The sequence below is a fragment of the Amborella trichopoda genome, chromosome 2 (assembly GCF_054954075.1).
Source record: "Amborella trichopoda isolate Santa Cruz 75 chromosome 2, AtrichopodaSantaCruz75HAP2 v2.0, whole genome shotgun sequence".
Lineage (NCBI taxonomy): Eukaryota > Viridiplantae > Streptophyta > Magnoliopsida > Amborellales > Amborellaceae > Amborella > Amborella trichopoda.
In genome coordinates this window covers 43084893-43156981 of record NC_142337.1, presented here as the reverse complement: position 1 = coordinate 43156981, position 72089 = coordinate 43084893, and the positions used below count along the sequence as shown (strand labels likewise).

General features: G+C 42.8%; 1 protein-coding gene, 1 long non-coding RNA gene and 1 pseudogene across 3 annotated transcripts; all 3 read left to right on the top strand.

The window, feature by feature from the left end:
• The first annotated feature begins 21101 nt into the window (after positions 1–21101).
• LOC148783223 (uncharacterized) lies at positions 21102–26025 on the top strand. Its single transcript, XR_016050612.1, has 2 exons — positions 21102–21173; positions 24493–26025. It is a non-coding gene; the product is annotated as an uncharacterized LOC148783223 (long non-coding RNA).
• A 6395-nt stretch (positions 26026–32420) lies between these two features.
• LOC148783222 (disease resistance protein RPM1-like) lies at positions 32421–35018 on the top strand (annotated as a pseudogene). The gene has a single exon (XR_016050611.1). The product of XR_016050611.1 is annotated as a disease resistance protein RPM1-like (transcript).
• LOC110007835 (putative disease resistance protein At1g59620) lies at positions 33815–34375 on the top strand. The gene has a single exon (XM_020671535.2). It carries the CDS (start codon positions 33815–33817, stop codon positions 34373–34375), a length of 561 nt encoding a protein of 186 aa, XP_020527194.1.
• Positions 35019–72089: the final 37071 nt, after the last annotated feature.

Below are 72089 nucleotides of genomic sequence, written 5' to 3'. Positions count from 1 at the left end.
GAAGTGCAAAACTTGTGGTTGACTACTGATCTGAACTGGCCCTACAGTGGGGCGAGGAGCTTCCTCTATGCTTATAGCAACTGGTTTTTGAAAAATCTTTCGCAGTGGGTGGCGCACCACTTCTGCTTTCAAGAGTGCAATAGGGACATGCAAGAATTTTTGATGGTTCGTCGTGTAGGTGACCTTTTGAGCTGGGAATTCTATCCTTGTGACTCTCTCAATCTCAGGATTGACCTCTGGTTCATCTTCTGGCAAAGGTGGCTCTGGACTAGAAGCAGAGGGGAAAGCTTCATCCTCAAGCGAAGATGGAGCTTCGTTAGGGGTGGTGAATAACATGTTAGGATGAAGGGGAGTCAGAGGGAAAATTTGGCATGTCTTTCCTCTTCTTTGAACATGTCAACCAGTGTTTGCCCGATGTCCTCAACGTCTTCATGGGGTGAAGATTTTATCCTTATCACAGACTTGTAATCGTCATCATTTGGCTTTTGAGAAGACACCAAATCTGTGAAGTAATTCTTGTCATCAAAATAGTGAGCTTCAGCTACGGGAAACGATCTTTTGTCGGCATAGACTGTATATTATCTCTCTTCTCGGCTATACTTGAAGCATTGATGCAATGTAGATGGAACCACCCCCTGATCATGGAGACATGGGCGGCGAAGGAGGATGTTGTAGGAGGTGTTGGTGTCGATTACATGAAGCTGAACGTAGTTATTCAATTCACAAATCTTGAGACTAAGGCGGACAAAGTCAGGCGGCTTCTCTCGTGATTGGTTCAATCCTTGGACTGTGATATACTGTGATATGCGTCGGAGTAAGATCTTCATAACCTAATCCCAACCAAGTGAGGATTATCCTTGGGATAAGGTTGACTGATGACCCTCCATCCAACATAATTCGGTTGATGGGGCATGCATCCAATTCACTAGTCACTAACAGACAACGATTGTGAAATTTTTCTCCTAATTGCAGATCATTCTCAGAGAAGGTGATCGTCATACATCCACTGAAGGTCGATGGGTCCACTTCAATGGGTTCCACGTTGGCCTCATATACCACTGGATCAGAAAGAGCCTAGATCAGAGCCATATGATAGTCCCTTGAGAGCATGAGAGCATCATAGCTACTAAGAAGGGTCAGAAGCTTCCTTAAGTGCCCCATCACATCATATTTCACTTTTCCTCTTTAGCCTTCTGTGTTTCTGGCCCCACCATTGGTTTAGGTTGTAAGAGGAGATTTAGGTGGAGGAGGTTTGCTTTGGTCTGCTGGTTGACTTGATTGCACAACCGGCTTGGTTTGGCTGATGGAAGTTTGAGGTCTAAGAGGTGGTTATGGGACAAACAACATCTTAGGGAGTTGGAGGATGGGTAAATTGTCCCGAATATTTGGACGAGGAAGGAGCCTAGGGAGCCGAAGGTTGAGTGTATTGTTTGAAGCATATAGGTGAGGGAGAATTGGCAAATTAGGAAACTTCGAAATGCCTAGCTTTTGAGGTGGAGGTTGCAGTGTTTACCCCGATCTCAGGCTCATATGCCCCGCTCTAGGTGACGCTTCTGATATCTGCACCATGTGAGAAAATTCCTGGGAATAGAAGATCTTCCCTCTTGATTCTCTCAATCTTTGCTCAAAGTCTGGCTCAGAGGGACACTAGGGTTTCTTTGGTTTTGCCATCATGTGCTTCTTTGAAGAAGGTGGCTCTGCCTTGGCTTTAGCTGTTAGGGCATCAACAACTGTTAAGAATCCAGCTGCCTGGGCTAGTGTCTCTTTCAAGAGCCTCTGATGCATCTTGCTTATATTCGTTCCTCCAAGTTCTATGTCAAGAGCCTCAAAGTATGGACATTTCAAGGTTGTACCTGTAGGAGCCTCAAAGTATGGACTTTTAAGGTCGTTCCCCTCATCGGACCGATCTGGAAAGCTTTTTGCCTCATACCAGAGTTGGACATGTGCAGGGTGTCTTTTAAGTCTTTCTCCTTGATCAAACCATTGGGGAGTGCTTTTAATGTTGTCACCCTCATCGGACGTGCTTTGAGGAGAGGATGACATGGGGACATCTTCTTGATGGGATGAAGAAGGCAGGATGATCGCATCCGGGATAAAGTCTAGTAAAGTTGGTAGTGGGGGAAGAGGCTTGAGAAATTCCTGCTCAACTAGTGGTTAAGCCGTCTTATTTCTCTGGCGAGTAGCCCTTGGGGCCTGCCTTTTACTGGTTTTTATCGGAAGTACTTGATTTGTGTCGCTAGGCTTATGAACAGTCTTGGCTTGGCGAACTGCTTATTGCTTTAAGGACTTGAGTTTGCTTCGCCTGTAATGAACTATCCATGGCTGGGAGGTCGAGGGTTCAGCAGGATCTGAATCATCATTACTCAAGACTTGTGTCGGGAGGTCCTCTCGTACTGGAGGAGCAGTGGTTTGGGGATCTCTTTCAGCGTACCCGGTTGTACGATGACTGTTGTTTGCCTGTATGAGGTGTTGTCTTTGTTGTGCTTACCCCTTTGGAGAGGTCCAAAGTCTGAGAGGCAACTTTCTTTGGATCACTGACTGTAACGGCTGCATTGATCACCCCTTTTTGTTGGTTGCCCTAGGCATTAATCTGAGAACTACCATTGCCCCCACTGTTTCCCGAGCTTGAGGAGTGTTGTCGTGACCCACCATGATGGCGTGACAAACTCTCTATGCGAACTGACTTAGAGATCAGTTCTGACATGGAGGTCGGGTTGGAGTCCTCGACATGCAGAGCAATCTTAGGACTCAAGTTTCGCACATAGGTCTGAACTGCTTCCTTCTCAAGAATGGGATTGGGATGGCGAGTGGCCAAATCTCTCCATCTTGCTCAAATTGATCTACGGATTCATCTGGATCTTGGGTCAAAGTGAGAGCTCAATGGTTTTAACTTCTCTCTCAACCTCATAGAAGCGCTGGTAGAACAATTTCTCCATTTCCTCCCAAGTATGTACTGAGTTTGGGGGAAGTCGAGCCCACTGAAAAGCCAAGCCATCAAGGGTGTCAACAAACTGTCTCTCGACATGCCGCTTCAAAATGGGGATGTAGTACCATTGTACAAGGGAAACTTCCCTTTCTTGTAGTCTGAGGGAAACGACACCTGGTCAATGTAAGAGGGGTATAGCTTTTGATAAAGCATTGCACTCTGTATTCTCGGGATTTGTCTGTTCTTCAAGCCGTGAGTCACCATAGCATCGATGTCTGTTTATGAGACAGGGTGAAGGACATAATTGTTATGTGAGGTCAGAGGAGGAGGCTGCCTTAGAGGTACATCATCTGAGTGATGAGGGTTGACCTCATGGTTAGTCGAGTGTCGCGCGGCATCTATATGATCAATCTTCTCCATCATTGCGTGCACCATGTCTTCTAACTTATTCATGCGCTCTTCCTGTAAATCAGGTTCGTTTACAACCATTACACTGACTCTTTCTCCAGGGAGGTCAGCCATTGGCGCATTTGTGGGCTTTCGAACTTGATGGATCGCATGTGGCATATCAGATAACAAGGGGTCAACATGCCCCGATTGGACTCGACTCCTGTACGCTGAGCGTGTGAGGATCGGTTCTTGACGGTCTTGGGACCGTGGTTGATGGGTGGTCGGGTCGTTTTCTATAACGCTGATCATAGTGTAAGATTCTCGCACCTCTTATTCAGTCTCTATGATTCGAAGAGGGTAGAAGGAATTTTAAGGGAGGAGACCCTTGAAGCTAGGTGCCCCAACTTTTCTGATCGACTCCTTAGTCAAAATCTGCAGTCCTCTGTCTTGCTTGAGCTTTAGACTACGATAGACCTCTTTCCATAACTGAGACTGGGGTCGAGGTTGACTCACATTCTTAGAGCATGAAAGGACGGTGTCCATGAGATGGGACAGTGGATGTGGACAAAGCTTGGGCTGCTGCCTTGGAAGTTGAAGAACTTCATCAATCATCAAGCCTTTACCCCGAGCTCCTTTATGGGCTCCAGAGGCATAACGGACCTGATGAGGCTGGTAATCTTAGGGAAAACCTTCGAGTACCATGTCTTGAGATGTTCCTCTGGAGGAGAAAGGGTAGAAGAAGAGGGGATTGACTCTCAATGTTTTCTTGGTCGGAAGCAAGAAATGGCTTGGGAAGGTGATGCGTGAGCGGCCCTTGAAGCAGCATTCTGGATGACTTGGGGGTTAGCCCCGAGAACTGCGAGCACGTGTATGTAGGGGAATAGGTAGAAGCCTGCCCCTTACAGGGTGCACAAGTGTGTGCTGAGTGCGAGGACGAAGCGGTCGTCTTCCGTGTGCTTGGGTTGGCGCAGCAATGGCGTTGCCCCGAGTAGTGGGATACATATGCATGCGCATAGGTTTCGACCCAAAGAGGCTTGATCCTGAATGCTTACTCGAGGTAGCACAAGGGCTGCGTGTGACTCGAATGGATGAACCACGAGCCTTAGTGTATGTGCGTGAGATGGAGGCCCCAGGGTCTCGTCCTCGATGTGTCGAGTCTCTAAACACAAAGACTTGTGGTGGTGGAGGAATATGGGGGGTGGCCTTATAGCGACCCACAGGAGCAATGACAATTTGCTTGCATTTACAGAAAGGGACTGAGCAACCTTCCGGTGTACCTCGGCAATAAGACTGAAAGTGACTTGCCGGCGACAAGGTTCATGTTGTGAGTGGCTGCATACATACTACCAATGCAGGGAGCCTTGGTGGAAGTTCCACCAGAGTAAAGAAACGGGGAGTTAGGGACCTTTAAGTCCCTCCTCACACCTATCCAGGTTAAGACCTGAGAGCTAGACACTGGGTCTTTGCTCAAAAGGAAGGTTGGGAACGAAGTTCGAGGAACTTGTTCTCGGAGGAAGTTCACGGATAAATGGGTTGAAGAACCTAGAAGCCATGTGTTGTATGAAAATAGAAAAACAAAGGAGAAACTAGCCAAACAAGGACGATCCGATGAAGGGGTTGTAAGTCCCCAGTGGAATCGCAAAGATGGTTAGGTGCCTCGATCTCGCCCTCCGAATCTGGATGTTCTAGAGGCACACGTCTCGGTTTTGGGGGAACAGGGACTTTTGAGATCGCTTTCTCAAGAACCTCACACAAGAGAGCGGGAAGGTATACCAACCGATGAGAGAGGAATTTAAGGTGGGTTCGGGACTTACTCTGGCTAGCTCACGTGAATGTCCACTTAGATCACAAAGAAAGCCCTGCAGTTCTACAACTCGCTAGGAATCGCCTCCCTTGGCATGTATTCTCCTGCTTGTGCAATCACACACACATGGTTAATTTTACAAGACAAGTGGGTCGAGTGATCCCACCTTGTCTTTGGGTGAATGTACACAAGGCATACACATTCAAAGGAGAAAAGAGAAGAGATGATGAGATGAGGGTTGGGAGAAGGAAGAAGAAAAAAAAAGAGACACTTGACCGAGGAACTAGCCTAGCACAGTGGCTAGATTGACATGATGATTGACCTGACGTGGTAACAAGATGGGCATGGTAATGAGACTAGCACGACGTCAGTACTACTTGACGACAAAACATCAACACCGATCAGCCTGGCACAATGGCTAGTTGGACGTGGCAGCAAGTCGGGCACGATAACTTAGACCGGTATGACGACAATATTGCTCGACGACGAGACTACCGTGACAGTGCTAGACTTGTCCCTTAGTCAAATGAGAGAGGAAAGAGAAGAAAAAGAGGGAGATAAGAGATGAGAACAGTAGAGAGAAAAAGAGAGAGAGGAGAGAAGAGAGAGAAAAAAAGAGAGAGAAAGGAAGAGAGAGAAAAGGAGAGAGAGGAGAGGGAAGATATAGAAGAGAAAAAGGAGAGAGAAAATAAGATAGGAAGAGAGGAGAGAAGAGAAAAGAAGAGATAAAAAGAACATGGACGGCAATCGACTTCCACCATCCATGATGGAGGAAAGAGGATTTTAGGAAACAAGAAGAGGAAAGGAAAGTAGAAAGAGAAGAAAGGAAAGAAGATTTGACAAAGGAAAGTGATAAGCGAAATTAGGAAAGATTCGGAGGAGAAAGAAGGAAAGAGAGAGCAAGAGATTAAGAAAGAGAGAAGAAGGATAAGGAAAGAGGCGACGAGAGAGATACGCACAGCGATACCACCGCCGTGGATGTCAGTGAGGAAAGAATAAGAAAAGAGGTACACACGGCGCTGCCACCGCCGTGGGTGTTAGAGAGAGAAGAAAACAGAAAGAGAGATCTGTGCACGGTGTTTCCATCTTTGTGCATGTTTAGATAGATAAAGGCAGATTTGAAAAAGAAAGAACAATAAGAAGAAGAAGGTGAAGAAGAAGGAAGAGAGAGACTGGGACACACAAGCATTACCATCGCTGTGTGGGTTAAAGAAAGAGAAGGAAGAAGATGACATGCACGGCTTTGCCACCGCCATGCGTGTTCACAGAGGAGAAGAGAGAAAATCCGAGCAAGGAAGAGGAAAGAAAAGGGATAGAGACGAGAGGAGGAGAGAGAAAAAGAGAGAGGCGAGAGGAAAAAGAAAATTACCTTATCGAAGGGTACCGACCCTTTTATCCTCTCTCCTCTCTCTCTCCAAGATGCACCCACGAACACAAAACAAAAGTACGAACTTTGTTGATCAATTGAAGGGGAATCAAGGAAGAACTTGTCAACCCTTTACAATTAGGTTTAGCTTGTATTTATAGAATTGGGCCCAAACATGGGTGGATGCCCAAAAACTATCTCAATTGATGATAAGTACAATTTAATTGAATTAAAATATCTAAAAATGGGTGCAAATAGATTGTTTTGCCCCTGCGTAACATCTCGTAGAATTCCAAAGCAGTTCCTACTGCTGCCTTAGAACTTGCGTGATCTTTCATGAGTGATTCGGTGTTGCTCTTGTGAAAGATGATTGTTTTCTTATAGGGCTCGGCATGGCAATCGATTTGATACAAACTTCGAGCCATGGATCATGTTTTTAAGCCATGATCATGCGACTTTGAAATTTAGATGAATCTTGAAAACTTCTGATCGATAGTGTACTCGTTCCTTGATAATTGTTGGTGATTTTTTTATTGTATTGTACTGAGCATGCTGTCACTATCGTGTGGCAACAAACGTAGCTCGATTTCTTGTATGGACAAAGAATTTGCAACTTTAGAGTTTTGGTCGTAATCTAGAGTTCCGGCATCAGAATTTTTAGTCATTTCGATGCACTCGTGTGCGAAATCCAACCGTTCATCATGTATAGGGTTCGGATCAGAGATAGCCCTGGACCTTATGCACACGATGGAACTAGTCTCGTGTCAATTTGATGCGCGAGCGTCGTGATTGGTCACTCGTGCGAGGCGTGTCGCTGCTGATTTATTTGCAACTTTCTTCACAGATCAGCAACTTCTCTTTACCTTTTCTTCCGGCTCGGGCATCGTCACGGGGCGTATCACATATCGAAACGCTCGTCTCAACGATACGAACACACTCACAAAATTTGAGCACGATCCGACTTCGGATGAATGAGATACGAACCTTAAAAGTCACTACCCGAGGCTGCAAAAAAACCCACCTTTAATAGTGCTTTGGTGGAGGGAGGCCAGACGAGAATAATGTGCAGCCTACCCAATTTTAGTATTTTACCAATAACTTTGGCCTACAGTGGCTGATTAAGCCGAAACTTGACCCATAAAGGTTTTCGATCGTGTCAAATCTAATGGCAGTGGTCCAACAGCTGTTTGATGCACCAAAAACATAGTTCTAGTTGCGGAGTCCGTTTCAGGGTGCTAGAGGTTGATTTTTTAAAATTGTTTCTTTGTCTACACTGCCTTAAACATGTCTGATTATGATGAAACTTGGTAGGTGGCCTTTTGAAGTACTTAGAAAGATTTTTACCTGTTCTAGGATAATTCTGAGACTGTAAAGAATTCCACTATATGTCAAGGCTTTATTGATCGGCTTTCTCTTTATTCCTCATCAGGGACCAAGGTGCTGAAAAATGTGTTCAAACAGCAGGGAGTCTTTTAGTTCTTTCCCTAGCTTAGACCATTAGGCGGTGCTTTTAATGTTGTCACCCTCATTGGATGTGCCCCGAGTAAAAGATGGCCCAAGGATGTCCTCTTGACGAGACGAGGGAATAAGGTCGACGATGACCGATATGAAGTCTTGTGAGGTCAGCAAGGGAGGAAGAGGCTTGAGAAATTTTGGCTCGACCGGTGGCTGAGGAACCTTGTTCTTTCGGTGAGTAACCCTTGGTGCTCGTCTTCTTCTAGTCACTTTGGAGGTGCTTAGTCCATCTTGTTAGGTTGGTGAACAGCCCTAGCTTGACGAATCTTTTCTCACTTTAAAGACTTGAGCCTGCTCCGCCTGTGATGGACTTTCCATTGCTGGGAAGTCGAAGGTTTAACGGGATCTGAGGCATCCTTCCGGGAGTCTTGTGTTGAAACTCTCCCCTTGATGGGCATTGTGCCTTGAGGGTGTTCAGCGTAAGCAATGTGACCTGCCTGGACTTTTTTCGCAACCACAGCTTCAAATCCATAGCATTCACTCAGCTCGTGGCCCAATATCTAATGGTATGGGCACCAGTGATTCTCAGTTCCTTGAGCAAGGCGCTTGGGTTGCCTCACCAGCTTTAGTGTGATGAGTCCTTGTTGAAGCATCATATCGAACAGAGCATGGAGAAGATCTGTTGAGAGCTCATCAGAAGGGTACAGGCTATTGTCTTTCTCCTGTACTGTTACCACGTGGGAAGCCTCAGTTGCCTTGAATACTTTCTTGAGTTCTTCGAGCATAATCTGACCCTTTTGGATCAGAGCCTCGATGAGGTCCTTGAGTGTGTAGCATTCTTTTGTGGAGTGGTTTACCATTCGATGATAAGCACAGTATCTTACATGCGTATCGAGACCAGCTTTATCAGGGAACTTGGTCATGGGAAGCTCAATCATGTTTTGTTCCGGCAATAGTCAGAGTAGTGTAGGAACCCATTCCTTTTCAAAAGGATAAGGTTCACAGGTGGGGTTACCCGGTTGTATGACTGCTGCTAGCCTCCCTGAGGTGTTGTCTGGGTTTTTGTTGTCCTTACCCGTTTAGAGAGGTCCAAAGTTTGAGATGCAAACTTCTTTGGATCTCTTATGGTGACGGCCGCACTGATCACTCCTTTTTGTTGGTTGCCCGGGGTGTTGGTCAGAGAATTATCATTGCCCCAGTTGTTTCCCATGCTAGACGGCTGTTGTCGTGTCCCGCCATGGTGGTGTGACAAACTCTCTATGCAAACTGACTTAGAGATCAGCTCTAACATGGAGGTCGGATTAGAGGCCTCAACATGTAGAGTAATCTCAGGACACATGTTTCGCACACAGGTCTGGACTGCTTCCTTATTAGGCATGGGATTGGGATGCCGAGTGATCAAATCTCTCCACCTTACTATGGATTGATCCACATGTTCATCTGGTTCCTAGGTCAAGGTGAGAAGCTCTATGATTTGGACCTCTCTCTCGACCTCATAGAAGCACTAGTGGAATAGTTTCTCCATTTCCTCCTAAGTATGTACTGAATTTGGGGGAAGCCAAGCGTACCATTGAAAGGTGGGGCCATCAAGATTTTCAGCAAACTGATGAAGGAGGAGTCTTCCATCAGCCACTGCCTCTCGACATGCCGCTTGAAAATGAGTGATATGCTGGTGTCGGGATGTTGTTTCATTGAACATGGGAAACTTAAGGCAATGGAACCTGATCGATGTAAGAGAGGTATAGTTTTTGATAGAGTGTTGCATCTTGAATACCCGGAATTTGTCGACTTTTTAAGCTATGGGTTACCAAAGCGTCAATGTCCATCTGTGAGATAAGGTGAGGGATAGAATTATTCTGTGAGGCAAGGGGAGAAGGCTACCTTGGAGCTACATCATCTGAGTGATGGGAGTTGGCCTCATGGTTAGCTAAGTATCGAATGGTTTCCATGCGGTCAATCTACTCCATCATTGCTTGCACCATCTGCTCAATCCTGTTCATGCACTCTTCCTGGCTATCGCTAGGTTCGTTTACAACCATAACGCTGACCATTTCTCTAGGAGGTCAGCCTTAGGTGCAGTTGAGGGCTTCCGAGCTTGGCGGGTCGCACGTGGCAGATCAGTCAACAAGGGGTCAACATGCCCCTACTAGACTCAAGTCTTATATGCCGACCGTGTGAGGATCGATTCTTGACAGTCTTCAGACTGTGGCTGTTGGGTGGTTGGGTCATCTTATATGATGTTGACCACAATGCAGGATTCACGCAATTCTTCTTCAAGTCTTGTCATCTGAAGAGGGTAGAAGGGATTTTCAAGAAGGAGACCCTTGGAGCTAGGTGCTATGATTTGCAATCCTTTGTTTTGCTTATCTTTAAGGCTGTAGTAGACTTCTCTTCAGAACTGAGACTGGGATGAAGGTTGACCCACCTTCTTAGAGCATGCGAGGGTCGTGCCCATAAGATGGGGCAGCGAATGTGGACCATGGACAGGGGCCAGCTTGGGCTGCTGCCTTGAAAGTTTTAGAACTTCATCATTCATCAAGCCTTTTCCCTGAACTCCCTTGTGGGCTCCTGAGGCATAGTCGACTTGACGAGGCTTGGTGAGGATGGTACTCTTAGGGAAAACCTTCGAGTACCAGGTCTTGAGATATCCGCCTAGAGGGGAAAGGGCGGAAGAAGAGGGGACCGACTCTCGACGATGTCTGGGTCGGGAGCAAGCAGTGGACAGGGAAGGTGGCACGTGTACGTCCCTTGAAGTAGCATTCCGGGTGACTGGGGGGTCAACCCGGGCTCGAATAAGTGGTTTGGTCTTAGGAGGCCGAGAACTGCGAGCAGGTGTCTGCAAGGGAACAGGTGAGGGCCTGCCCCTTACAGGGGGCGCTAGTCTGTGCTTAGAAGAAGGACGAAGAGATCGTCTTCCGTGTTCTTGGGTTAGCGTAACAATGGCGTTGCCCCGAGCAGTGAGATGCACATGCATGCGTATAGGTTTTGGCTCAAGGAGGCCTGATCCTGGACGCGTACTCAAGGTAGTAGAAGGGCTGCCCCGAGGTGTGACTCGAGTGGATGACCCACAGTCTTAGGGTGCGTGCGTGAGGTGGAGGCCTCAGGGTCTCCTCCCCTATGTGTTGAGTCTCTAAACATAGAGACCCGAGGTGGTGCAGGAATGTGGGGGGTGGCCTTGTGGCGACCCACAGGAGCAATGGCAATTTGTTTAACCTTTGTAGCTAAGGATTGAGCAGCCTTTCAGCGTACCTCGACAATGTGACTGACGAGTGACTTATCGGTAACATGGTGCATGCTTTGAGTGGTAGCAAAATTGCTACCAGTGCAAGGTGCCTTGGTGGAAGTTCCACCAAGGTAAGGAGATTGGGATTTAGGGACCTTTAAGTCCCTCCTCACACCTATCCAGGTTAAGACCTGGGAGCTAGACATTAGGTCTTTGCTCATAATAAAAGTTAAGAACAAAGTTCGAGGAACTTGTTCCAGGAGGAAGCTTGCGAATGTGGAGATGAGATAATCCCCGATCCAGATGAATGGGTTAAGGAACACCAAAGCCATTTGGTATGTGAAAACAGACAAACAAAGTATGAATGGGTAAGAACCTAGTGGAGTCACCAAGCTGGTTAGGTGCCTCGATTTCGGCCCCGGATCTAGATGATCTAGTGGCACGTGTCTCAGGTTTCGAAGGGAACTCGAGACTTGAGTTCGCTCTCTTGGGAACCTTGCTCAAGAATAAGGGCAGGTATACTAACCATTAAGAGAGGAATTTGTTGTGAGGCGGGACACACCTCACCAGGCCGTGACTCACTCGGGCTGGCTCACGTAGGCGCCCTCTTAGATCACGTCGGAAAGCCCCCCAATCGTACAATTGGTTAGGAATTGCCTCTATTGGCCTGTACTCTCTTGTTTCTACGATCACACATACATGGTAAATTTTACAGGACAAGTGGCCCAAGAGACCCCACCTTGTCTTTGGGTAAATGCACACAGGCGTGCACATTCAAAGGATAAAAGAGAAGAAATTATGAGATGAGGGTTGGGAGAAGGAAGAAGAGAGAAGAAGAGAAAAGAAAGACATTTGATCGGGTGACTAGCCTAGCATTGTGGCTAGATTGGCATGATGATTGACCTGACATGGTAACAGACAGGTACGGTAAAGCGAACCAGCACAGCCGCAATACTACTCGATGACAAAACATCAACACTAACCAGCCTGGCACAACGATGAGTTTGACATGGCAGCAAGATGGGCACGGTAACTTAAACTGGCACGGTGACAATACTGCTCGACGATGAGACTACCGTGACAGTGCTAGACTCATTCCTTGGTCAAATGAGAGAGGAAGAAGTAAAAGAAAGAGGAAGAAGAAAGATAAGAAAAGCAGAGAGAAAAAGAGAGAGAAGAAAAGAGATAGAAGAAAAGAGAAAGAAAAAAGAAGAAAAGAAAGAGAAGAGATAGAAGAGAAAGGAGAGGGAAGAGAATAAAAGAGAAGAAAGAAATGTGGAGAGAAAGAAGAGAAAAGAGAAAAGGGAGAGAAGGAAGAAGAAAAAAGAAAGGAGAGACAAAAGGAAGGGGGAGAGAGAAGAGAAGGTAGAGAAAAGAGAAAAGAGAAGAGAGAAGAGAGAGAAATATAAAAGGTGAGAGAAGAAGAAGAGATAAGGAAGCATGCACGGCGATGAGCTTCTGTCGTCCATGACAGAGGAGAGAGAAAAGAGAAGGAAGCATAGACAGCGATGGGTTACGTTGCTCATGATAGGAAAGAGGAGAGAGAAAGAACATGGACGGCGATGGGTTTTGTCGCCCATGACAAAGGAAGAGGAGAGAGAAAGAACATGAATGACGAAGGGTTCCACTGTCCATGACAAAGGAAAGAGGAGAGAGAAACGACATGGACGGTGATGTCGTCCATGTCAAGAGAGAGAGATAGGAACGAGAAATGGAAAGACATGCGCAATTCTAAGCATCGCCGCCTGTGTCGTGAGGGACTCAGACACGACCCGACCCCCCACTCGGGGAAGGGCCCAGTTCAGTGTCCTTGTCAATGAATGAGGAAAGGAATGTTATGCGTGGTGATGAGTATCGCCGTGCACAACATGGGGAAGGGGAAACTTGGACAGAGGAACGGCTCACCACTCAGATTAAGGCTCGACTCACTGTGCATGTTTCCAGAGGATAAAGGAAGAATGAGAATGTCGTGCATGACTGGAGAGGAGAGAGAAAAGAAGTAATCGAGTGAGAGAAAGAAAGATAACGAGGAAGAAAGAGGGTTTAGGGAAGAGAAAAAAGAAAAGAAAGTAGAGAGAGAAGGAAGGAGAAGAGTGAGCGACGAAAAGAAGGAAAGTGAAGAGAGAGGTTTTAGAAAGAGTCAGAGGAGAAAGAAGGAAAGAGAAGGAAAGAGATTAGGAAAGCGCCAGAGGATAAAGAAGGAAAGAGAGAGAAGGAAACACACACGATGCTGCTATTGTCGTGTGTGTTAGAGAGATAAAACACAATAGAGAGAGAAGTTCATGCATGACACTGTCATTGCCATGCACGTTTAGACAGAGAGAAAGATAAAGCAGAGTGAGAATAGATAAAGAAGGAGAAGCGAGAGAAGAGAGAAAGAGAAGGAAGAGATAGGCATGCACGATTGCCACATTTGTGCATGTTCTCAGAGAAGAAGAGAGAAGCAAAAAAAAAAAAAGAGAAAGGAGAGAGAAAAAGGAGGAGAGAGAAGAAAGGAAGAGAGAATTATCTTAGAGAAGAGGGGTACCAACGTAATTCTTCTCTCTTCTCTCTCTCTCTCTCTCCAATACGTGCCTCTCTAACTCAATGTAAAAACTCAAACTTTATTGATGAATTGAAAGTATGAGGGGGATTCAAGCCCTTTAAAATTAGGCTTAGCACGTATTGATAGAATTGGGCCCAAACATGGGTGGATGCCAAAAAATTATCCTAATTGATGATAATTACAATTTATTTGAATCAAAATAAATTCTAAAAATGGGTGCAAAATGACTATTTTGCCCCTACCTAATGATATATGGAATTCCAAAACAATCCTTGCTGCTGCCTTAGAATGTACTTGACCTTCCATGGATGATCTGAGGTTACTCTGATGCCCGTTTGAATAAAAGATGATTGCTTTCTTGTAGGGCTTGTCATGGTGATCGATTTGATACCAACTTTGAGCCACGGATCCCATTTTTAAGCCACGATCATGCGACGAAAAATTCGTGCGAATCTTGAAAGCTTCAGATCGATAGTGTGCTCATATCTTAATGTTTCTTCATGATTTCTTCGTTGTATTGCACTGAGGATGTCGTCACGATCGCAAGGCAACAAACATAGCTCGATTTCGTGCCCGGATGAAGATTTTACAGTCTTGATTTTTTAGCCAGAATCTAAATTTCGGTGGTTGGAATTTATAGCAATTTTATTGGCTTCGCGTGTGAAATCTGGCAGTTCATCATGCACGAGGTTCGGACTGATGGTAGCCCTGGACCTTACGCATGTGTTGGAACTAGTTTCGTGTCAAGCCGATGTACGAGCACCGTGATATGGCCGCTCAAGCGGGACATGTCGCTGTTGAATTTCCTGCAACTTCCTTCACGAATCATCGGCTTCTCTCTAGCTTTTCTTCATATTTGAGGGTCGTTCTTCCTACTCGGGTGTCGTCACAGGGCGTGCCACACATTGAAACACTCGTCTTGATGAGACGAATATGCTCACAAAACTTGAGCACGATTCGACTACCCGAGACTTTAAAAAAAGTCACCATTCATTGTGATTTGGTGCAGCTAGGGCGCACGGAAATAGTGTGCGACCTACCCCTTTTCGGTCTTTTACCCATAACTTTGTCCTGGAGCTCCCAATTAAGCTAAAACGTGACTTATACAGGTTTTCGACCGTGCTAAATCCAATGGCAGTGGTCCCACAACAGTTTGATGCACTGAAAATAGAGTTCTAGTTACAGGGTCTGTTTCAGGGTGTCAGAGACTGATTTTTTCGAAATTGTTTCTTTGTTTGCACTACCTTAGACATGTCGGATTGCGACAAAACTTGACAGGTGGCCTTTTGAAGTCCTTATGAACATTTTCACTTGTTCTGGGACAATTCTGAGACTATTAAGAATTCCACTGTAATTCGGGCTGTATCGATTTACTTCTCTATTTATTTCGCATCGGGGACCCAAGGTGCTAGAAAATGTCTTCAAACACTAGTATGCTGCAATCCCATGGGATTATGGTGAAAACCCAGGTCTGTCCATTTTTCGGCGCCCAAGTCTTCAATTAGAGGCAAAGTCTCAAGGATCAGCTCCTAATATTGAGATCAGTGTGGCTCGAAAATCTAACTCCACTTTAAGGACATTGAATAGTCAAGTGGTTCGACTTAGGGTCGTCCTGCAAGGGCTCTTAGGTAACCAAAGTAGGAGTCGTGTAAGGGAAGAAGTTCACAGTGTGTCAAATGCTCATTCCCATAACTCAAACCAAGAAAACCCCGAGGCACGGCGGTCTCGAAATCCAGACCCACCTAGGTCTAAGGGATCTAACCCGACCTCAAGCCACCATATCATAGCTCATGATAACCTAAATTTAATGTGAAACAGAGGTATTGATTTGAATCGACTCCTAGGTAATGTATGTGTCCAAGGTGCCCTTCAAAGTTTAGTTGACCGAGGCTGCATTGTGCCGGTCCCAAACCAACTTAGTGTTATAAGACAACCTAAAGGACTACCGAGTCTACCGATTCTTCAATCGGTCTTAATAATCCATTCAGCCCATCAGACTGTGCAATTTCTGCAGCCTGTGGTAACACCTATGGGACAATACATCCCTCGGGCCCAAGTATACCAAACCGCCCCAATGACTGCGGCTCATCAACTTCAGGCTTATAGAGGAAAATACATACCCCAAGCCTTGACTCATAAGTTTACACTTGGGAACCTACCAACCGGCGGGCCTATCGTCATGAAAGCAATGCATGACATGCTTGTAAGAATGGGCATTCACGAAGTTTGAAATAATTTTGAAACCTTCCCTTCGGATTTTTCATCCCATAATTTTGAAATAAGTTCAATGGAAAGAGCGACCCATGTTTCACATACCATGTTAGCGCATACCTCCTCTCCGTTTGAGCTTTATGAGTTAGGCCAAATCAACTAAAGGCCATATTTTCGCAAACATTATCCAGCAAGGCTCTGAATTGACATCGAAGAATGATATATTCAATCTATTCATTTTCTCACTACTGAGGATGAACACCAAGGCCTCTCTCCCTGGGCGAACTTAGTGCAACAAAACAAAATCTAAGAGAATCCTTTGAAGACTTCATCAATCGATTCCATGAGGCGGCGATGCGAGTCATTGAATATCTACTCATAGACCCGACCATGATCTCCATGGCCTTAGAAAATGCCGTTCTCGATTACAGGACCTTCTTCAGCCAAGGTCTTATCCCCTACTCTTTTGACTCCATGATTGAGCGGATGGCATGCCATGAAGGGCCAAGGGAACACCTCTCAGCACTAGACCTGAGAACAAACCCATAACCACTCTTCAAAACAGGACAAACAAGAACAACGACAACAAGGGGAATACTTCTGATCATGTTAATGAAATTGTCAATAACAGGTTGGCTCGAGGTTCAACTGCTCAGCGTAGCTATCATAATCAAAATCAGAGGAGTCGACCTAAAGCCAACGCTCAAAATAACAATCAAAGGTAAGAGGATAATTTCACTCCTCTCAAAGATCCATTAGAAAAAGTGCTTGAATTATTCCTGTCCAAAGATATGGTTTACCACCCAGCACCATCCGAGCCACCATTCCAAGTCACTGATAAGAGAAAATGGTGCAAATGGCACCAAAATCATGCACACGACACCTAAAATTGCTATCATTTGAAACGGGTTATTCAATGGTTGATTGATGGGGGGTACATCACTGTCCTACCGAAAAATCAACCTGTTGAAGAGCCTAGTCAAAAGGTAGATCTCTTCACAAACCCTCTTTCGAAAAATACAGCCACAACGGCCGGAAAGACAGAAGCCCAGGACAAACTGAAAGGGAACGTTGTCATTCATATGATAGAAAATGGAGATGAAGAAGAAGACAGAATGGAGATGAAGAGGAAGACTCGACTCAATTCATATTCCCTAGTGGTCCCCACCTTCAAGAGCCCCAAGAGGATTTATTGGATCTTTTAAAGGAACCCCTTTACCTCAAAGTCTTGACAGCCCACCCAAGTGGGACCAATATGATGAGGACAACGTGTTAGAAATCGATGTGGTCTAGATCAACGAGAAGCGATCATCCTCCGATCAAGGGGCCAACACCCCAAAGTACCCCATCACTCTCGTGAGAGCCAACCCTATCGAGCTTCAAGCAGGTGAAGTAGACTCCTTGACTCGAAGAGGCCAAGTTTTCAAGTCCATCCGTGGGATGGCCGATACCCTCAAGAAAAGAATAGGGAAAACCCCCGAGCCTAAGCATTCGGCGATCACCATAAATCAAGGGCTCCAAACGGCGTCACGAGAAAACTTGACCACTTACGATTTGCCGGCTCATCTTGGCAAGATCCTGACTCAGATCTCCATCTTGGAGCTTCTTAATAACTCATCAACGCATAGGGCACAGATTGAGAAAGTCCTTGCCAAGATTCATGTCCCGAGCAAAACACAACCGAATGAGTTATACAAAATGATCAACCAGCTGATGGCACCAACGTCGACCATGTTCACAGGTGACGACAACTCGACTCACTTCAACCGCTTTCAAGTCCAACCATTGCACATCACTGTTTTCACACAAGGGAATGAGGTACGGAGGGTACTAGTTGACAATGGGGAATCCTTAAACATATGCCCTATGAAAATGATGAAGCAGATAAGCCAGAGCTCAGATGACTTCGAGCCTTGTCAGCTCAATATTGTTGCATACGATGTGACCAAAAGACAAACTAAAGGCATATTGCCTCTCACTCTTAATATTGGCCTTATCGTCTAAGTGATAAAGTTTTATATCTTGAACATAAAACCCTCATTCAACATGCTTCTAAGAAGGTCGTGGATGTATGAAAATCTCGTGGCGGCCTTTACACACCATCAGTGCCTTAAATTTCCAACAAAGAATGACGTCGCTAAGGTATGTGCTGAACTTTCTTCTCTTCTAAGCTCTAGTACAGATAATGGAAAGCTAGTGTGGGAGTCAAGCTCGGAGAAATCCTGCTTGTTTCCTTCGAGCAAGCTAATTGCGCCACCTTACACCTAGAGGCCAACGACCCTGTTCATCAAAATCTGCATACTTTCATATTGATGGAAGACATCATCCAATGTCAATATCGAGACGGTTTCGGGTCCCTCAAGGCTTGGCAAATGCTCTTCTCCCAAGGCTTCCAACCAGGCCAAGGCTTGGGAAGTCAAGGGCTAGGTGTAACAGAGGCAATCTCTGAATCACCCCAAACCAAAATCGAACATAGGGATCGAAGAGGACTCGGGTATGCTCTCACCTTATTTCAAAGCCGGATGAAGCCTTCATGCCATCTAGGCTTTGTTTCTGGAGGCATTTAAAGCCTCGACCCTCTCGATGCTCATCCTTCAAAACGGCCAAAGGTGATCCTTAATTCTCTAACAGTAGAGGAGACCCAAAGGTCGGGATTCTCCTTCCACACCTCAATATACACAAGGACAAGGAATTGAAGACCTTTTTGCTAACCTGGAATTGAAAGTATACACAATTGGCTCTGACATAGCCAATCATGCTCATTCACCTGTTCAAACCCAGGAAGGAAATTGGTCAATTACTCCCTTATCTCGAGAATCGCTAGAAGCATACCAGCGGCACCTTCAAGTCCTGATGCCAAAAATCAGATAGGCGCAGGGTGGCCACCTGACTACCATTTTCAATATTGTTAAGTACACCTAGATCAACTTGATTGTTAGGGGCAACAATACATATTCATATCATCATAACACCAAAACTGCATTGTTGGCATAGTTTTGAGGTACACCTTACTTTAATAGTATAAAGTTGACACATTATACAAACCTCATTCAAAATAAATGTCTCTTTGTATACATTTCCTATACAAATACCACACGTGGATAGGGGTTACACTGTAATCATTTGATATGTTGGTCTTTCATGTAAATGTTTTCGATGAGAAAGTCGAAGGAGAGCGACAACCATCCACTTAAACCACCTACTTCAACTTATAATTCATTAAAAGTGGGCCAACAAATTTTCAAAAAGGCTTTTGCATACTTGATCCAAAATGTTCCACAATGTATTGTCCTGTCTCTTTCATCAATAGTTGGCAAAATAAAAGGCATTCCTTTCACACAAAAAATTACTTTGATCAAAGGAGAATAAGCTTATTGTCCTTCATCCTAATTGTTGCCTTTTTTGGTACATTGCATTATTTTATAAGGTGGGGCATGAGCATCTTACCCATACTTTTTTTATTTAATCTCAAAAAGAATGACATTAGGGTCTTAAACTATTGGGTTTATGTGGCCTTTCAAAGGCCATATGAGTGCTTGTAAAATGAAATATTATAGTGGAACATGAACTTAGTAGGAGTGTGCTCCCTCGTGGACCATACTATGTAAACAATGTTTGCAAATACTGGATTGTGCTTGACGATCTAGGCCAGTCAGTTGGGAAAAACCTATGTTACCTAGGTATAGAAAATAAACCGAGAAGGGTTCTAATAGGTCATCCCTTGATGAGGTCGGAGCATATGATCGGATGAGTAAGCCGAGGGACTGTATGACCCTTGTGTGTGATGGTGGCTTACAGAGATGGGGGTCAAAGCCTCATCCATGTGTCATCACACGGCATGCATATTGATAGATCATTCAGGAAAGCAAGTAAGCCACTTTTCAAGGTGAAGCGTAGGTATGTGCGAGAGGGACCCTTATGCACTATAGGAGTTGTGGTTGCATCAGGTTTAGGTGACATAAACTCGTTTTAGGGGAGGACTAAAAATCTACAGACTGGGATTGCGACCCCTTGGCTCATCAACCAAACTTTGGTGACCCGCTAATGCGCCTTTGCATGGACTGTGGGTCATGGGAAACACTGGGTCTGTCTGATAAAGCAAGTGCGGTCTGTAGTCCACAATTGAAGGTGGAGTGCCCCATGATTGTTGATTCAATTCCTAAACCATATGGATCTTTTTCGCATCAAATTAATTTATTGCCTTTTTTTAATGATGGAAATTATTTTAGAATTATTAATTGAATATTTATGAACCCCTAGATATTTTATTTATAATTTTTGGATTTATAAAATTAAATATATTGATTTTACAATGGTTTAAATATTCAAATAATATTCTAAAATATTTTTATTAATTTTAAATATATAAAAATATCATGGGGGCTCATTGTGCACATGCGCCCACCATACTTCTAGAAGATGCGGCCCATGAGTGCCTCCCTTGGGTGGCACGCCCCACCCTTTATTCTCTTTCTTATTTTTTAGTGATTTGGCATGTGGTCATATGGTTGGAAGATATTGACTAAATATTGACTTGATATATCATTGAAATATTTTGTGGAAAGATTGAGTAGACTTGTGCAATTTTATGCTATACACAATATTTTGATTAGATTTATTTTATTTAATTTTTATTGATGGGAAAATGGTTTAGGAAAAGGGGATAATGGTTCATGCACCTTCCATAATGTTGATGGCCCATTTATGGAATGGATGGCTCAAATCTCTCACCCCACAAGTCACCCAAGATCAAAGGTTCATATTCAATTTCATAAAAAGAGGCAAGCCAAAAAAAACCCTAAGAAATCTTAATATTGTTTAAAGCCTATAAAAAAGGGATTGTTTCTACCTAAAATCTTTACACCTTATCTTTTTATCCCTCTCTTAAGAAAATTTGTCTCTCATGAAAGTCCAAAAAGGGGCATGCCCCACTCTCTCATCTTTGATCTCTCTCTCCCACATTGTGAAAGAACCTAAGGGTTTAAGCTATGTGGTTCTTCTCTTTCCCATCTTTCAACTATGGATTTATGACAAAGGGTTTTAAGATATAATAAAAAGAGAATCTATCTCTCTCAAACTAGGTTGCTAAGGGAATTCACCTAGGGTTTGAATTTGCGATGAAAAGGGTGGTTCATATTCTATTGGTGTGACTTGCCCTAAACTTTCTTTCCCTATTGAGATTGAAGGTTGATCATTGATCCCGCGCTTTCGGATGATGATGATTCGGTTTGTGGTGTAATAAGCCCAATTGAGGTAATCTTCGACACTCTTCACTTTTATTACTTGCAATCTTATCTTTATATTATCAAGCATAGTACTTAGTTATTTCAATGATATCAAGTTTTAAGATATTGGTTTTATTGTTATGTTGATTTTATATTAAAGCATGTGTTATTGCAATAAGACCACTTGTAAGTGATCTTTTGCTAAAACAAAAGGGGTAATATATATATATATATATATATATATATATATATATATATATATATATATATATATTATATGATTCCCCAGTAAAAGATCACATAGGTCTTTCTTTCATTGGTATCAGAGCAATTGATACTTGATTTTATTAGTTATCTTTTCTCTTTATTGAGTCCAGATCAAGCTTGAGAATGAGATATAAGAAAGCTAATGATCTTTGTGGTCAAGTAATACACCCTGGTTAAAGAATTATTGGAATATTCAAATATCGAAAAGGCACTCTGCATAATGGGTATTACGGTTTTGGATCAATGATATGAAGAAGATAATGATGCATTTTTAATATTGTGTGTCTTTGAGAGTAGGATCTACCTACAAAATTTCAGTGGGAGATCCTAAGGGAATTGAAAGTAATGGACTCATCAATAAAGGGTGTCAGTTCTGACCCTGCAAAATCCAGGAACTGTCTATTGAGTTCCATGATTTTTCCCACCAATGATATCATTTTATTTCTTGCTAAATTTTATTGTAACTCATAAAATTGAGCGTACTTTCAAACAAAAACCTTTTTATCAAGAAATTCCTTGTGGTTTAAATGATATGATCGATTTATTAAAGGATGCGCAAGTGATGTTTTCTGCAATGAAAATTATTTCCATGACTTGGAAGTCAAGATTTTATTTCTATTCTTAACAGAATATTTTATGGTCACACTAGGTTTTTAGACTTCCATTCTAAGTCTAGTTTCTAATAAAATTTATTTGAGAGAGAATTATCTATGGGAAGATAGGAATAGAAACTTTGGATTGAAGAGAGGTCATCCTGAATTTCTGCAATTTGGTATATTCTTCATTAAGACATGAATATCTATATTTATCAAGCCTACTTAACAAAGTGATGTAAGGCTTGTCGAAATATATGTGTTACAATTATATGTCTACTTTCAAATAAAATTGGTTTGAAAGTGAAAGTCCATGAGGGTAGAGAGAAAAGACAATTTTACTAGACAGTGTTCATCTTGAAATTCTACAGTGTGATTTATTTTGTGATGTGAATATCACTTATTTATTTCTCTGAAGAAAATTATTATTTGGGATTCGTACTATGATTTTATGATTTGGGTTTGAGTCTAGTTTTCAACAAAAAATATTTCAAGAAGAAATTCTTTGACGATTGAGAGAAACAAATTTTTATTGAGAGGTACTCAACCGGATTTTCTGCTGAAAAAATTGCATTGTAACGTAAGTGTCACTAAAATAAATACTCACTAAATGGTATGATTTAAGGATGGAACTGAGCACTATTTCATATTTTTTGAGTCTATTTCATTACTCAAAAAGATTCGAAAATAAACTCTTTATGAGTTGAGAGATCTCATATTTTTATCATGGGATGCTCAAGTTCTATTCTGCAGTAAATTAAAAGATATGACATGACAAGACACATATTTGGATTCCTAATTATGGTGAACTTTTTAGGGCTCATTTAAAAATGTTTTATAGTGTGCCATAAGTATAATTTATTATAGTAAAACTTCCCATATAGATGTAAAACTGAGTTAGCGAGATATGACACTCTATATGAAGAGTTTTCGATCTGGGAATAATAGAAAGAAGAAGAAACACAATACCTATAAAAGCATATTGGTATCTTCAAGAAGAAAGGATATATAGATAGACTTTGTGGTAACAAAGAAACGCTAAAGATCAGTGGGAGAATCGAAATTGTGATATTTGAAATGAAAGGATGAAGAAGATTATTTCTTCACGGTGTGAGACATGGAGAATCCAAGTGTCAAAAAGATGGACACTTCATGACATGTAAAACCGATGACCAATATATTCTCCATCAGTTGTGTGCTTATGCTCTTTCAAGATAACAAAAGCTTATCAAATCAACAAAGCCCAGGTACCACACTACATGATTTTGAGGTATAAAATCTATCACACATTACAAGGTCATATAGGGAAAGGTGATTCAATAACCTTTTATTTTATGTTTAATAGGCTTTGTTTATATTTTAGCTAATTGTTTTATGAATATGTATGGAATGTATGGCCATTAAGTGATGGGTACTAAAAAATTTGAAGGAGTCGATTTATGAATACGCTGTGTTGTAGTGCCTCCTTGTACTAAAGTATGAACTACTTAAAGTAGTAGTACTTATAGAGATGTGATTTGATAGAGGGTTTTGAACCCTAAGGAAGAAACATGAGAGATGGGTGTGGCTCATTCAAATATGTAAGCACAAAGGAAGTGTTTTGATGAAACTCGATCTTAGTGATCATCTTCTCAATAATGTCCATAATATGACGTATTGCATGTGATGATGACGACTTGATAAATTCTTCATATGTGCCAAAAAGGAAGTACTTTGTCAAGGCTTTAATAACCATTCTTTAGTAATGTTTTATTTTGGATAAAATTATAAGATAGTATATATGATTTACTTTTTACCCACGACCTTGACTTAATAGGAAATTAAAGGTGAATGCGATAAAATGATTTATGAAGGATAAGTATGTATTTTAAAATTAAATTGGGTGATTTGAGAAAAACCTAAGTCTATGTATATGGTTTTGATAAAACCACATGGTCTTACAAGGTCCACTAAGTCTTTATGAAAATCATTTTAAACTGTCATACTATTATATTACTATTGTTTGTGAATGCATATATATATATCAAGTCAATAGTTATATTTATTTTTATTAAAGAGAAAAGCATTGTGTCTTGAAGGTATTTAAAAAAATGGGAGAAAAACTGTCATGCACTGTTTTTTTTTAAATACCAATTGCCTTGACCCTTCTTTCTAGTTATTTAGAATCATCGATTACCTAAGACCTTGAACCAAAGGGAATGTTGTAGGAATGTCATCTTGCTAACTGCCTTGATACTTGTTGTGTTGATTAAATAACTTGCTTTGTATGGATTTACTACCAAGATGACTAGTGTGGGTGAACCTGTGTGGTTTATGATGGTTTTACATATCTTGAAACCAACGGGTATTGAATTACATATTGCATGACACTTGCTATGCTACCTCATGATATATGCATAAGAATGTTGAGAACGTATATGTCGTATGTGTAATAATTGAGTGGGATCTGCTACAATCCCATGTTTTTTTAACTGCTTAGATATTCAGATATACAGGTGCAAGTAATCTCACAGATCCAGATGATACGAAGTCAACAGCTAGATATGTGTTCATGCTTGGAGGTGGTACAGTTTCTTAGAAATAAAAGAAACATGATGTGGTGGAATTGTCTACCATGGAGGCAGAGTACGTGGCGTACTGTTTGGCGACCGAGAAGGCCGTATGGATTTAAAAATTCTTAATCGACGTAACTTTCACTTCGTGCGTTGTGAAGCAGTAAGGACTTTCTACAACAGCACGACGACGATATGCGTGTCAAACGAGTCATGATTCCTTAAGAACTCCAAGCATATAATACCATATTTCTATCATTTGAGGAATGAGGTGAGATTGAAAAATCCAGATAAACTAAATATTCTAGTGGGAGCACCTGCTAGAATTTGACAGGCCATCTGAAACAATAGACTATAGTGTTGTTCACCCATGAAACCTTAATGTGTGACATTGGTTGTATGGTTATAGAAGGGAGCAACGTATTTGAAGAACTCCTTTGAACCCATGAACATATGACCCCATGCGATGAGGGTACATGATGGTTTTCTACGACAATAGGTCCATGATTCGTGATGCGATACGAAAGATGAGCTACAACCACTTTTAGGATGAGATCTGAGCAAAAAAGAGAAAAAAAAAGTGTTGTCTCTATAAGTCCTTTTGTAAAAGGATTGAGAGCGAAAGCCATGATTAATGTATTAAGATAGAATAAGTAAAAATGCTTGAGAAAGATTGTAATTGGGAGGGAGAGATGAGGATGAGAGAAAGTGATGAAGAGATAATGTAAGACCTCCGAAGGCCAAGTGGGACATGTTGGGTTTATGTGGCCTTTTAAAGGCCTTATGAGTGCTTATGAAATGAAATAATATAGTGGAACACGAACGCAGGTGGAGTGTGGTCCCTTATGGACCATACCATGCAAACGATGTTTACAGATACCGGACTGTACTTGATGATCTGGGCCAGTCGGTTGGAAAAAACCCATGTTACCTGGGCATAGAGAATAAACCGAGAAGGGTTCTAATGGATCATCTCTTGATGAAGTTGGTGCATATACCCTGATTAGTGAGCCGAGGGACTGTGTGACCCTTGTGTGTAATGGTGGCCTACAGAGACGGGGGCCAAAACCTCATTCATGTGCCATCACACAGCATGCATATTCATAGATTGTTCGGGAAAGCAAGTTAGCCATCTTTCAGGGTCAAGCGTATGCATGTGCGAGATATACCCCTATGCATCATAGGAGCTATTGTCCCATCAGGTCTAGGTGACTTTAACTCATCTCTAGGGGAGGACCTAAAATCAACAGACTAGGATTGCAACCCCTTGGCTCATCGGCAAGACTTTGGTGACCCGCTAATGAGCCCTTGCTTGGACTGTGCATCATGAAAAACACTGGGTCTGTCTGATAAAGCAAATGTGGTCTGTAGTCCACAGTTGAAGGTAGAGTGCCCCATGATTGTTGATTCAATTCCTAAACCATATGAATCTTTTTCCCATCAAATTAATTTAATTGTATTTGTTTAATGATGGAATTATTTTAGAATTATTATTTGAATTTGAAAATTAATTTTATAATGGTTTAAATATTCAAATAATATTCTAATTATTTTTATTAATTTTAAATATATAAAAATATCATGGGGGCTCATTGTGCACATGGGCCCATCATACTTCTAGAAGATGCGGCCCATGAGTGCCTCCCTTAGGTGGCACACCCCACCCTTTATTCTCTTTCCTATTTTTTAGTGATTTGGCATGTGGTCATATGGTTGGAAGATATTGACTAAATATTGATTTGATATCTTTGAAATATTTTGTGGAAAGATTGAGTAGACTTGTGCGATTTCATGCTACACACAATATTTTGATTAGATTTAATTTATTTAATTTCTATTGATGGAAAAATGGTTTAAGAAAAGGGGATAATAGTTTATGCACCTTCCATAATATTGATGGCTCATCTATAGAATGGATGACTCAAATCTCTCACCCTACAAGTCACCCAGGATCAATGGTTCATATTCAATCTCACAAAAAGAGGCAAGCCAAGAAAAACCCTAAGAAACCCTAGTATTGTTTAAAGCCTATAAAAAAAGGATTGTCTCGACCTAAAATCTCTACACCTTATCTTTCTATCTCTCTGTTAAGAAAGTTTCTCTCTCTCATGAAAACTCAAAAGGGGGCACGCCCCACTCTCTCATTTTTTATCTCTCTCTCCCGCATTGTAAAAGAACCTAAGGGTTTAGGCTATGAGGTTCGTCTCTATCTCATCTCTCGACTATGGATTTAGGGCTACGGGTTTTATGGTATAGCAAAAGAGAATTCTTCTTTCTCAAACTAGGTTGCTAAGGAAATTCACCTAAGGTTTGAGTTTACGATCAAATGGGTGGTTCATGTTCTATTGGTGTGGCTTGGCTTAAACTTGCTTTCCCGGTTGAGGTAATCTCCGGCACTCTTCATTTTTATTACCTGCAAGCTTATCTTTTTATTCTCAAGCATAGTGTATAGTTATTTCAATGGCATCAAGTTTTAAGATCTTGGTTTTATTGTTATGTTGATTTTATATTAAAGTATGTGTTATTGTAATAAGACCATTTGTAAGTGATCTTTTGCTAAAACAAAAAGGGTAAAAAAAAGTTAAAAAAACAAAATTATATGATTCCCCGGTAAAAGATCACACAGGTCTTTCTTTTATAAACAATTTGATCAAAATTAGACAGCTCAACTTATGGCTGTTGTTTTTCTTCAAGACACCTGCAGCATGTGTGTATGCTTGCGGATGTAAGAATTTGTTTTCTTTTTTAGATTAATCTTTACATTCAAGAAATTATATCCTGGAAATCTTCTGGTCATATAAATGCACGTTGATAGGCTCGACAACCATCCATTTAATTCATTGACTTTTGGTGATAAGCCAAAGTCTGACGTCAACTTCTCAAGCGTTTGACAAAGACTTGGAAAATCCAATGAATCACACCTGCAAAGCTAAATATCTGGAGTGAAATGTGTCACTTTTTCATAGTTTATTGTCTGGTCTCTCATTTTCATAAGGGAAAATATATAACAAGACAATTTACCTTTGATACAAGGTGGTCACAGTTAATCTAGACTATTGGATGTGAAATTGGGTGGCTGCATTTATTTCATTGGCCAAGCTCAAAGTTCAAACGAAATTTTTTCGAATTTTGTGACACATCTATGCTATCAAATTTCACATCGGATGGCTATAAGTGGATGTAAAAGTGGTTTTTTAAAAAAAAATTGAGTGGTTGAATTGGATGGCTTAAGGGATGTCAAAAAGTTTGATAATTGTTTTTTAAAAATTTTGAGTCTAGTCAATGGCACTTTTACAACCACTTGATTTTAAATATGATGGGCAAGAGTGTTATAGTCTTTATAGATCGAAAAAGTTACATCCCAAAGTTTGAGGTCCTAAAATTTATTCTAAATAGGTTACTACCTATGGGAATAAATGAAATCCTTTGTATGTAGCAAAAAACCCAAACACTCCAAAAAATACAATAAAGAAAAATGAAATATAGAAAGCTAATCAATACCTTAAAAAAAGATAAAAGAAAAAAACGGATGACCCCATGAAAATTCCAAAAACCGATGAAACTGATTAAAAAAAAAAAACTCAAAAAAAGGGGAGAGAGAGAGACTAAAAGTGGGTGAATAATGGCGTCCATCCTTAAGTAGATCCTTACTTGAGACGGATTGCTTCCGGTGCTTCCTCTTCCGAGCAAGGAAGATGATGGAGAAGAAGTTATGTTAGCATAAGAAAAGAAAAAAAGAAAAGAAAATAAATTATTAGGGTACATTGCATTGTATAACGTGGGCATAGGTATCTGAGATATTTCAAAGTAATTCCAATGATCATATCTAAGTGTCCAATAACTCATAGTTCAATTTTTCTTTTATATATATATATATATATATATATTTATTTATTAAGAAATGATTATACAGTAATAACTAGGTCGATACCAAACATTCGGTTTGAAATTTTTTGGGATGTGGTTTGTATAGAGCCTAGGCTCTAAACAATCAAATTAGAGCCTGCCTTCAAATACTGTTGAGAAATGTGGTTTCAATACTAAAAATATTTGTGATAGCCTTAAAATGTATTTTAATTTTTAGATATAAAGTTTAAATCTTAAAAAATAGTGTAGATCAATAAGTCTATGAAAACTTGAAAATCTTGAAAATTAACAGTCCAAAAATACATTGCAAAATACAATATTTCCAAAACTTGAAATCCATTTTTTTCTCATGTCCATGCATCTTGATGCCGAGATGATCATTTTGAGGATATTTGGGCATCAAAACAACCTCTTCTAGTGAAAGTTTTGTGGTGGGCTCTAATTTGATTATTTAGAGCCTCGGCTGTCCATAAACTTTTCCCAAATATCTATTTTAACATATGAAATAATACAATATGGTCCCTTGAGAGCATGGTATGAAAGAAAAACTAATGTGATCTTGTTGGGAATGCATATTTTATTGTCTTCTTTTTACCCCTTTCCCTTTTCTTTTCTTTTTCTTTTTCTTTAGACAAAGATCACAACAAATATTATTTACTACAACAACTTTTGCTTCACACATAAAATAAAACTAACAAATCCAAGATCTTAAAAACCTTGACGCTACTTCTTATGTTTGAGAATATAAAGATTAAATTGTAAATAAAATGGAGAGTGTCGGAGATTACCTCAACCAGCCTTATTACACCCCACACCGAGTCACTACCATCCGATGGGGCGGGACCAACGATCTAGCTTCAATCCCAACCGGGAAAGCAATTTTAGGCCAAACTTTTCCATGGAACTATAAATTTCCCCTTTTGATCACAAATCTTTGAACCTAGGTCCAAACTCTCAAAGACCTAGTTGAACATACCCTCTATTACCCAACCCTTAGGTTTAATCAAGATGAGAGAGAATGAGAAATATCCTAGGGTTGGGATGTGCCCCCTCTATGGGTTAGGAGAGAGAAGTGGCTAGAAAGAGAAACCTATAGAGAGGAGATAGAGTGGGGCATGCCCCTTAGAGGGAGAAAGAGCTTAGAGAGAGAGAAGACATATTGGTGTGGAGAATAGAGGAGGGGAGGTCCTCTATTCATAGAAAAAAATTAGGACTATGATTTCTCATAGTTTGCCTCTTAAGTGAGATTGAACATGGACCGTCGATCAATGGTGACTTGTGGGATGAGAGATCCGATGCATCCATTCCATAGATGAGCCATCAACATTATAGAAGGTGTATAAACCATTATCCTCATTTTTTAGACCATTTTTCCATTAATAAAAATTAAATAAATTAAATCCAATCAAAATATTGTGCATACCATAAAATAGCACAGGCCTTCTCATACTTTCCACAAAATCTTTCAAAATATATCAAGTCAATATCTAGTTAATATTTAGTTAATATACTCCAACCATATGACCACTTATCATACCCCATAAAATTAGGGAAGAGAATAAAGGGGTGGGACGTGCCACCCTGGAGGGGGCTTTTTGGCCACACCTCCAACAACATGGTGGGCCTATGTGCACAATGGACCCCAATGAAATTCTTATATATATAAAAATATAGAATAATTTTAGAATATTATTTGAATATTTTAAGCAATATAAAATCAATATCTTTATTTTCATAAGCTCAAATTTTATAAATAAAATATCCAAAGATTTATAAAAATTCAAATAATAATTCTAAAATAATATTTATCATAAAACAAATATAATTAAACTAATATGATGAGAAAATGATCCATATGGCTCAAGAATCAACAATCATGGGGGCACTCCACCTTCAACTGTGGACTACAGATCACACTTACTTTATCAGACCGACCCAGTGTTTCCCATGACCCACAGTCCAAGGAGGGGCTCATTAGTGGGTCACCAAAGTTCAGCAGATGAGCCAAAGGGTTGCAATCTCAATCTGTAGATTTTAGGTCCTCCCCTAAAGACAGGCCAAGGTGACCTAGACTTGATGTGACCACAGCTCATATGGCACATTGGGGTATCTCTCGCACATACATACACTTCACCTTAAAAAGTGGATTGCTTTCCTAAAATGGTCTATCAATATGCATGCCGTGTGATGATACATGGATTAGGCTTTGGGCCTCGTTTCTTTAGGCCACTATCACACAAAAGGGTCACACAGTCCCTCGGCTCACTCGTCGGGGCATACTCCGACCTTATCAAGGGATGACCTATTAGAACTCTAATTGATTTTCATTCTATGCCCAAGTAACATGGGTTTTTCCCAATCGATTGACCTAGACCGTCAAGCACAGTTCGATATCAGCAAACGTCGTTTGTTTAGTGTGGTCCACGAGAGACCACACTCCCATTGAATTCATATTCCACTATATCATTTCATTTTACAAGCAATCATAAAGCCTTAAAGGCGACATAAATCCAACATAGTATACATTCTCATCCAATGATATCCTATCTGTAAGTGGTTAAACGAGGAGTTCATGCATTATTTGAGGTGGGCCATAGGTAATAGCATTATTTGAGGTAGGTCCTAAACATTGAAAGTTTTCATGTATATGGTGCATTGCATATACAGTTTGAAAATTTTTTGTCTTTCTCTCTCACCAGAGGGAGTAATTATTAAAGTGCCCTCTATTGAATGTAGGGTGCAGTTTCTATACGGTTGCAACCTTAAACAATCCAATTAAGGCGCACCTTAAAATTTTATCATACCATGTAATTTTGTTGTAAAAAATTCTTAGTATTATTTTAAAATCTATTTTCATACCTAATTAGAAAATTTTAAAATCCAAATATGGCTAAAATCATATAGATCTATAAATATATGAAAATCTTGAAAATAAACGGTCTAGATAATGTGTTGCAAGATGCACTATTTTTTAGACTCAAAAACTTTTTTTTTTTCATAATCATATATCTCAATGTCGAGATGATCGATTAGAGGGTCTTTTCAACATTAAAACAAAATTTCCCATAGATTTTTGATGTGCATATGTGATTCTACACTTTAATGTTGCAACCTTATTAAAACGTTTCCCTTGAATGTATATGGTGCATTGCATTATTTAATGTGGGCCATAAGCATTTAATACTTTTGACTATGGGCAGCCTATCCAACAGCTACTTTTTTACGTGGATCCTACAGCCAACTAGTTCATGAGAAAATAGAGCTTCAAGTCTCCAAATTAATCCAAATATTTACGTGGATCCTACAGCCAACTAGTTCATGAGAAAATAGAGCTTCAAGTCTCCAAATTAATCCAAATATTTCCAATCCTATCAAGCAGTCGATTTTGAGGCGAAACGAAAATAAGTACGAAGCTTAGCATTTCGTATTTTGTCAAAAGAATGTTGCTACCACAGGAGAAGACTATCCATTTGCTCCATTGGATGAATCTCAAGCTAGGAATAGTATTTAAGCATCCAAATTTTGGGAGGTAATAGTCATCAACATTAAAAAAACATTAAAAAGAATCTTATGTTTTGAAAGCTTCAAACAAATAGCATCCCATGATTGAGTAAGGGATATCCAGTTTTGAAAGGACAAGATCTAGGTGTCGAATGACCCCAATTCTTTTCTCTTTTTTTATTTCAAACTAATCATCTAGTTATTTTTAATTGGATCCCTAAAACTCAAAATAAGTAAAATATCCTCCAAAATGTCTCTTTGCTAGAGAGTTAATGTACAGTATGCTCCCTAGGGAGCATACCATACACATTGTTGAGTATTTATCCAGAAACACTGTTAGTAAGCAAGGCAAAGCAAATACAAGGAATCACAGTTGGAAAAGTAACCCAAGTCATGGAAAAAGCATCACTCCTTCCTACTTTACCTGGCCAAAAATTTTTCACTGTGATCATCGATGTTCATTAGAAGTTGGCTCTGCGGTTGGTAAAATAGGCCGTGAGATTCAGCATTTGAATGTTTTTGCATACTACTTAAAAGGAAAGCTCTTCCGGAGATGGTACTATTGTATCATTTTTGCTAGCAAAACTAGACAAATTGCTGGTAGATGAAGTGTAACTCCTTTCAGGATTGGAAGATGATATTCAGTGGATTAAGGATGAGCTCAAAGGCATAAAAGTGTTCCTGAATAATGCTAATAAAAAAAGAGAGACAGATCAAATGGTGGATGTTTGGGTTGGACAAGTGCGAGATGTGGCCTACGATGCTGAGGATATCCTTACAAATTCATCCTCTAAATTGCAAGTATGCGAAGAGGAGGAAAGGATTTGCCGGCATTCTGCTCTCACCTGTTTCCTATACAAAGGAACAAGCAATCAAGCATAAGGTCGCAACAAAGATAAAGAGTATTAAAGATCGTGTCGATGCCATTGCCAAGAGAAGGGACAGGCTCAATCTTCAAATGGGAGAAGAAGAAAAAGAAGGGAGCTCTTCAAATGCTATGGCAACAAGAGGGGCATATACAAGAGGGATTTCTTCGGTAGTTGAGAAAGCAGACCTTGTCGGAATTGATGATAGTAGAAGGATGGTTGCTAGACGGTGAGCAACAACTCAAGGTAATCTCTATCTTAGGTATGGGTGGATTAGGGAAAACTATTCTTGCCAAAAAAATTTACGATGATGGCCCTGTTAAGGAACATTTTGTTCTTCGTGCATGGGTTACTGTCTCACAATCATTCAACAAAATAGAGATTTTTAATGCCATTCTAAGAGAATTTGATGAAAATCATGAGGATGAATATGACATACGCTGTTTGCGAAAAAAAGCTTTGTGCACATTTACAAGACAATAGGTATCTTGTGGTGTTAGATGTTGTGTGGCAGGAGGATGTGTGGGAAGAGGTTCACACTGTATTTCCTGATTTACATAACGGAAGTAAATTCATCGTTACAACTCGTATGGCAGAAGTCACTTCACCAATATATGTATTGAGCAAAGTCTACGGGCTAGAACAACTAACAGCAGAAGATGCATGGCTACTCTTCTGTAAGAAGGCATTTTGGGAGGGAAATGGTAACTCATGTCCTTCAGAATTGAAGGAAGTCAGGAGGCTCATTGTTAAGGAATGCGAGGGTCTCCCCCTTGCAATTGTGGCCATTGGAAGTATGATGTTCAAAAAAGCCAAAACATTTCACGATTGGGACAAGGTTCACCACAGTCTTGCATTTGAACTGGACAAGCATAAAGGTGTGAGGCGTATCCTGACGTTAAGTTACAGGGATTTATCACATTTTTTAAAATATTGTTTCTTGTATTGTTGTTTGTACCCATAGGACTATGAGATTACTCGTTCCAAATTGATTAGGCTTTGGGTTGCAGACGGATTTTATAGATGGGAATCCTCTACCCATTGAAGCCTCCGACTACTCTTGAAAGGTTAGAACTCGATTGTTGTCTACCAAGTGGGAAGCTGCCTAATTGGGTTGGGGTTGAATATCTCCCATGCCTCTCTGAACTAGTCTTATACAAAGCCCACCTCACCCCGGACCCATTTGTTGTCCTTCAAAGGCTGCCCAATCTCATGTTCCTCCATCTAGGCCCCGAGTCTTACATGGGCAAGCGTATGGGTAAATGTGATGCTGCTGCCTTCCCTAAACTTCAAAAACCTTATTTCATTCGTTTGAAAGAATGGGAAGAATGGGGAGAAGTGGAGGAGGGAGCCATGGCATGCCTCCATAAATTATCTATTTGGGGATGTAAGAAATTGAGAGGGTTGCCTCCAGGCTTCCAATACCTCTCTACCCTTCAAGAGTTGTTACTTTGGGATATGGGAGATGAATTTGTGAGCCGATTAAAGAGAGATTCAGGTGAAGACCGTTTCAAAGTGGAACACATCCCCACTGTTCATGTTCGGTTACCTGGAGTTGGGAAATTTTTTTTTGAAGATTTATAGAGTCATGTTCGGTTACCTGGAGTTGGGAAAAATGTTTTTGAAGATTTGTAGAGACGGGGAAAGGGTTTACGAAGATTTGTAGAAAGCATCCTCTGGTCGCTCCTCAGCATCAATGGTACTCCCCTGTATTCAATGAACTTTCTCCTTCTAAATAGGGGCTATTCATTGTTTTGTAGCTAATCCATCAATCTAGTTCTGTTTCTTGGATTACAAACCTGAATTCTTTTTATAGTTTATTTTTTCAAATAAATGTTCTGATTGATTCTTGTGAGTTTGTTTTTTTCTTTTTGTTTTTTTTTGTGCAGTGGGATTAATGTGCACATCCCTCATTTGATATCAATTCTTTCTTTTTGTTGGCAGTGGGATTAATGTGTACATCTTTTTTTCTCAGTGGGATTAATGTGCACATCCCACATGTGATATCAATTCTTTAGAAATCGATATATAAGATCCCTATGCAATTTTTTTCTGGTCTGTTTTCTCATCCGTAGAAGAATAGACGCTTTCTCCCTATAAAAAGTTCTCTAAATTTCGTGGCATAATTTGGCCTTTTTGCTTATTTCGCTTTTTGCTTGTCCTTCACTTGTTGGTTTGTTTTACTTGCTAAATATTGCACATAGATGTGTTTAAAAAATAAAGAAAAGAGTAACCCTTGTGATGAAGGAGAAAAATGGTACTCCTTTTTCAGTCTTAGCCCATGGATGTACCTTTTGCTTTTTTATGAGCATACAAACGTGAATGATTCTCAAAGCCTGCATTTTCCAAAAATTGTTCTCATTTTTGCATAGTTTTTGTTTGTTTGCTTTGACTTGCTACTTTACTAAACAATACTCAAAGAATACATTCTTTCTAATGGAAGAGAATAGTAGCTGGTTGATGGTGTCAAATAATCCAATATAGTTACGCATTGGTAATTTTGTGGTAGCTATTCGGTCATGGGCTTATAATTCTCTAGAGTAAAAAGTCATCGTAGATTTATTTGGGTTTTGCAGCAAAAGAGATGGAAACTATAATCATTTATTTTTTGTCTGTAAGCTCATTAATCGTATTGTAGTCTTAAAACCAACAAATTAGGGGCAAGACATTGGGTTTTAAATTTATATGCCTTAATTTTCTGTTTCCCTTTTTTTTTTTTTTTCTGACTTATTTCTTGCTATAATATTTTATTTTAGTTTTCATAATCCTCCTTTCTGTATACCTTTTTGTTTTTTTAGTCTTTTAGAGAATTTTAATGATGTTTATAACTTCTGCTTTTTACTGGTTTTTAATTATTTTTAACTTTTTTGTTGTATTTTTGGGTAATTTAAGTTGTTTATGGGCTCCTGCATGATTTTGATGAGTCCAATTGAACTCATGAGAGTTACTTGGCTCGGCCAGGGGCTAAGTCCTGATCCCGAGCTCAGTCTTTTAACATTGATACAGATCGATGGAATTCTTAAACCATCTCTTATGATTTACATCCCTATGGACTTCTGACATGGGCTTGAATAACTAACTCATATAATTTACATGGCTATGGACTTGTGACATGGGCTTTAACATCAAATGAGAATTCATTCTTTTTATTACATGTATACCTCATGGTTTTTTCCTTTGTTATGGACTCGTAATTATGACAGTTGATCCATTTATTGTATACCAATTTTATTGATTATTGTGCATAAAAATGTTCTCTCCTGATTACTCTTTTGACTGGTGCAAGAATTTTGGGTATGGCAAGGCCAGCTTCTCCTGTTGCCAGAGCCCAGGTGCTAGAGCATCAAAGATTAAAGCCAAACCAAATTCCCACTCCATTTCCAAATTCCTCATTACTTTTGTTTGAGATTCATCTTATGGCAAGGCCAGCTTCTCCTGTTGTCGGAGCCCAAGTGCTAGAGCATCAAAGATTAAGCAAACCAAATTCCTTTAGTTTTGTTTAAAGTTCAACTTAATAGTCAAGCCAATCTCTCACTGGTATATGCTAATAACTATCTCTGCTTAATTTATATAGATGATTTGTTTTTTTTTGGGTGGAACAGTGGACAACACATGCCCCTAGGTGTTTTAGAAATAATTATAGGTTTTCTAATGCATCGGTGGGAATGGAAACCTAGACCGGTAGCTGAGGCTCAGGTAATGCTATACTCTGATTCATAACTGCTCAATATGAGAATCAACATCAACCTAGGCACCGAGAATGACCCAAGGTTAACCAAGATTGGAGCCTCCTTATCTCCTGAGGTGTCGAAAAACATGATTTCCTTTCTCAAGGAATATCGTGATGTCTTCGCCTGGTCAAACGATGATATATCAGGGTTAGATTCCACATTGGTACAACATTACCTAATATTCAACGAAGGGGCAATGCCAATAAGGCAGAAACTCCGTCTTCAAAAGACCCACCTTGAGCTCAAAATCAAAGAAGAAATCAATAAATTGCTCAAGGCAAAATTCATTACCCCTGTCGATTTACTCAGAATGGTTGGTCAACATAGTAGTCGTACCCAAGAAAGATGCGAGGATCTGAGTGTGTGTCGACTACAGAGACCTCAACAAGGCATGTTTCAAAGACAATTTCCCATTACCAAACATAGATGCCATGGTCGACAACACTGCGGGGCAGGAGATATTGCCATTCATGGACGGTTTCTCGGATTACAACTAGATCCTCATGGCAGAAGAAGACCAGACGAAAACATCGCTCATAATGCACTGGGGAACTAATGCTACTGTGTCATGCCCTTTGGCCTAAAAAATGTAGGGGCAACTTATCAATAGGCAATGACTAGCATCTTCCACGACTTAATGCATATCATCATAGAAGACTACATCGATGACATCTTGGTCAAGTCAAAGGCCAGGTCCAATCAACTAACTAACCTGAGAGCCATTTTCGAAAGATTCCAGAAACATCAACTCAAACTCAATCCACAAAAATGTGTGTTTGGAGTTGAATCCGGCAAATTACTAGGATTTATAGTAACCCAAAAGGGTATTGAGGTGGACCCGTCGAAAATATGGGCCATCACCGAAATGCCCCCTTCCCAGAACATCAGAGAAATATGTGGGCTTCAAGGTCACATACAAGCCATAAGGCATATTATCTCACAACTGGTAGACAAGTGTGCACCCTTCAATTGGCTCCTCAAGAAAGATATGTCATTCATATGGGACAATGAATGCCAAGAAGCGTTTGACCAAATCAAGGAGTGCCTAACCAAAAGTCCCTTTCTTAGTCCTCCTAATCCAGACAATCCCATATTCCTATACATATTTGTGAAAGACAAGACCATAGGGGCAATGTTAGGACAATACGATGACCATGAAAAGAACAAACCATGTATTACATCAGCAAAACCATGGTCAACTATAAGACGAGATACACGAACATGGAGAAGCATTGCTTAACGCTTGTGTGGGCTATGAAAAAATTAAAACACTATGTCTTATCTCATACAGTCAAGCTCATCTCAAAAATAGACCCACTCAAGTACCTATTGGAGAGACTAGTCCTTAACGGATGTTTGGCAAAATGGAGAATGATATTGAGTGAGTTTGAGATCAAATATGTCATTCAAAAATCAGTCAAAGGACAACCATTGCTGACTACTTAGTTGAACACACACTGCTAGATAACACTCCCATTAACACGAATCTCCTTGACGAGAACCTCTTCACAATTGAGGACTAAATTGAAAGCTATACTTCGACGGTGCAAGAAATGAATATGGGTCAAGTATAGGGGTTATACTATGGTCACCCAAGAAGATTTTAATGCCAACAAGCATTAGACTGAATTTCCCTTGTACCAATAACATTGCTGAATATGAAGCCTTGCTAGGCCGACTCGAGAATGCCATAGAACTGAAGATCCAACAAATACGAGTCATTGGTGACTCCTTGCTCATCCTAAACCAAGTTCAAGGGATTTATAAGGTTGAAGAAGAAAAGCTCAATCCCTATCAAGAAAAGGTGGAAAAGACGATAACATATTTTAAGCAGATCACCTTCCAGCATGTAATTAGGGAAAACAATCGATTCGTCAACACCCTTGCAACCCTTGCTTCGATGGTCGACATTCTTTTAGAAGTCACCACATTGCCATTTTACATCAGGCACAAGCATGAACCTTCCGCCCCAAGGATAGAAAAATAAATAGAGCAAGAAAATGAAAACGAGGAGGAAGTGTCTTTCGTGACCTCAGATGCGCTAGTCAAAGCGAAACCATGGTTCCACGATGTGCTGTCCCTGTTGAAAGAAGAGTCATACCCCGATGAAGCCACCAAAAAGGATAAGAAAGCCCTTCAAAGGTTTTTTATGGGTTTCCTAATAAGAGATGACGTTCTGTTTCAGAAATCCTTTGACAACATCATCTTGTGGTGCCTCGACCATCTAGAAATTGACCAAGTATAAGCAGAATTGCACAATGAAGGAGGTCATTCTGGGGCAGCTGCTTGAGCCCAAAAAATCAAGCGTCAAGGTTATTATTGGACCACCATGGCTGAAGATTGTTTGAAATTCGTTAAAAGGTGTCCCATATGTCAGATTTATGGAGACCTCATCCATGCACCGTCAGTACCACTTAACTCAACACCACTTGTATGGCCTTTTGCCATGTGGGGTCTTGATATCCTCAGAGTGATTTCACCAAAAGCCTCAAATGACCACCATTACATACTAACAGCTAATGAATACTTCACAAAATTAGTAGAAGCCGCATCATTTGTTAAAATTGAAGGTCAGTATGTTGCCCGTTTCATCAAGAACAACATTGTATTCAGATTTGACATTCTGGAATCAATCATTACTGACAATGAAACCAACTTCAAAAATGAAAGGGTCACTAAGGCGTGCAAAAAGTTTGCGATAACACAGAAAATCTCCACACCCTACTACCCTCAAGGAAATGGACAAGCAGAGGCCACAAACAAAGGACATTTTAGAATTATAAACAGAATAATAGAAGGTGGTAAAGATTGGTACGAAAAGCTAAACGACACGCTATGAGCCTACCAAACAACTGAGAAGACTCCTACTAGCATGACCCCATACTCATTAGTGTATGGTATGGAGGTTGTGCTACCCATTGAAGTCGAGATATGTCTCCTCAAGTGCTTATTCATAAAGATTCTGATGAGGAACAACAGATCAAAGCACAAGTCACTGCCCTCGATAGTCTTGATGAAAGACAACTACGAGTAATACAAAATATCGTAGCTTACCATCACAGAATCGAGAGGGCATACCATAGAAAAGATGTTCCCCAACAATTCAGAGAAGGAGAAATGATACTCAAGAAGATCTTCCATACTCCCGCAAATCCGCACCCATTAGGCAAACTCAAACCTAATTGGAGGGGCCATTGGTGGTAACTCAAGTGCACTCAGGCAATGCCTATAAAATAAAAAATCAGGAGGGGTATAAACTCAATGACCCCATTAATGCAATGTATCTCAAAAAGTACTGCCTGTAACGGGCTAAAAAAAAAAAAAATGGTATGAAAAAGAAAAGAAAAAATGATGTGGTGAAAACCTGAAAGGGCATCACAGGTAAAAAAAAAAAAGAAAAATAGAAAAGAAAAAAGAGATGAAAATATTAGACATGACGAAAACTCAAAAGGGCATCACGGGAAATAATAATAATAATAATAATAATCCTCCAAAAAGGAAGTGCTAGTCCAAAATCTTAAGTATGAAATAAGTGCTTGAGAGCCACACTAATACTACATAAGCAAACCCTGAGGATGAAGACTTCTCCTGATCCTTATAGGTTCCCAATAGAACCAACCTGAGAAGATATGAGAAGGTTACATGAATTGGAGATCCAAGAAACTTCTACGAACCCCAAGAAGAACAACGAGACCTTTCCAAGAAGGAAGCCCAATAAGAACCCAAAGAATTACTCATGGTTCTACGAACTACAAGATGGGAGCTCCAAAGGCCAAGGGAAACGTCAAGACACTTAGGCGCTCACAATCTTACAAGGAAATTCTTTTCATCATATTTAAAAAAATGAATAAAAAATAAATAAAGAAAATGACCACCAAAGGGGCCACAGGTGGCAAAATATGTAAGGCCCGTCCTGCTTTGAAAATGCTTTTTCAAATTGACTGTTAAAATCATTCATTTTAAAAAATCTTCCCTTTCTAGAAAGTACTTCCTCTATCATTACCAGTGGGTAAACTCTTAGTCGATCTGGCCTCGCTTTCGAAGTCAACTTCTTATGCCTGCTATGAAGGCTTGAAACTAGCCAGGTACTACATGGTTGTATAAGTATAATTGTTAACTGTCACATATCGGAGATGGGTGAACCTCGCCAATAATGACATTCGATAGTTTGGTAGCTTTCTCTCTGTTGACTAAATCCCTTGAGGCAGAAAGAGGCGAACCCATCCCCATATGTGTGTATGATAGTTCGATAGCCGAAATTTTTGGACAAAAACCCTATAACTAGGGGGCTGAATTTGTCAAAATTCAGTCTGAAAAGTATGTGAAAATAAAATGTCCCTATCGTTTGAAGATATTTTTCAGCACCATAAGTCCCCGATGAGGAATAAAAGAGAGAACCCATCAATAAAGCTTGACAAACAGTGGAAATTTTGACAGTCTCATAATGGCCCTAGAGCAGGTCAAAATCTTCAAAAGGACTCCTAAAAGCCTCCTGCCAAGTTTCAACGCATTCCAACATCTCTAAGGCAGTATAGACTGAGAAAACATTTTGGTAGAATCAGCCTCTAGCACCCTGAAATGGACCCCCGTAACTAGAACTATAATTTTGGTGCGTCAAACTGCTGTTGGACCACCGCCATTGGAGCCAACACGGTTGAAAACCCCCAAGGGTCAAATTCGGCTTACTCGAGCACTTCAGGACAAAGTTATGGGTAAATTACCGAAAAGGGGTAGGTTGCACACTATTCTTGTGTGGCCTCCATGCACAAAAGCACCATTAAAGGTGACTGTTTTTGTAGCCTCGAGCAGGGACTTTCGGGGACCATATCTCATTCGTCCCGAGTCGGATCGTGCTCAACTTTTGTGAGTGTGTTCGTTTCGTCAAGACGAGTGTTACGACATGTGGCACGCTCTGTGACGACGCCCTAGCAAGAAAAAAAGCTAGAGATAAGTTGTTGATCCGTGAAGAAAGTTGCAGGAAAATCAGCAGCGACACGTCTCAGTCAAGCGGTCAAATCACGACGCTCGCACATCGGATTGACACGAGACCAGTTCCATCATGTGTGAAGGTTCAAGGCTATCTCTAGTCCGAACCCCGTACATGAAGAATGGTCTAATTTCGCACATGAAGCCAATAAATTGATTGTAAATACTAGTGCCGGAATTTTAGATTCCGACCAAAACTCCAAAGTTGCGAAATCTTCGTCCGGGGATGAAATCAAGCTGCGTTTGTTGCTACATGATTGTAACAGCATGCTCAGTGCAATTCCACAAAGAAATTGAGGAAAAACAATAAGCTGAAGAAGCATTATCAATCAAAAGTTTTCAAGATCTATTCAAATTTCAAGGTAGATGATTATGCCTTTAAAGTGTGATTCCTGACTTAAAATTATTATCAAAATGATCGTAGCATCGAGCCCTACACGATGGCAATCATCTTTTGTACATTCGGATGTCGGATCGTTAATGGATCGTCCGAGAAGAATCAAGAACATCCCTAGTTCTCAGCAAGGCTTGTTTTGGATTTTTTCCAATTGTTAGGAAGGGGGGCAAATCAATCATTTTTCACCCTATTTTATTTTTTTTAATTCAAATAAACCTTAATTATCATCAATTAGGGTTAGTTTTGGGTGATCCACCCACGTTTTAACCCTAGTCTATAAATATACACTATCGCTCATTATAAATGGATCTCTCTTTTGGACTTACAGAGACTCCTTTGATAATAAAAATTCCTTTTTCAAGAGAATGAGTTGGGTCACGTTTCTTCTTTGGAGAGAGAGAGAAAAAGTTTAGAGCGGTACCCCTCTTATCTTCAAGGTATTTTCTCTCTCTTCCCTTCTCTCTCTGGTTTTCTTTTTCTCTCTTCTTTTCTCTCTGCATCTCTCTCTTCTTCTTCGTCTTCTCTGCTGAGTCTTTCTCATAGGCCATGCACGGCAGTGGCAGTGCTGTGCATGCCTCTTTCTCTTTTCTTCCTCTTGTGATTTCGCAGGTCGTGCATGGTGATGGTAGCACTGCCTCATTCGTCTCTTTCATTCAACACGGTTTGTACACGACATTAGTCATCATTGTGTGTAACGCTGTCTGAAGGAGCACACGGTGAGTCAGGCTACACTCAAGCAGCGGGTTCGGCTCTTGTTTTGTTTTAGGATTGGCATCACGAGCGGTGATGTGTATCGCTGACCACATACTATCTTTCTTTCCTCTTACGGGTCGTAGACGGTGATGCCTATCGCCGCCTGTTGGGGTCTCACCCATGCTTCGTGTCTATCATAGACGGCAATGCGTAACGCTGTCCGTAGGCTTCTCCTACGCCATGTGCCTATCGCAGACGACAATGCTTATCGCCGCCCCCGAGGGATTGCGGCGATGCCTATTGCCGTCGGCAGGCTTCTTTCATGCCCTCTATACCTATCGTCTCCCGCGAAGGGTCGGTATTGCCTTCCCGTATCATAGATGGTGATACCTATCGTCGCCCACAAAGGGTCACTGTTGCCTTCGTGTATCGAAGACGGTGATACCTATCACCGCCGCGGAGGGTTGTTGCTGTCTCTCGGCATTACAGATGACGATACCTATCACTGCTTGTGAAGGGTCGTGCTGCCTTCTCGTGGCCAACACCGTCTGCAGTTCTCTACTCACCCTTCCTTCGCGAGTAGCAGTATCCAGCACCGTCTAGGGGCCATGACATTGTTACTTCAGGGCTGTGGAAGGCGATGCCTAACACTGCAGGGACCTTCCATCTTTGCCGTCTCGCTTCGTCTCTTCATTTTCTTTTCTTCTCTTTTCTTCTCTTCATGCTTGACTGAAGGATAGACTCGATCTAGCATTGCCATAGCGGTTTGGCTATCGAGCAGTATTGTCGTCGTACTAGTCTAGAGTATCATGCCTGTGTTGCTATCACACTAGATTAGGACGGTCATATCGACCTTGGTTTCGAGTAGTAATGTCGTCATACAGGTCTGAGTTACCGTGCCCGTCTTGCTACCACTCCGAGTCAACACTGTACTGGTCTAGCTATCAGGCTAGGCTCATCTCCTTGTCAAGTCCTATTTTCTTTTCTCTTTCTTATTCAAATCCTCTTCTTCATCACCATAACTTCTCATCTTCTCTGCCATCTAAATGTGTACATCTGTACATATTCTCCCCAAGACAAGGGTGGGTCTGCAACCCACTTGTCTTGCAAATTAACCATGTTAGTTCTTTGCAGAAACAAGGAGATTGCAGGTCAAGTGAGGCACTTCTGAACCCGCTGAAGAAGTTGGGGGGCTTTCCGTCACTATCTAAGTGGGTGTTCACGTGAGTCAGCCCAAGTAAGTCACGAACCCAGGTGAGGCTGGCCCCCACCTCACGTTTTTAATTCTTCTCTCACCAGTTGGGCACCTGCCCTTGTTCCGTGAACAAGGTTCCTGAGAGAGCGGTCTCAGGTCTCGGGTCTTTTGAGCCCAAGACACATGTCACCTGATCACCTAAATCTGGGGAGGTGAGATCGAGGCATCAGACTAGTTTGACGACTCCACTGAGGACTTGCTACCCCTTTGTCGGTTCGCTCTTGGTTAATCGACATCACCTTTTATTTTCTACACTGCATTCCATGGCATCTGCGTTATTCAACCAATTCATCTGAGTTGGGGATTTCCTCATCCTCGCACTCGTGACCGCCTCAGGGAAGCAAGCTTCTCAAGCCTCGTTCCCTACACTGCTTTTGACTCATGACTCACAGTCCGACTCCCGGGTTCTTTCCTGGATTGGTGTGAGAAGGGACTTGAAGGTCCTCCCCACTTTCTAGTCTTGGTGGACTCTCCACCAAGGCCTTTCGCATCGGTAGCACATTTGCTACCACCGACAACATGCACTCTGCTACTGACAAGTCCCTTGCCAGTCATATTGCTAAGGTATTCCCAAAGGCTACCATGTCCGCTTTTGCGACAGGCAAGCAGATTTCCATCGCTCTTGAGGGTCACCGTAAGGCCACCCCCAATACTCGTTCACCACTCCGAAGCTCTATGCGTAGAGGTTCGCCACACCAAGGCAGAGGTCCTAGGGCCTTCACCTCTCGCACACACCTAAAGGCTCATGGTCCGTCCACTCAAGCCACACCTCAGAGCAACTTTCATGCTGCCTTGAGCTCGCATCCAAGGCTAGGCCTTCTCTGGCCGAACCCTGCACGTGCCATGCATCTGCATCCCACAGCTCGGGGTAACACCAATCCTGCGCGAGCTCGAGCACATGGCGGTCGACCACTTCTTCGTCCCTTTCAGCACACACAGCTTCACCCTGTAAGAGATAAGGTCCTACTCGTTCCCTCATAGACACGAGCTCATAGGTCTTGGCCTCCTTAGGTCGAACCAGTTGGCCCAAGACACCTGGAGGGCTGCCTCCAAAGGTGCACATGCACCAGCTTCAAAGCTTCCTCCCCGATCCTGACTCTGGTGGAGTCGTGAGCTAGCTCCTTCTTCTGCCACCCTTCTTTTGCCGAGCAAGTACCTCTAGACCTGATACTCAAAGGTTTTCCCTAAGAGTACCATCTCGAGTAAGCCAACTCAGCTTAGCCATGCACCCGGACCTCACAAGGGAATTCAGGGCAAAGGCCTGATGGCAGATAGAAGCTTACAAACTCCAAGGCAACAACCGAGATTTCCCTCTATCCTTGGACCTCACTCTTTGATCCAGCTGATGGACACATCCCTCCCTTGCTCAAAAAAGACGGGGCAGTACAAATCTTAGGCTCAATTCTGTGGTGAAATCTATTGCAGCCTCAAGATCAAGCAGAAGAGAGGCCTGCAACTCTTGACTGGAGAGGCCTCTAAGGCAATTGAGGTTATTCTCGATGACCTCCTGTCCCACAATCCCTTCTACCCTCTTTGGATTCCAGAACCTGAGCAAGAAGTCCAAGAATATTTCTCGGTGGTTGCCGTCACAGAAAAAGACCAACCTAGCAAGAAGTCACGGTCTCAAGACCGTCAAGAACTGGTCCTCATGTGGTCAACGCACAAGACTCGAGTCCAGTCGAGGTATGCTAAGCCCTTATAGACCGACTTGCCACGTACGACTTGCCAACCCTGGCAGTCCACTACTCCACCTGGTGCTAACCTTCCAGAAGAAACGGTCAGCGTCATGGTGATCAACAAGCTAGGTGACGACCATGAAGAATGGATGAAAAGGTTCGAGGTGATGATGCAGTCCATTCTCGAAAAGATAGAGCTCCTGGAAGCCTCCAGGCCTCCTACTTCTCCTCCTCACCATGAGGCCAACTTCCAGTCTAGAAAAGACGTAACTCCGAAGCAAACTCTCCCACTGGCCTCCCAAGACAGCCCTGCTCCTCGCACGGTTTCGAAAGCCGATGTAGATGCCATGGTGACCCACAATCTCTAGAGTAAGATCCCAGGCATGCAAGGGGCACCGCTTTACCAAAAGTGGTACCCTTCATATATCGACCAGGTGCCATTTCCCCCAAACTATCAAAAGGGGAAGCTCCCCTTGTTCAATGGCACTACATCCCCGCATCGGCATACCGCTCACTTCCAAGCGGCTCTTCGAGAGACGGAAACTGACCGGTGACTCCTCCTTCGTCCGTTCGTTGAAACTCTTGAAGGGCCAGCCTTCCAATAGTATGCTCGACTGCCTCCATGTTCGGTGCACACATGGTAAGAAATGGAGCAATTGTTTTACCATCACTTCTATGAAGTTCAAAGAAATCAAAAAACCATCATGCTTCTCACTATGACTCGAGATCGTGATGAGCCAATCGATAAGTTCATCACTCGATGGAGAGAGTTGGTAACCTGTCATGCCACTCCCATGACTGAAAGAGAAACAGTTCAGACCAGCATACGAAATATGCTACCAGAGATTGCTCTGCATGTTGAGGCCTCCAATCCACCCTCCATGTCAGAGCTCATCTCTAAAGTGGTTCGTATAGAAGGTCGGTCCAAGCAACATGGTGGATTTCACCAGCAGGCCTTTAGCTCGGGAAACGGTCGAGGTAATGGTAATTCTCACTCCAATAATCAGGGCAATGAGGAAAAAGAGGTGATTAGAGCTTCTGACACCATGACTGACACTAAGAAAGCCACCCCTCAAACCTTGGACCTCTTCAAAGGCGTAGTCACAATCATGGCACAGATACCTCAGGCTGGAGGCAAGCAACAGCAGTCCTATAATAAGGTCCCACCCCCTAACAATATAAATCGAAGTCACTACTGGATCCAACACCAAAACAAGGTGTACCCCTTCAAGAAGGAGTGTGTTCCTGTGCTGCTTCTATTATTACAAGAGAAAACATGATCCAGCTATCGGAGGCCAAATCCCCAAAGCAGGTTGGACAGGAGACACATGAGAGATAGTGAGCATATCACCGGAGAGTAGGCCACCCCACTCAAGAGTGCTATATGCTCAAAGAAATTATCAAAGCCCTTATTAACAAGGGCAAGATAAAGCTCGAAGATCTAAAGAAAGCATTCGAGTCAACTGAGGCTTCCCACATAGTAACAATCCAAGAGGATGATGAGGCACCCGCTGTCCTCCGTGCACTACTCTCTGTAATGCTCAAAGAAGGTCTCATCACGCCGAAGTCGACAAGGCAGCCCAAGTTCCTACCTCTAAGAACTAAGAACCTCTAGTGCTCATATCATTTGTTACGAGGCCAGGACCTGAGCGAATGGACTAGCTTCCACAAGCTCTTGGCACAGAAGATGCTGCAACACCAAGAAGTTCATGATAACCCAGAGGGACACTCTCAAGTCCTTGCTCCACCAGTGCAAGAAGACCTCTCGCCGCACGCCCAAGGAAGTGCACTAGACCCTCTGCAGACCCTCTATGAGGTGATGCTCCAACAGGGTCTCGTCACTCCCAAACCCTCCAGGCAACCTAGGCGTCTTGCTCAAGGCACGAAAAATCTCTGGTTTCGATATCACCAAGTATGGGGCCATGAGCTGAGGGAATGCTTTGGGTTTGAAGCTATAGTGGCGGAGAAGGTAAAGAAAAGCCACATTGTTTGCACCGTTCTCTCAGAACGCTTCCAAGCCATCACTCCCATCCAAAAGGAAATCTCACTACAGGTCCCCTATGAGCCTACACTAGACCCTTCAAAGCCCTAGACTTCTCAGCCCTGGGAAGTCTATCATGGATGAAGTAGGTGTTTGAATGCATTTTTTAGCACCTTGGTCCCTGATGCAGAACAAAGGTGAAGAATGTCAATAAAGCCTACAAAACGGTGGAAATTTCTACAGTCTCAAAATAGCCCCATAATAGGTTAATATCTTCATCAGCAATCGATTTCATCACGATCAGACATGTCTAAGGCAGTGAACACAAATAAACAATTTCAACAAAATCAGTCTCTAACACCTTGAAATGGACCCCAGAACTAGAACTATATTTTTTGTGGGTCAAATAGCTATGGTACTATCGCATTAGATTTGGCACGGTAAAAAATGCCTATGGGTCGAGTTTTAGCTTAATCGGCACTCTAGGATAAAGTTATGGGTAAAATACCAAAAAGAGGTAGATCGCACACTATTCCCTTGTGGCCACCTTGCACCAAAATACCATTAAAGGTGGTTGTTTTCACAGTCAAGTTTAGTGAATTTTTGGGCCTATATCTTACGCGATCTAAGTCAAAATGAGCTCAAATTTGGTGAGCGTGTTCGTCTCGTCAAGACGAGCGTTTCGATATGTGATACACTCCGTGATGATGCTCAAGCAAGGGGAAAAACTAGAGAGAAGTTGCTGATCTTTGAAGAAAGTTAAAAAAAATTCAACAGCAGCACGTCGCACTCCGACGGCCAAATTACGACGCTCACTTACCTGATCGGCATGAAATCAATTACATTTGTGCGTAAGGTCCGAGGTTATCTTTGGTCCAAACCTTGCGTATGATGAACAGTTGGATTTCACACATGGAGGCGTCGAAACTTCTATAAATTCCAGTCGTCGGAATTCAAACAGGCATCAGAACAACCCCGGATCAGTCATGGAAGATCACACAAGTTCTCGGGCAGCAGTTGGGACTATTCTTGAATTCCACACATTATTAAGCAAGGACAAAACATTCCTTTTGCACCCATTTTTAGAATTTTTTTTAATTTAATTAAATTGTAGTTATCTTCAATTGTGGGTAGCTTTTGAGTGTCCACCCATGTTTGGGCCCAATTCTATATAAGCATGTAAAGCCAAATTGAAAAATCCCATTGGGATCATTCTTAAAGATTCAATAAAGACTTCATTTTTGCTTAAGCTCGTGGGTGCGTCTTGGAGAGAGAGAGAGGAGAAGAAAAGGGTTTGTATCCTTCGGTAAGGTAACTTTCTCTCTCCTCCCCTTTTTTTCTCCTCCCCTCTTTCTCTCTCTTCTTCTCATCTCTATCTCTCTTTCTCTCTATTCTTCTCATCTTTATCTCTCTTTCTCTCTCTTCTTCTCATCTCTATCTTTCTCTCTCTCTCTTATTCTCATCTCTATCTTTCTTCTTCTCATCTCTATCTATCTCTCTCTCTTCTTCCCATCATCTATCCGCTTCTTTAGACACAGTTGACGAAGCTCAGCACCGACTGCGTCCCTTCTCTCCCCTCTATCTAGATATAGTCAGAGAAGCTTAGTGCCAACTGCGTCCCCTCTCTCTCCTCTGTCTAGCCCAGTCGGTGAAGCTCAGCACTGACTGTGTCTTCTCTCTATTATTAGAACACAGCCGGCAATGCCTAGCGCCGACTGTGTCTCTCTCTTCGCTCTTCTTAAAACACAGTCGGCAATGCCTAACGCCGTCTGTGTCTTTTTCTCTCCTCTCTTCTTAAAAAAACACAGCCGGCGATGCCTAGCACCAACTATTTCCTTCTTGCCCCCTCTATCTTTAACACAGCAAGCGATACCTAGTACCGACTATGTCCTCTCTCTCCTTCTTGCCCTTTCTCTCTAACATAATTGATGATTCCTAGCACCGACTGTGTCCTCTCTCTCTCTAACACAACCAGCGATACCTAATGTTGACTGTGTCCTCTCTCTCTCCTTCTTCCCCCTCTCTCTAACACAGCCGGTGATACCTAGCGCCAACTGTGTCCTCTCTCTCTTCTTCTTCTAGCACTGCCGACAATGCCTAGCACCGACTGCGTATTCTTTCTCTTCTTCTTTCAATACAGCATGCAATGCCTGGAGCCGACTGTGTCCTTATCGCTCCTCTCTCCTTCCTTCTCTCTTCTCTCACACTTTTCTCCTTCTTTCTTTCTCTTCTCCTCTTATTCTCTTACTTCTTACTCTCTCTTTATGATTTTCATGCCTTCTGTTATCCTTTCGTTTGATTAAGAGGGGTTGAGATTAACCTCTTATGGTAGCCCTATCATCTAGATGTAATGTTGTTGTGCCAAAATTACTGTGGCCGCTTTATTGCCAGGACAGACTAACCATCGCGTCTAGCTAGTCAGCATTGGTATTGACATCTAGTAGTAACTATGTTAAGCCGGTTTAAGTTACCGAGCCCGTTTTACTTCCACGTTAGGCCAACTACCTACCAGCTTAGTCACTGTGCTGATCTCCCCTCCTAGTCAAATTCTTCTCTCCCTCATTTTTCTTCTCTTTTTCTTCTTTTCATCTTATGAATGTGAACGCTTGTGAACGTTCACCAAAGAGGCAACGTGAAGTCTGTTGACCCACCTATCTTATAACATTTGTCATATTTGTGTGATTGCAGAAAACAGGAGAATACAAGCCAAGGGAGGTGATTCCAAACCATTTTTACGACTGGGGGGCTTTCTTTGTGATCTAAGAGGGCGCCTACGTGAGCCAGCCCGAGTAAGTCCCGAACCCACCTTAAATTCATCTCTCATCGGTTGGTATTACCTGCCCTTGTTCTCGAATGAGGTTCCCGAGAGAGTGATCTCAAAACTTCCCGGGTCTCCCTTGAAACTTGAGACACGTGCCGCCCGATCATCGAGATTCGGAGGGCGAGATCGAGGCAACTAACCATCTTGACGACTCTATTAGGGACTTAGTACCCCTTAGTCAAATCGTACTTGTTTGGCTAGTTTCTCCTTTTTATTTTTTGTATTCATGCATCACTTATGGCTTGCGGGTTCTGTTACCCATTCATTCGAATCGAGGATTTTCTTATCCCCGCATTCGCTAGTGTCCCCAGGGAACAAGTTCCTTTAACTTCGTTCCCAACCATCCTTTTGAGCAAAGACCCCTTGTTTAGATCCCAGGTCTTAACCTAAATTGATGTGAGGAGGGACTTGAAGGTCCCTCACTCCCCATCTCCTCGCTCTGGTGGAACCTCCGTCAAGGCACCCTGCATTGGCGGCACTTGTGTTGCCACATGCAGCATGCACCCAGCCACCGACAAGTCACTTGTCGGTTGTATTGCCGAGGTGCGTGGAAAGGCTGCCCAGTCCCTCTTTACAGAAGGCAAACAATTTTTCATTGCTTCTGTGGGTCGCCACAAGGCTGCCCCCCACATTCTTGTACCACCACGAGTCCCTATTCCTAAAGGCTTAACACATAGAGGCAGAGGCCCTGTGGCTTCCACCTCTCACACACACCATAAGGCTACTGGGTCACCCACCTGAGCCACACCTCGAGGCAACTCTTATGTTACCTCGAGTCCGTATCCAGAATCAAACCTCTTAAGGTCAGGTCTTTCACACGCTGCTCATATGCATTCCACCACTCGGGGCAACGCCGTCATTGCACCAACCCGAGTATACAGGAGACGACCTCCTCGTCCTCCAACTCAGCACGCGTAAGCACACCTTGTGAGGAATAGGTGTCCACCTATTCTCCTACAGACACCTGCTCATAGTTCTCGACCTCCTAAGGACAGATCACTTACTCGAGCCCAAGCTTACCCTCAGGTCCCTTGTAATCCTTCTTCACGGGGCACACACGCATCGTCGGCATAGACATCCCCTCGCCCTCGACTCAGACCTCCTTATGAGTCAACCCTGCTCCTACTTCTTCGAGCAAGCATCTTCAGCCTTGGTATCCGAAGACCTTCCCCAATAGTACCATCCTGAACCAGCCCCATCATTTTGGTCGTGTCTCTGAAGCCCACAAGAGAGCTCGAGACAATGACTTGATGGAAGATCGAGTTCTTCATCCTTCCCGGCCCAAGATGACCACAGTCCTTGGCCCTCATCCTTTGCCGCACTTGGTGGAGACAACTCTCTCTTGTGAAAGAAGAGCTGACTAGCTGCAGTCTCGATCATAGTTTTTGTGCGAGGTCCATCAAAGCCTCAGAGCTAAGCATGATAGAGGTCTGCAAATTCTGACCAAGAAAGTGGCCAAGGCAGTCGGGGCAACCAGCTCTAATAACCCTCTCCACCTAAATCCCTTCTACCCTCTTCAGATGATGAAGCTTGAAGAAGAAGGCCACGAGCCTTGCACTGTGGTTAGTATCGTAGAAGATGACCCAGCCACTCAGTAGCCATGGTCCCAGCACCCTCGAGAACAGGTCCTCACACGATCTCCATACAAGAGTCGAGTCCAATCAGAGCACGCTGGTCCCCCTACTGACTGATCTACCGCGCATGACCCGTCAAGTAATGGTTGTAAGCGAGCCTAGCGACATGCAGGAAGAGCGCATGAACAAATTTGAAGATATTGTGTGCGCGATGATGGAAAGTATCGATCGTATAAATGTCGTACACCAATCAGCTAACCATGACGTCAATTCCCATCGCTCAGATGGTGCACCTCCAAGGCAGCCCCTGCCTTCTGCCTCACAGGAAAATTCTTTCCCTCACCCCGTCACTCAGGCTGACATTGATGCTATGGTGACCCATAGCCTTAAGAACAGACAAATCCCGGGGATATAGGGTGCGACTCCTTATCAAAGGCCGAACCCTTCATACATCGACCAGGTCCCATTTCCCTTATATTACAAGAAAGAGAAGTTTCCTCTATTCAACGGAAAGAGAAGTTTCCTCTATTCAACAGAACCACATCCCTAAACTAGCATATTGCCCACTTTCAGGCAGCATGTCAAGAAACAGTGGTTGACAGGAGACTTCTTCTCCGTCAGTTTGTTGAAACCCTTGACGGCCCAGCCTTTCAGTGGTATGCTCGACTTCCCCCAAACTTAGTACATACATGGGAAGAGATGGAGAAATTATTTTATCAGCTCTTCTATGAGGTTGAGAGAGAGGTCCAAACTATTGAGCTTCGCACCCTGACTCAAGATCCTGATGAGCCCGTGGACCAGATCATACCAAGATGGAAAATTTTGGCCACTCGCCATCCCAATTCTATGCCTTAGAAGGAAGCAATCCAAACTTGTGTGTGCAATATGCGACCTAAAATTGCTCTACATGTCGAGGCCTCTAATCCAACTTCCATGTCAGAGCTAATCTCTAAATAAGTCCACATAGAAAGTCTATCACGCCACCACGGTGGGTCACGACAGCACCCTGCAAGCTCTGCGAATAACCGAGGCAATGGTAGCTCTCGGAACAACACACAGGGCAGCCAACAGGTATAGGAACAAGGTCTACCCCTTTGAAAAGGGACCCAAACTTTGGACCTCTACAAAGGGGTGAGCACAACAAAGACACTGCCTAAGGCACGCAAGAAACAATAGCCATACAATCGAGTACCCCCACCGACAAATCTTAATCAAGATGATTATTTACCAGGTATAGGAACAAGGTCTACCCCTTTGAAAAGGAATGGGTCCCTTCACTATTCCGATTATTGTTGGAACAAAACATGATCGACCTTCTAGAAGCCAAGTTCCCTGAACAAGCTGGGCTTGATACTCAGGCCAATTATTGTGCCTACCATCGAAGGATCAATCACCCTACAGATGACTGTTACATGCTAAAAGATATTTTCGAGGCCTTGATCAAGAAGGCCTTCAGGGCAGCAGAAGCCCCCCATGCAGTAGCAATCCAAGAAGAAAATGAAGCCCTTATTATCCTTCATGCCTTCTTCGTTATAGTGCTTCATGAAGACCGAAGCCCGCAAGTCAGCCTCGACACCTTCCTCAGGGCACTGAGGATCGTTGGTGCCCGTATCACCAGATATGGAGCCACTACCTTTGGGAATGCACCAGTTTCCATGATATAATCGTAAAGAAAATGCAAGAATGTCAAGAATTTTATAAAGTCTCAGTAAGTGATCCCCAAGCCACTCCTCTGTTGATACAAGAGGATCTCCCAACACAAGACCTTCCTAATAATGAGTCAGATTCTGCTGAACCCTTGACTTCCCAGCCATGGATAGTCCACCATGGGCGAAGCAGACTCAAGTCCTTAAGATGAGAAGCAATTCACCAATCTAAGGTTGTTCACAAGCCTAGTGAGACGAATCAAACATCATCCCAGAAAACCAGAAGGAGACGGGCACCAAGGGCTGATTGCTAGAGAAACAAGACGATTCAATCGCCAGTAGAGCAGGAATTTCTCAGGCCCCTTACTGGATTTTATCCCTACCATGAACCTCCTTCCTTCTCATCAAGAGGACGTCCTTGATCAATCTTCCACTCAGAGCACGTCCAATGAGGGTGACGATGTTAAAAGAACTCCCCACAGTCTAAGCATGGGAAAGATCTAAAAGACCCCCTGCACACGTCCAACCCTGGTGATGACATAATAACCGCCTATATCGGTCTGATGAGGGCAATGACTTTAAAAGTCCCCCACTTTCCAACCATTCTCCTTCTTCTTCTTCTACTACATCTTATCTTTCTTCTCCTATGTCTCCTGCAGGTACGACCTTGAAATGTCTGGACTTCGAGGTTCTCGGCAGAGAATTCAAAGGGATCAACATAAGCAGGACGCAACAAAAACAATTGAGAAAGACCCTGACACAAGCAGCAGGATTCCTAACAGTTGTTGATGCCCTGGCAGCCAAAGCCAAGGCAGAGCTACCTTCTTCAAATAATCACAAAAAGTCGAAGCCAAAGAAACCCCAGTGGCCCCTGTGCCCGACTTTGAGCAGATACTGAGAGAATCAAGAGGAAAAAGTTTCTACTCTCAGGAAGCTTTCCACATGGTGAAAATCTAAGGAACATCACCCATCACAGGGCAGATAAGTCTCGGATTGGGGAGGACGTTGCAACCTCCACCGCAAAAGTCGGGCACCTTGAAGTTTCTTAGTCCGTCATTGCCACCTAATCCAAAGACTAATCTGCCTATCTTACAGCTCCCTAGGGTCCTTCCCAATCCCAATACCTCAAACAATCCACCTATTCTGCAATTCCTTGGGACACCTCTGATCTCATATACTCAATCACTTCCAAAACCTCAAACCTCCATCACCTGAACTAAGCCCACTATGCAATCGACTTAGCCTGTAGGCCAAAATAAACTTGTTCCACTCAAACTTGCTTCTCAACCCAACATACCACCCAAACCAATGGCAGGATTAGGAGAACAATGCCTTGATCAAGAAAGGTGAAATATGATGCGATAGGGCATCTACCGAAGTTTCCATCTCTCCTCAGTATCTACGATGCCCTCATGCTCTCGAAGGATAACCTGATGGCTTTGGTTCAGGCTCTCTCTAACCCACTGGTGTACGAGACTGAAGTAGAACCTATTGAAGTGGACTCGGAGATTTTAGAAGGATGTATGCCAATCACCTTTTCAGAGGATGGTCTGCAGCTGGGAGAAAAGTTTCATAATCGCCCTCTCTTTGTCACTGACAAATTACATGCGTGCCCTATCAATCGAATTATGTTAGATGGAGGGTCGGCATTCAACCTAATTTCAAGGAGGATCCTTACTCGATTAGGGTTAGGGTCTGAAGATCTTACTCCGACCCACATCACAGTTCAAGGGTTTAATCAGTCGGAGAGAAGCCAGCTGTCACAGTTCGCCTTCATTTTAAGATCGGTGAGCTGAATAATTACGCCTAGTTTCATGTAATTGACACCAACACTCCTACAACAATCTCCTCGATCGGCCATTGCTCCATGACCAGGGGTGGTTCCACTGATGTTGCGCCAATGCTTCAAGTATAGCTGAGATGGGAGACAGCATACGATCTATGCCGACAAAAGACCGTTCCCTATAGTCGAAACTCACTACACAGATGCTAAATATTACTGTACAGATCTGGTGTCGCCTCAGAAGCTGAATGATGAAGGTCACAAGTTTACAATGAAGACAACATCTTTGCCTCATGAAGATGTTGAGGATGTTGAGAGAGCATTGGTGAAAATGTTCAAAGAGGAAGAAAGGTAGGGCAAAATTTTAGCTCTAACCCTTATTCATTATAACGTCCCAACCATCATCCCTGAACAAACTCCTTCTTCACTTGAAAAGGAGTCCTCGCCCTCTGCCCCCACTTCTGTGCCAGAAACTGAATCAGAGGTCATTCCTGAGATTAAGCAAGTCATAGGGATAGAGTTCCCAGCTCCAAAGTTCAGCTATACGTCGGACCATCAAAAAGTCATGCATATCCTTATTACACTCTTGAAAGCATATGTGGCACGCCAACCGTCGCGAAATATTTTTCAAAATCCGGTTGCTATAAGCATAGAGGATGCTCCTCCCACCAGTGATTAGCAGCAAGTTCTATTCTTCCCGGGTCTGGCAGGAGGAGAGCAGTTTAAGAAAGGGCAATCTTCTTCCCCTCAAGGGCAGGATCCCCTAACAAACTTAAGAAGAGAAGTTTACAATCTCTAGAGTCAATTGGAGGTCATTCGTATCGTTTCAAAACAACTCAAGGAGTTCGTGCCTGAGACCAAATGCTATGATGGGTTTGAAGTGAATGCACCACTAATGGAGGCCGAAGCCCCTCCTGACTGGAATATCTGTAATGAACAGGCTCACCAAATGATGAGGAAAATGAACTATGAGCCCTTGGCCAATCAAACATTAAGAGGAAAAAAAGCAATGACTCCCCATTTTGAAGCTATATAAGCCATAGTAGCCCGTCATGGAGCTAAACAAGACCTAGGGTATTCATATGTCGAGAGGCGTTCAAGAAAAAAATTCACATGAGATACAACAAAGCAAGAGGAGAATGAAATCATATAGCAAAGTCAACTAGAAGAAAAAAAAAACAGCACTTTATTCATCAGTTAAAACTTTTACAAATGTTGATAAAAGAAAAGACATTCTAAAAAATGATCAATTATCCTATTGATCACTGCGCTGCATGCCGCAGGAGAAGTCTAGGTGCCCTGGACATGCTCTTTCAGTTCGGCCACCAGTTGGGTCTCCTCCTCCATCACCACAGTTTCGGACTCAATGGTGCAAGAAAGTAAGGACAAATTTTTAAATCAAAGTGGCTTCAGCTTCAAGGACCGGGCCTATCGAAGTGATAGTCATCTGAGCCACTGACTCCTTTAGAATGATAGCAAAGTCCAAAGCTTCTTGCCTCTCAGACTCAGAAGCAGCCCCAGCCTCAACATACTTGGGTTCTTCAATACGAGCCTCGCTGCCTTGACCCTCGCTTATGGGGGCCTCCACTTTTGTCTCAGTAGCCCCCAAAGAAACATGTTCCCCATGCTTCTCACCCTCCTGAACTGCCATGTCAACTTTAGAAAGTTCAGAAGCTTCCTCTTCCCTTGGGCCTTCGTCAATCGCCGATTCAGCCCCAAGCATGGTTTCTTCCATCTGGCATGCACCCTCAGCAAGCAGAACCTTAGCCACAAAAATTTCCGCCCCTTCATCTTCATGATCTGTGCCTTTGGGGCAGCGGCCTCTTGATACTGAGGGGCATCAATAACTACAGGCCTTTCTTCTTGAATCATAGCCTTTGCCTCAATCGGGGCATTAAACCCCTGAAGCACGGAGGCCACATCGGCACCAGATTCCTTTTCTAGAGCAGTTGCTTCGGGACCTCCAGCCTTGTCAGTCTCCATCAGAGCTGGCTTTGACTCAAGAACGGCCCTTGGACTCAGAGGTGCCTCCCCAAGATCCGGAGTCACTTCCCGGTCAAAAGGAATAACAATGGGTTCAGAAGGGCCAGATTCGTTTGCTTCAGTCTCTGAAGAGGAAGAAGATAATTCAGGAGAGACAGAAGATGGTGGAGAACGTGCAGAAGGTGACACAGGTGGAGTTTCTAAATGATCAAAGGAGGAAGAGTTACCTTTTGGTTCTGAGATCACAAGAAGATTGACACCTCTGCGCCTCCGAGTACGCCCACTAGCTGGAGACGACACATGAATGTTAGTAGCGGTGGAGAGTTTTCTTTTCTTTCCCCCTGTCGGAGAAGGAGCGGCCACTTCAGAATTCCCCCCTTGAGAGGGGCCCTCAGCCAGTCTACTATGAGGACCACTCCTAATCAGGGCGTTCAGGTCTTGTATGGGACCTATCGGCCCTCATCTCATTCAAATATGGAACTGAGTTTATCAAAGATGCTCCCAGTTCTCTGTTTCATGGCAAAAAATTCCTGCGAGACTTCATCGGCTGCTATCTCTCAAGGGATCCTTAGAGTTCGAGGGATATTTCAAGACAAAGACTTCGTCAGGAGCAGGAGGATCCGCCACTCTCCTCTACCTAGTCTCCTATCTCCAGTTTCCATTCTCCCCTTTTCCTCATCCCAGTATCCCTTGTTGGTGATCCTCCACCAGTTCGCATAAGCCGCAGTCATTGGAACCCTCCTGCCGAAGTGAGGTAATACATACTTGCTGATCTCATTCATTTCTAAACATGTGGACCAGGTGGTCTGTATTTGTTCTGGCAACCAGCACTCGAGGAGAGTCCCAAGCTATTCCATTTTCCCCGTGTTCACCTTGCCTCGGTGCTTTTCAAAAAACATGGAGAAGGGGCAACTTTGATCAAGCCCATGCTGACGGGAAAAGCGGTGGGAGAAATAGCCCTCTAGTCTAACATTGTGTGGAGTCTGATAAGGCAGAAGTCCTCCTCTAATGCTCAGGATGAACATGAGCTCCCTAATGGTTATTGAGGCGCCGTCTAGCTCCTTCCCCAATTCATCAATGAAAGCACGATCGGTGAAGCTCCCGACCTGAAATGGGACCTGCCGGATGTTTAAGGAGTCATTCCCAAACAAACTCCGAACTCCCCTCGAGCTCTGGTTCCTAACATAGATGTAAGGGAAATAGGCCCCTAGTCACCCGTATACGTAATGCACGAGGAATGGTGTCTTAAATCCCCAGGAAATGTCTCTCCTCCTATAGTGTCATTCCCTCTCTCTTTGCCTTTGTAGGCCTTTCCACAGGAGATGGCCCTCAAGCCATGGTAAATGTTACACAAGACTGGGTGACCAAGGGCATACTCACGCCCTCTAGCCATGTCGTAGGATACATACAATACGACTAGAAGAATGTCGTCTGCCCATCCAAGGAGCACGAACTTGTATAAAAATAAGGCTAAATATGCGGCCAAAAAGACACAGTCATCGCTGGTCTCAGATTGGTACACGGGAGGCGTCCCCTTTACAACTGCCTTCCCTTTTCCTCTCGGAGTACCCCGACCGCCTTCAGGATAGTCCCCACAAAATAATTTCACCCATTTGGTGAAGGTAACCCGACCATTGCTAGCCTTGGCATGGATCAATTGGTAAGCCTCGAAAATCTTTCGAAGACTGGCTAGCGATTCCTCATCCCCCAAGCTAGCACCACCAAAGATAACCGAGTTTTGGGGCACGAACTTGTCATACATGGCCCGATCATCAGAAGGCCCTCAATAAAATAAAGATATAGCAAAGAGATTCCTGCCTCCCCATGCCCAAGAAACCAAGTATTGCTAATGTGACTCCATGTCTCAAGAAGCACTTTCACAATAATGGAGCACCAACCATAGTAACTGCCCGAACACTGGACACTATTAGTAAAGAAGCACGTTCAAGGATGCTTCTATGCGACCCCAACACCTTGGCAGTCTAAGAGGAGTATCCCTTCAAATATTGGTGCTCCCCCTATATTTGAAGGTCTTTTTCAGACCATATTAGTATCCCCTTTGCCTGTGCCAATCGTTTCCCTAGGGTAGGCAAGTTCTCCCCAAAAGCTATATTCATGTGCATACAATGAAGGAGCGCCAACCCTTTTTCAATACTGACGTTTCCGTCATTCCTCTCATAGACTTCAAAATGAACGGGTTCAGTAATGAAAGTGACACTGAGAGGCCACTCTGGTCGACATACTGCTTGGTCAGCCAAATGGACTCACCCCTTGATAGAGCCTCACCAGTAAAATCATCGGTACCGACCTCTCCACCCCTTGGAAGCTTCTTTACGTCAGGAATTCGGTAAGAAGGACCAGCCATTATAAAGGGCTCAATGATTCAAATAAAAAATTGCTAAGGCATTGGATCAGCGCCGACTGTGCACTAAAACCTTAGCGTCAGCTAGGCACTCAAACCATAGCACCGGCTGCATCCGCTAACCCTTAGCGCTAACTGAGTTCGCCAAAGCTTAGTGCCGGCTGTGTCTTCAAACGCTTAGCGCCGGTTGTGTTTACTAACACTTAATGCCAACTAGGTTTGCCAAAATTTAAGCATCGGTTGCGTCTGTCAACGCTTAGAGCCGGTTGTATATGCTAATGCTGAGCTGACTATATTTTCCAATGTCTAGTGCCTGCTATTTTTGCCAACGTCTAGAGCCGACTGTGTTTAGATCTCTCACATGTGCCACGGATTCGAGGCCCGCTATATCAACTGACAGCCGTCGTCACGACACATGAGCGAATGACAACCATTGCCACGTTCTTCTGTGCCGCCTGACACATGTGCGAATGACAACCATTCGCCTTCCCCGCGACGGTCCACCTTCAGTGACCGTTATGTTCTCGGACCCTTCGATTTCTCATCGGAATTCCTCCTACACGGTTGAAAAGTCATCAAATCCCTGCCAGTAAACCTCTGGAAGGCCACCAAAGACACCGAGAAACCACCTAAGCCACCTAAAAAACTCCCAAAACATGCAAAAATGCCCATTGTGGCACTTCTCGCCTCTCCAACCCGTAAAACCACTGCTAGGATTCTCTGTTTCTTAGGAAAAACCCCTTGCACTCACTGAGAAATTTCTTAAAACCATCAAAAAACCCCCGGGTAGCTCTTTTCTCTTCCCTAAATCACAGCCGAAGTTCACTGATTCCCCAGGGAGCTCCCATATTTCCACTGATTCCCAGGCAAAAAAGCTCCTTGTTTACTCCTTTGCTCGCTCTCCTCCTGCAAACTTCACCAATCCCCGGCAGACTTCTTGCCGAAACCTTCCCTGTAAAAACTTTGTCTGAATCCTTGGTTGCTTGTCGGAGCTTCCACCACAAACTCTGCTCACTGTTAAAAAAATTTTGTTTAAGTATTTTACCTTCGGTGAAAAGTGGGGAAAATGGGGTTTTACCCCCTTTATAGCCAATGCTCTCCCCAAAATGCCCCTCGTAAATTGGGAATCCCAGCCACGTCCAGGAGATCGAACGACAATGAGCCAGGACCAAGTTGGACTTGAGCTGAAGGCTAAACAGAAACCCACACCCAGTGCCGATTGTGTGCTCAGAGACTTTAGCACCGCCCGTTTTGATTGTGACTTCAATGCCAGCTATGTGCTCGAAGCACCAGCACTGGCTGCTTTCTTAGTAAACCCAACGCCAGCTGTGTGTTCTGACACTCAGCATCGCCTACGTTTCAACAACCCTAGCGTCGGCTGTGTGCTCAGCAACTTAGCACCGACTGTGTTCACACGATAGAACGAGCCGTCCTCAGCGTCGACTGTGTTTAGCATCGACTGAGTCGTTAAGAAGCAGTGTTGGCCATTTTCAACGTCGGTTGCATTTTCGAAGACTCATTGCCTACTGAGCACTCATAATAAATAATGGTTGTTGCACTTAGCACCAGCTGTATTTTAAGCAGCCTAGGTCGAAGTCGTGTGTGTCGTATCACTCTCCCTAGTGAAGTTGAACCTTCACTCTGACCTATTGAACCTAGGTCGATCAAAATCAGGTCATGACTTCTCATACCCAGTAGGAGAACCCTACTCGTACTATAGCCCATTATCTCCAATGGAGTTAGGGTCATTTTTGCTGCTGCAACTCCCAGTGGTGCCTCACACTTATTTATTCTGTTCTCAAGCGTATAAAAGACCCACATTTGTCTCCTAATCCCCAGTGAAGTTCGCTTCTGTTCGCCATCCCTCGTTGGGCCACCATCTCCATCTGAGCCCTCTGCTTGTGAATGGCCTTAACCATTTTATCCCCAGGGAGTCAGATTGCGATCCACATACCTATTCCCCATGGAGCTCCACCTACATGGTGACCCGAACAATGGTCTAGATGCACAACCCTAATTGTCATGGTCCAAATTATATGACCTTAAACAGTATCGAAGGTCTAGTTGCACGACCTTAAACTGCATGGTCCTAGCTGCATGACTTTAAAACTGCATAACCATGATCTAGTTGTATGACCCTAAAACTATAGTATACGTTCTAGCCGCATGATGTTAAAAGGCTCAGCACCATGGTCCAAATTATATGACCTTAAACTGTAGCAGAGGTCTAGTAGCACGACCTTAAATTGTATGGTCCCGACTGCATGATGTTAAAACTGCATAGCTATGGTCTAGCTGTATGACCCTAAAACTATAGTACACATCCTAGCCGCATGTCGTTAAAAGGCTCAGCACGACGGTCCAAACTATACGACCGTAAACTATTGCGGAGGTCTAATTGCATGACCTTAAACCGCATAGTCCTAGTTGCATAACTTTAAACTGCATAACCATGGTCCAAGCTATATGACCCTAAACCATAGTGCACGTCCTGACCGCATGACGATAAATTGCTTTGCACAAGTCTTGGAGGTATGACTATAAACTCCCCCCCGCGTACACACACATACCTTTTTACATACATCTTCATGCACGTCTTCCTTAACCGACCCATGCGTGTGCACTACCTTCCCAATGAGTCCATTCACTTCATCATCCTTCATCATTCCCCAGTGAGTCTCACTCGTGCTCACAAAACGGCGAAGCATCCCACCACCTATACTCATCATAATCTAGTGAGTCACCTTTTTTCACCCACCTTTCATACTTCATCCATCTTTCAAAGGTAGCTTCGTGCCATCTCCCCAAAAGTGAGCTAAAACCACTATCATACTCACTTCATGGCCTCTACCAACTACCATCCATCTGCATTATGGTCCAGCTGTATGACCTTAAATTGTAGTGCACGTCCTGACCGCATGACGTTAAAAGGCTTCGCACAGGTCCCGAAGACATGACCTTAAAAATGCCTTCACAAAAAAAAATGAAATAATGGGCATGGTGTATACATTAATAAGGGAATTCCATGAATAAAAATGACGGATGGACATGGTCACAAAACCATGAGTGAAAGAGTTCCATGAATAAACTCGGGCTGGTGAAAACTTGAAAGGGCATCATGAGTAAAAATGGAAGAATAAGGGTGAGCATGCCGTAAGGTCATGAGTAAAAGAGCCCCAAATAAAAAGAAGCTGGTGAAAACTGTCCCTACGACGCCGCTCCCCAAGTTCAAGTGAAAATCCACAAATGATGCTTAGACCATTAAACAGGTCGATGCAGCGCTCGCCTCAACAAGCGGCTTCATCCCTCACTCAAAAAAAAAATAATCCCTGGTGTTACAATACTAGAGTCCAAAAATACGAGCTCTAAGGAAAAGATTCCGATAGCCTAAGTCTAGTTGCAAAAAGGACTCGAACGACAGAATATTAGCTAAGACAGTAAGACAAGTCTCATAAAAAAGAGCATCATTCCCAAGAGGTTACAAATGTAGTCTAAGATGTCGGAGATGCCCCGGGAAGGCTAAGTCAGCCATGACTTTGGACCTGCTATGTAACGAATTGCACAACAGTGGGTAGGGGTGGTTGTACCCAAAGCTGGTCACCTCAATAAATTGAGGAACCCTACCCGTCAAGGAACAAATGGTGCACGAGCTTCATCCCACCCCCCTCCCCACCTCGGCATCCACTCCATATGCATTCAATTCATTCAAAAAGCGGGATGGAGCAATTGGTCAACTCACAAAAGGCTCTTCAGCACAATAAACAAACAAGAAAGTCATTCCGACAAACCAAAGACGCCCACGAAGGCAAGAAACTGACAAAGCCATGGCCAAACTAGCTAAATATTTTTGGGTGACGCCTCGCCATGAGCCTGGCCCACCAAAATCCCTCCCTAGCAGACAGGCCTAGACTTTTAGGCCCGGCTAACAAAATGCCCCTGACTAAACCCCGCAGGATGCGACCCACAGAGGTACCCAGCTTTTCAAAAGCAAACTTTGTGTAGCAGCAAACAGCACCAACCAAAGGGCCTTTGGCTGTCCATCCAAAGACAAATAAACCCATACCAAATGGGAACAATGCCCTTCGACATGGAACTCAATTGCAAAGTGGGCCTCATTCTGACTGTCAAGGTCCGTACAAAATCCTCAACTTCAGAATCGCAGACAGTCCACAAGAGGGTGAGGACTTCGATAAGATACCTCAAAAAAGTCTCCTCCCCCTTAAAGTCTCCACGGACGGACCTGTAAACAATGCATCCCTACGTCGGAGAATCGTAGTTACTCCATTACGTGAATCTCCTCAGTGTTCATGTGGTCCTGTGGCTAGGAAGAAAAAAGTAATAAAGCCGAAGGAAATATTCAAAATGTTGTCCTTTTCACTTCTATCAAAACGTAACATTCGATGGAGAAAGATGTTTTAACGCATTTTGCAGCACCTTGGTCCTCGATGCGAAATAAAGCGGAAGCAGGTCAATAAAGCCTACAAAAAAGTGGAAATTTTGACAGTCTCATAATGTCCCCAGAATCGGTCAATATCTTCATCAGCACTCCAAAAGACAACCTACCAAGTTTAATAGTGATCAGACACGTCTAAGGCAGTGAACACAAATAAACAATTTCAGCAAAATCGACCTCCATGAAATGGACCCTGTAACTAGAACTATAGCTTAGGTGCATCAAATATTTGTGGGACCACTGCCATTGGATCTAGCACGGTTGAAAATCCGTATGGGTCAATTTTCAACTTAATCGGGCACTTCAAGAAAAAGTTATGGGTAAAATATCAAAAAGGGGTAGGTTCGCACACTATTCCCGTGTGGCCACCTACACCAAAACACCATTAAAGGTGGCGTTTTTTAACAGTCACGGGTAGTGACTTTCGGGGCCTATATCTCACTTGATCCGAGTTAAATCGCGCTTAAATTTGGTGAGCGTGTTTGTCTCTTCAAACGAGCGTTCCGATATGTGGTACGCCTCGTGACGATGCCCGAGCAGGGAGAAAAACAGAGAGCAGTTGTTGATCTGTGACGAAAGTTGCAGAAAATTCAACAACAGAATGCCGCACTTCGGTGGCCAAATCACAATGGTCACATACCCGATCGGCATGAAATCAATTGCGTTATGTGCGTAAGGTCCAAGGCTATCTATGATCTGAACCCTACGTACGATGAATGGTTGGATTTCACATACGGAGGCATTGAAGCTGCTGTAAATTTCAGTCGTCGGATTTCAAGATTCCAGCCAAAAACTCAAGACGACAAAATTTTCATCCAGACACGAAATCGAGCCTCGCTTATTTCAACATGATCGTGACAGCATGTTCAGTGTCATTCACATAAGAAACAGAAGTAAAACATCATGGAACGAGCACACAATTGATTCAAAGTGTTTAAGATTCAACCAAAATTCAAGTCTCATGATCATGGCTCAACAATATGATTCATGGCTCGAAGTTGGTATCAAATCGATCGTCATGCCCAGCCCGATAAGAAAACAATCATCTTTCGATCAAACGAGCATCAAAATAACCACGGATCAGTCATGAAAGATCACGCAAGTTCTCGGGCAGCAGCATGGACTGTTCTGGAATTCCACACATTGTTGGGCAGAGGTAAAACAATCCTTTTGTAGCTATTTTTAGAATTTCTTTTAATTCAATTAAATTGTAACTATCTTCAATTCTAGGTAGTTTTTGGGCATCCACCCATGTTTGGGCCCAATTCTATATAAGCATGTAAAGCCCAATTGTAAAATTCCCTTGGGTTCATTCTTAAAGATTCAATAAAGACTTCAGTTTTGCTTAAACTCATGGGTGTATCTTGGAGAGAGAGAGAGAGAGAGGAGAGAGAAAAAATTTCTCTCTCCTCCCCACTTACTCTCTCCTCCCCTCTTTTTCTCTCTGTCTCTCTCTTCTTCTCATCTCTATCTCTCTTTCTCTCTTCTTCGCATCTCTATCTCTCTTTCTCTCTCTTCTTCTCGTATCTATCTCTCTTTCTCTCTTTTCTTCTCGTCTTTATCTCTCTTTCTCTCTCTTCTTCTCATCTCTATCTCTCTTTCTCTCTCTTTTTCTCGTCTCTATCTATCTCTCTCTTCTTCCCATCTTGTAGACACCAACTTTAAATCTAGCAAGTTATGTGGTTTTCTTAGATAGGATCAAATTGGCCTAGAAAACCCAAAATCCATAGGTCACACAATTTAACCTGTGAGCCGGAACCATTATGCTAGCCCAGAACCCAGCAGATGTTTGTTTTGACCCGGAATCCAATAAACACGTTGTTTTATGAAAAAATATTATTAAAAATAGTAAACAAATCCGTTTTGACCCAAAGTTTTTTTGAGATCTTTACAAGAGGCTGAGGATTGAAAATATCAATTTGGACAAGTTTTGGTTTGGGAGACATGGCGCATGCAGCCCAGGCGACACAGGGCATGTTGCCAAAGTCATCCAGCAATTGCCCTATTTTACCAAAAAAATCATTAAAAAAATTAAAAAAAATATGTTTTAACCCAAATGTTTTCTTGTAGCTTCACAAGATAAGGAACACACCTAAAAATAAAATTTTCAATTTGGACAAGTTTTGGTTTGGGCAACACGACCCGTGCCGCCCAACCACTTTTTTCCCCAAACGTGTTTTTATCATTTTTTCGTGTTTTTATGGTCATATTTTGGGTGGTTTGGCTATGTGATGCTATCCGCATTGGTCAAATCCGAATTTAAAAAAATTAAAAATTGGTTTGACCAAGGGATTTGTTGGCTACGGGATAACTTTGCCCCAACAAATCCCTCGTTCAGATGAACTCACTTTGGGTGACCATAAAAGGATGAAAACCGAGAGGGTTGAAGAGGGGACGAGACTTTTAGACACTTAAGGCTGGAAGAGAAACCTTACGAGACTAAAGAGACCTTCCTTGAGAAAACCTTAACCCTCATCTTAAGCCTGAGTAAACCTAGACCTAGGGCACAACAACCCCAGATCTAAACCATTTCTTGGGAACAACCACCTTACTACTACCAGAAACTTGCTGATCGACATCTGGACCACAAGGGCAAAAGGAACAGGTACTGATACGAGCGCGCCCTCGAAGGCTCGAGAAGCCCGGGCCATCCGGCCCTGTTCGGTATTTTCTTCTCCTTCATTTCCTATTTTCTTTTATTGTATTTATTTTATTTTGATCTAGATTTGACTCATTCTGATTGAAAATTGTGTTTTGAAATGCTTCGGATCACGCTGGCTCCGCCACAGATCTGAGAGCAGATCTGCTCGTTTCATGGCAGATCTGATCTCAAATCTGAATTCAATTATTCCCACTTTCTCTACCATTTATTTTTCATTTATTTTATCAGTTGAAAGTTTCAGATCTAAGAGATCTACATCAGTAGATTGCCTCGATTTTGTGCTGTAAATAGTTTGGCGCCCACCGTGGGGCGAATCGAGCGTGATTCGGGCAACAAAATTTTGAAAATATCATAATCTTTTGAAAATTTTCAGGCCTGTTCTAGGTACCATTTTGTGATAGTTACCAAAGTTTTAGGTCAAAATAAAATATTTAAAAATAAAAAAAATATTTTTCTGTTAGATCTGCTATTGTTTTATTTTAATTTATTTTCATCAAAAACATGTTATTTGCTATTTATCCTAGTTTATAGTAAGATTATTTTATCAAGATCTACAAGGAGAAATTATAAAAAAAAAAAAAATTTTGGGCGATACAAAGCGTGCCGCCCATGCGACACAAGGCATGCCGCCCAAGTGATACGGACTGTGCCGCCAGGGTCCAGGGCGACACGCTCTCTGGTTCCCCCCATTGTTCTTCTATTTCACTTTGTTTTAATTTTATTTCATCAAAAATTCTGATTTTTCTGCTTCTGGAAGTTTTGGTAGCCCAATTTCATCAACATAAACAAGATAAAAAAATAAAAAAATAAATTTTTTTTTAGCGACACAGCCCATGCCGCCCAATCACAGAGGTTCTAAAACAATTTTGGGACCCTACAGACCTATTTCAGAGCCTTTTTTGTGCTTGTTCCCCAATTTTTGGCATAAAATAATTTTTTAAAAAATATAAAGCAAATATTTTGCTGCAGATAATTCTGTCCTACTCCTGACTTTTTTATTTTTTTTTATTTTTTTAATTTTCGCTGAAACCCTATTTTCCATGCTTTCATCATTCTTAGTTTAATTATTTCTCATCAAATTTAAAGGAAAATAAAATAAAATAAAAAAACTGATTTGCTTGCACCCTCCCTGAACCATGTCCCGTTCGAGTCATCCTCGACTCGGGTCATGCTCAACTTAGCACGAACTGTGCCTGGTTTCATTACTTTGACCATACGTTCTTAGGGGTTCCTCACCACTCTATCTATATTGTGTCTCGAGCGAATTTCACCTCAAAGAGTGGATCGCTAGGCACGATCAGCGTCGAGGGCTCAATTGTTTTCTTTCTTATTTTGTGCCTATGTGCTTGACTTTATATTCATTTGTGTGCTTCTATACACACTTTAGCACACACCGATCGAGAATACCAGAAAACCAGAAAACAAATTTTTCGAAAATCCCCAAAATCCGCGTTAACGACGTAAGGGGAACCTAGCTTTGAGAGTGTAGGTGGTTGGGATTCGCGTAACTTTAACTGTGAGCACCCCTCCATAATCCTTTGCCTCAAAGCAACTCCGCGTATAGTACGACCTGGTGAACATCCTATAACAAGAGGTCAGGACCTATGTGGGGAACTATATCAGCCTAGCTACATTTCAATAGTTAGGAACCCACTCTCATGCCAAGCCTACCCATAATCAGATTAGGTCAAACATTTTCATGTTTTTGCTTTTTTATTCCTAATTGGTTAATCTTAGATTCCAATCCAGACCCACTTTTGGTCCGAGCTAAAGCTTTTGGGTCCAGGTTCAGACTTGTACCTTGCTTAGCTCAGGTCTGAACTAGGTTTTGCCTTGGTCTAAACTTAGGCCCCTCTTGCTCCGAGCCGAAGGCTCGTTCCTAGTTCATCTTGATTCAATCCAGGCCCATATCTGGTCTGATCATTAAAACTCTCTAGGTCCAAGTTTAGGCTTATACCCAGCCTAGCCCAGATCCCAACCAGGTTCACACCTAGGTTGGTCCAAGCCAATGGCTCGTGCCTAAACCAACGTTGATCCCGTCTGGGTCTACACCTGTTCTGAGTTTCATAACCCTCTAGGTCCAAGCCTAGGCTTGCACCCAGCTTAGTCCAAGTCCGGACTAGGTTTGCACCTAGGTCCGAACTTAGACCCACTCTTGGCCCAGGCCACGACTCTAACTTACCTTTTCTATATCTTAGTTTAGGTTCTAACATAGGTCTAAGCTTAGAGTTACCTCTAGAGCTAGACTAGGCTTACCCTAGTTCAGGGTCTGAACCATAGCCCATTGAGTCTAGCAAGTCTAGATGCCTAGCTCATCTTAGCCTTGGTCTTTGTTAAGGTTTTGCCCCTAGAATCAGGCTGAGTCTACCCTAGGTCATCGAGTTTAGATCTTATCTAAGCTTAGACTTTAGAACCCGATCAAAGAAAGTCATCATGTCGGTTACCCAAGGGGATTATGATGACCGCTCCACTGCTGACTCTAAACCAAACATTCCCAAACCTAGGGACAGTATGCCGCGATAGCTTGGGATTACTCAAGCCAATCCATTATCCATGATCCATGTCTTTAATTAAAAGCCGATTCTCAGGGATCAACTCTTAACCCTGAGCTCTGTATGGTCCGAAAATTGGCTTCGCCCGAAAAACATTGAACAGCCAAGGGGTCCGACTTGGAATTGTCCTACAGAGAACCTTACGTAGCCACAGTAGGAGCTGTCTGACCTTAGGCAACAAATCAGGCGCCATGCGAGGGAAGAAGTTCATGTGGCATCTAACGCCAATTCCCACAAGTCGAACCAAGATAACCTTGGGATGCAACAGTCTAAGAACCAAGACCCACCTAGGTCTAAGAGATCCAATGCAACCTCGAGCCACCATAGTATAGCCCACGATGTCTTCAACACTGTATGCAGCAGAGGCATCAATCTAGACCAACCCTTAGGCGAGATAGGTGTCCACACTGCCCTTAAAAGTCTGCTTGACTTAGGTTACACAGTTCTTGCCCCAGCTCATGGGTCTAACGCAAACCAAGTTAGTAGTATAGGCCAACCCCTAGCACAACCGATCAGCCGATTCTTCAATCGGCTCCCTTAGTTCACCCGGTCTATCAAACCGTGCCATTTTTGTACCCGTCAAGAACAAATGTGTCAAACCGCCCCGATAACTACAGCTCATCCATCATAGGCCCAAGCAGGCCAAAATCTAACCCAAGTCTCGACTCATCAGTCTATGCTTGGTAACCCACCGACCGGTGGGCCTACTCTCATGTCGAATAACCAACAAGAAGGCACCTTAAGAATGATACAAGATATGCATGTAAGGATGGGTATGCATGTAATCCTACCCCCAAAGCCTATGTTCATGAGACCCCTGGGTTTGTCATCCCAGAGTTTAAAAACAAATTCAATAGGAAGAGTGACTCAAATGTTCACATCAGCGCGTATCTTCTCTCCATCTGAGCCTTGTGAGATAGGCTTAACCAGTTGAAAGCCCTATTTTCACAAACTTTGACAGACGAGGCTTTAAACTGGCATTGGAGAATAATGACCGCTCAACCACACATAACTGCAGATGAAATGTTCAACCAGTTCGTCTCTCATTACCGTGGGTCAACGCCAAGATCTCTTTCCCTTGGCAAACTCAGTGCAACCAAACAAAACCCAGGAGAATCCTTCAAGGATTTTATCGGTCGATTCCGCGAGGTGGCGATGCCAGTCATCGAAGCCAGTTAAAATCTCCATGGCCCTAGAAAATGCAACTCTTGAATACTGAATTTTCTTCAGCGAGGGACTTATCCCCTCATCGTTCGACTCCATGATCGAGCGGGTGGCATGAAATGAAAGGGCGAGAAGGGACACCCCTCAGCACTAGGCCCTATAACAAATCCATCACGACTCCCTAGAATAAAAATAGGAGCAACGGCAAGGGGAAAGCTTCTGGTCAGGTTAACGAAATTGTTGTTAATGGACCGGCTCAGGGTTCATCCACCCATCATAATAATAGGAATCAAAAGCAAAGGGGTTAGCCTAGAGCTAACGCTCAAAATAACAATCGAAGGCGAGAGGACAACTTCACTCTCAAAGACCCGTTAGAAAAAGTGTTGGAGTTACTCTTGAAGAAAAACAACGTTCAACTCCCACCACCATCTGAACCACCATTTGAGGTTAAGGATAAGAACAGATGGTGCAAGTGGCATAGAAACTATGCCCATGATACTCAAAACTGTTTCTACTTGAAGAGGGTGATTCAAGAGTTGATTAATAGGGACGACATCACTGTCGGACTTAGAAATCAACCTGTTGAAGAACCTAATCAAAAGATGGGTATCTTCACAAACCCTCTCCCCAAAAATACGGCCACAACGATCGAAGAAATGGGAGCTCTAAATAACTCAATGGAGGATGTTATCATTCACATGATTGAAAAAGGAGACGAAGAAGATGTTCTCAGCCAATTCAAATTTTCTTGTGATCATCATCTCCAAGAAGTTGAAGAAGATCTTTTGAGTCTTCTTAGAGGAAACTCTTCCTCCCCGAACTCTGATGATCCTCCTAAGTGGGATCAGTATGATGAAGATGATGCCCTCGAGATTGACATCGTCAAAGCTGATGAAAAGGGATCATCTTCCAAATAAGGGGCCAACACCTCGAGGTCTCCCATTACTCTCTCTAGGGCTAACCCTATCGAGCTCCAAGATGGCGAAGTTGATTCCTTAACCCGAAGAGGTCGAGTGTTCAAACCCATCCAATTGATGGCAGACACTCTTGATGAAAGAATGAGAGTCACTTCAACAACAAAACTACCAGCAAGGGTTGCGGATCATGAACCTAATAAAAGAACTTAAGGATCCACAACCACTTATGACTTACCGACTCATCTCGAGAAGATCCAAGCTCAAATCTTCATCTTGTAGCTACTCGCTAACTCGTCAGCACACAGCCCAGATAGAAAGGGTTCCTCGCTAAGACACACATCCCGAGCAACACACAATCAGATGAGTTTTGTCGTTTGACCAACCAACTAGTTTCACCAACACCAATCATATTCACAGATGATGACATCCCGGCTAATGTCAATCGCTTTCACACCCAACCTCTTCCTATCACTATTTTCATTAAAGGATATGAGATAAGGAGAGTGCTGGTTGATAATGGGGCATCCCTGAATATATTCCCTATGAAAATGGTGAAGCAGATAAGCAAAAGCCCAGATGACTTCGAGCCGTGCCAACTAACTATCGCAGCATACGACGGGACCAAGAGGCAAGCTGAAGGCATATTGCCTCTCACACTCAAG

Coding starts and splice junctions, on each gene's coding strand:
- LOC110007835 (XM_020671535.2), top strand. CDS start 33,815: ATGGGAATCCTCTACCCATTGAAGCCTCCGACTACTCTTGAAAGGTTA.